Source organism: Cajanus cajan, chromosome 7 (genome assembly GCF_000230855.2).
Source record: "Cajanus cajan strain Asha chromosome 7, NIPB_CcT2T_4, whole genome shotgun sequence".
NCBI classification, from domain to species: Eukaryota; Viridiplantae; Streptophyta; class Magnoliopsida; order Fabales; family Fabaceae; genus Cajanus; species Cajanus cajan.
In genome coordinates, this window is record NC_138523.1 from 45,998,666 (window position 1) to 46,057,183 (window position 58,518).

General features: G+C 33.4%; 4 protein-coding genes and 1 non-coding gene across 7 annotated transcripts; 2 read left to right on the plus strand and 3 right to left on the minus strand.

The window, feature by feature from the left end:
• Positions 1–4,345: 4,345 nt before the first annotated feature.
• On the minus strand, positions 4,346–18,971 carry LOC109817958 (uncharacterized). Of its 3 annotated transcripts, none has more exons than XM_020383319.3 (22): positions 18,178–18,966; positions 17,397–17,459; positions 15,921–16,020; positions 15,679–15,820; positions 15,460–15,559; positions 15,307–15,384; positions 15,157–15,216; positions 14,933–15,037; positions 14,674–14,784; positions 14,066–14,107; positions 13,770–13,889; positions 13,498–13,688; positions 11,259–11,551; positions 11,053–11,168; positions 10,868–10,910; positions 10,695–10,786; positions 8,515–8,563; positions 7,147–7,217; positions 6,890–7,009; positions 6,528–6,628; positions 5,295–5,340; positions 4,346–4,769 (listed from the first exon to the last, which is right to left on the minus strand). In XM_020383319.3, exons 1-22 carry the CDS (start codon positions 18,346–18,348, stop codon positions 4,719–4,721), a joined length of 2,265 nt encoding a protein of 754 aa, XP_020238908.1. In that variant the 5' UTR covers positions 18,349–18,966; the 3' UTR covers positions 4,346–4,718. The 3 variants fall into 3 exon arrangements, 2 of the variants coding, with proteins under 2 accessions (XP_020238908.1, XP_020238907.1); XM_020383318.3 differs by having other exon boundaries at positions 11,053–11,174; positions 18,178–18,964; XR_003802792.2 differs by lacking the exons at positions 4,346–4,769; positions 5,295–5,340 and having other exon boundaries at positions 7,137–7,217; positions 11,053–11,174; positions 18,178–18,971.
• A 4,210-nt stretch (positions 18,972–23,181) lies between these two features.
• Positions 23,182–29,870, plus strand: LOC109817959 (T-complex protein 1 subunit gamma). Its single transcript, XM_020383320.3, has 14 exons — positions 23,182–23,340; positions 23,435–23,481; positions 23,859–23,920; positions 25,134–25,206; positions 25,537–25,604; positions 25,802–25,871; positions 26,159–26,227; positions 26,321–26,392; positions 26,945–27,018; positions 27,598–28,260; positions 28,330–28,455; positions 28,561–28,665; positions 28,745–28,819; positions 29,109–29,870. The coding sequence occupies exons 2-14, from the start codon at positions 23,457–23,459 to the stop codon at positions 29,298–29,300; spliced, it is 1,674 nt and encodes a 557-aa protein (XP_020238909.1). The 5' UTR covers positions 23,182–23,340; positions 23,435–23,456; the 3' UTR covers positions 29,301–29,870.
• An 891-nt stretch (positions 29,871–30,761) lies between these two features.
• Positions 30,762–35,202, minus strand: LOC109817960 (eukaryotic translation initiation factor 6-2). The gene is made up of 8 exons (XM_020383321.3): positions 35,046–35,202; positions 34,530–34,584; positions 34,254–34,350; positions 34,037–34,122; positions 33,673–33,717; positions 32,441–32,571; positions 31,386–31,496; positions 30,762–31,309 (listed from the first exon to the last, which is right to left on the minus strand). The coding sequence occupies exons 2-8, from the start codon at positions 34,537–34,539 to the stop codon at positions 31,052–31,054; spliced, it is 738 nt and encodes a 245-aa protein (XP_020238910.1). The 5' UTR covers positions 34,540–34,584; positions 35,046–35,202; the 3' UTR covers positions 30,762–31,051.
• Positions 35,203–54,224: 19,022 nt separating this feature from the next.
• LOC145949567 (uncharacterized) lies at positions 54,225–55,375 on the plus strand. The gene has a single exon (XM_083059839.1). The coding sequence runs from the start codon at positions 54,279–54,281 to the stop codon at positions 55,233–55,235; it is 957 nt and encodes a 318-aa protein (XP_082915965.1). The 5' UTR covers positions 54,225–54,278; the 3' UTR covers positions 55,236–55,375.
• Positions 55,376–56,663: 1,288 nt separating this feature from the next.
• Positions 56,664–56,737, minus strand: TRNAI-AAU (transfer RNA isoleucine (anticodon AAU)). The gene has a single exon. It is a non-coding gene; the product is annotated as a tRNA-Ile (tRNA).
• Positions 56,738–58,518: the final 1,781 nt, after the last annotated feature.

Genomic DNA, 58,518 nt, shown 5'->3' on the forward strand with positions numbered 1-58,518 from the left:
GTCTAGTTTTCTTTCAATAATTTCCCTGTGCTGGAAGTGGCCTCAAATCCTTGCTCAAGGATCAAGCATTGCTCAACAAAGAGTAGGAAAAGTTTGGACACTAAGACCTAAAAATTTGACCTAATTTAGTGACCAAAACTTCTCCTAAACTTCCTTCACTTGAGTAACCATTCCTTTCACCTTGTGAGGCAGCCACCATTAACCTTTTTTGTTGTGATTCTTTGCAGGTCCAGGAGCATCAAATTTGAAGGATTAGTGGCGGATTAAGACACTTAAACAAGTGTTAGAAAAGTTGAACACAAAAACCGTCACTAAATTGGTCACCAAAACCGCCATTTATTGCTTTCTAGGCTAGTTTAAATTTTGCAATCTCTCTTGTATTTTAAAATCAATTTGTAAAGCTTGGAGGGAGTATTAAGAAGCTGGTCAGGTATATCTAACTCCTTGTTAGCATCCTCACGTGTAGTGCTAGTGGAAGTGGCTTGGAAATTTCATATGTTTCAAGCTTCCACTTAGGATATCCGACTAGTTGCTTACATTGTTTCCTTTAAGTTCTTTGTCTTTTAATTGCTTTATTTTGTTGCCTTGAAACGTCTAGACTTGTGTAGATTTACTTGCTCACGTTTAGTTTAGTCTCAAAAAACAAACAAATTGTGAAAAAGCATTCAAAATTTTTGTGAAAAGTTTTGGGGAATTGGAGATACCACAAAGGAGTTTAGTGATTTCCACTTGAAAAGGCTTGGTTATTAAGTGGCTCTTTGTAGCTCACCTCCCTTGATAGTGCAACTTGTACACTTAGACTTCCAAGTGTTATTTTCATTCCTAGAAAATACCAAAAACATTTTATAACTTTTTGCATAGCATATACAAAAAAATTCTTTTGTTTAATCATGAGAAAATATTTCTCAAGTGGTAGTGAATTAAGCTCTCCAAAAGGTTTTTCACATTCTACTCAAAGGCTTAAATCACTAACACCTTGGACAAAGCAAGAAGCTTTAAAAAAAGAAAAAGAAAAACTTGAAAAAAAAGCACAAATTGCAATTTTAGAGGAAGAAATTCACATTATTAAACAAAAGAGAGAAAAACTTTTAGCAAAAGAAAAATTGAGAAAAACAAGAGAAAAAGAAAGAAAAAAGGCATTGCTCTTAGGGAAGAGTAAGGAGGAAAATAATTCCTCTAAAGGACTTGTGAGTGAAGAGAGTTGTTCTACCACTAAAAATCATTTACAAAATACTCTCTTCATAAATAAAGACCTTAACTCTTACCCTAATCTTACCACTAGTCATGAAGTAGAGATTCAAGAACAAATCATTCTAAAGAAAAATGAATCTCAACTTCAAGATGTAGTGAAGAAGGAGTGGACTACATTTAGTTCCACTTCTTGTGCTACTTCCTTGGAGGTGCCCAAGGAAGATAGCCTTCCTCTCTTTAGGAATCCTTCTACCATAGTTGTTCTAATAAAGCACCCAAATTTTGGAATATATTGTTTGATAGATACATCTTGTCATATTTCATATTCTATTTTTGATCTTATGGGAAGTTCATCTTTATTTGAACTTAATTTGCACCCTTCCCTACAAGACAAAAATAGTTTATATGAGTTTTCAAGATTTTCCAAGACATTTTATCTACCAAACAATATGATTCAAAATTGTTTAGGACGTTTTCTAGTATTCTTTTCTTTATATTTTAGGAAAAGCATAGGCTACCATTTAGGGTATTTTAGGCAAGATATTGTAGTGTTTAAAAATCAGTCTTTTCATTGTCTTAGTCATAGTGTTCTTACATTTTTAGGTTTTACTTCTAGGTTATGCTTAGAAGAGGAGCCTATTTCTAGAGAGTCTAATATTTTATCTTTCTTTGTTAGGTTAGATACTAGGACTCCTCTTAGGATCCATGATCTTTTATCTTATCATGTTACTTCTTATTCCTTGCATGTTTTATATGTAGGTGTTAATTTTTCTTCTTCCATTCATCCTCGAGATTTGAGGACAAATCCTTTTCAAGAGGGAGGGGATGATGGAATCATGCTTTGGAGTGCAAGAGGTGACATACTCAAAGAACCAAGAGGAGTTGGCTAGACATGAAGGTTTGGGCCAGTCAGGGCCCAATGGGCCTGATGGGCCTAGGAAGGCCCAAGTTGAACTTTTCATGGGCCATATTTTGTTATAGCTATTTTCATATGTTTTGTATACATCATGTTAGTATAGGTATCATATATTTTGGTCTTGTATTTTGGACCACATAGAGTAGCATTTTAGGTTTTAGGCTAGTTGGGCCTAGTTTTGGGCTTCATGGGCCTTTGGGCTTTTGGTACCCAATATTGGGCTCATTTTCATTCTTGTAATTTTTCCTTTCCATTGTAATTGTTTGACCAATGTAATTAGGTCATTAGAATAGGAAAATACAAGGAATACTAAAGTATGCTAATTAGGTTAAATTATGTTTAATTTGGAAGTCATTTAAGTTACATTTGAGTCACATGTTTAGCACCATGGGTGGCTGAACATGTGCCACTCAAATTAACCCTAAATGACTCTCAAATCACACTTAAATGCACCTTGGTACCTAAATTTTCGGACTTACACATGTGCACCAAAGTTTGAATTCAAAATTCAAATTTGAATTCAAACTTTAGGCGCCATTTTGTGAGGCTTTAGTTTAGGCACCTATGGGTCACAATTCCGTGCATACTTAAGCCATTCTTTCACCTTTTGTATTCACTTTGAACCTTATATGAAATTTGAGAGCCAAGAGCCGAATTTCCTTTTCAAAGTCTTCTTGAGAATTCACCTCAAAAACCTAGGGAGTTCATCTTCTTCCTTCTCTTTGAAGTGAGTCTTCCATTGATCTTTGAGCTTGGATGCTTCCATCCAAGGCTTGAGCCTTCATCCATCCATGTTGCTTCATCAATTAAGTTCCATTTCATTCGGTAATATCTCCTTGAAGAGGATCCGTGGCTAGGAAGAGCTAAGGAGAAGAACATTCATCACTTCTCACTAACCTCTTCCATCACTTTCCAGTGGTTTTCTTGGGTTTTCCATACCATAAGGTGTTAGAAACATGGATTGTGGAACAAAAATCAATCCACCATGTGACATGATTAACATTAACATCATGTACATAAATTGTTCGTTTTAGAACACCCCAACATGACACCTTGAGCAAAAGACACTAAACAGTGCAACCGATATTATATGATGTTTCCCTGGTGCATGTTAATAAAATCATTTCAAACTTGAGAAACCAAGTAATCTTTCTAATACGGTTTCATCCTCGAACTCCTTAAACCCTGTGACTATGGAATCTGGATATGTATCCTCCCATCCATCAGTCAACACCGATTTATAACTACAATTTCTATCCACTTCTAAACCGCCATACACCTCTATCCTTTACGTAGTATATATCATGTAAACCATGGTCATCTTAAGTTGGGGGAACACCTTAATCATCGTTAGGCAACAAGGTGACAATGGGACTGAATATCACATTCCCAAAGTTTACCTTCGAAAGGCTGCCCTGCAATGAAACAGTTCACGTACAGGTAGGGGTAGGTATGCGGACCGGTCCGGCCCGTTTAAGGCCCGGTCCGCGAAATCTGCATTTTTAACGGGCCGGATAAATCCGGTCCGCGAAATAAATGGACTTAAATTTTCAAGTCCGTATCCGGCCCGTGAAACCCGCGGATAAACGGATAAGTCCGCGGGCCCAATTAAATCTAATTTTTTTTAATGAATATTGACACATTTAATGAGATTTTGAATTTCTTTTTCTTTATTTAACCTATGAAAACATGAGGAAAAAAAATACATATAAAATGATATAAATATACTTCTAATAGTAACATCAAACATTATATAAATAATAAACCAAAGTCTTAAATAACAAAGTTTATACATTCTAAATTTCTAATAGAAATATTTAAGTCTCAATGCCTTTAAAATTTAAAGTCCAAGCATACCAACTATTAACCAAATATTAAAGCCTTACTACCTTAAAACTTTAAAAGTCTTAATACACAACCAAACAAATTTAAAGTTCCACATTTAAACGGGTAATCCGCGGGCTCGCGGATTAAATCCGCAAAATCCGCAGACTTAACGGGCCGGACCTAAAAAGTCCATATGATTATACGGATTAAAAAAATTGAGTCCGTTATCCGTGAAGTCCGCGGACTTACGGACCGGTCCGCGGACTCGAGTCCATATACCCACCCCTACGTACAGGGTGGAAATAATGCCTATAAGTCGTGTCTATGGACAAACTTGAAGCATTTAGAAGATTTCAAAAGGATTGTTTTATTAAAAAAAAAATCAACCTAAACACTGACATAGGAAACATGTTTCGCCAATTTCAAACGTCAACTATATCATTTTCCTCTGAACCATTTTAGTTGATGAAAGTCGAGGAACATAGCATGTGAATGCAGGCATATTGCACACGGGCCCACGCAAAGCCATGCACAAAATGATAAGAGCAGCATGCAGTACGATTGACTTACATGGCAGGGAAAAGAGCTAAAAAGAATTGCTAAATATTGAAAGAAAGAAAAAATGATTGCATAAATTCACAATTACAGCTCAAGCTAATTCTGCCCTATTATAGAATGTAAAGGAGCAAAAATGTAGGTAGCACACAACACACAACTCCCAATCCCCATCTCGGTCCGCACATTCCACGCACCACAGATTTTCTGCCAGACACCTGACATTCCCTCACTTGAAGAACAGTCCCTTCTTCTTTACTTTCTTTTTTCTATCCCCAGCCTGCAGAAGCAGAAAAGTCAAAAGAAACCTTAAATATATACTCTTCAATGCAGGCTCAAAATATTCTATTCTAAAAACAAATGAAAAAGAACATAAATAAATAAACAAAATACATAAATAACAAATGGACTGAAGTAATATTCTGGCTTTGCAATATATTTTTAAGAACTGAAGCAATAAGTCAAGGGAACTAAAGGAATCTAATTAAACAATCCCATACTAATACTACTCAAGCAGGGAACATATATTGTTCACAGTTAACAGTAATGACTGGTTAAATTAAACAATATTTATGATGTTGGAAAACTGATGCCCTACCATTATCTCTATCTTTCTTTTTTGGTTTATCATGCGTAGCTAAGGGTGCATGGGACATGCCACTATGGGGCTAGAAAACACAAATTTATTGTGTTTATATAACATGACACGCCAAGCAAACAGAAGGCAAAATGGAAAATTTCAAGCATATAAACTATGCATTTATATTAATCAGTAGTACATAAAGTAAGGAGAAATTTTATATACCCTTAGGATGAATAATCTCAAAGTGAGCACAATAGTGTCTCTACCTCTGCAAAAGGAGAAACATATATATTATTAAAAGCAGAAGCCAAAACAGAAAAAAAAAATTCAGAAATATGTAAGTCAGAAACGAGATTGCCAATTGCAATTTGCAACCATTTGAAAGCTTGAAATGGGATACTTCTCTTGATTAAAAAGAAATTTCTCTTTCTTGCTAAGAGGTTAAAGAATAATGATTCCACCAAATATATTGTAAGCAAATTAATATTAACACAGTACAAGTTTGTTCACATATCTAGTTCTCTTTCTCTATACTATAATCTTTACCACTTGAGGTTCCACAAAGGTCTGAACTGTATTTAAAAAAGAAATAGATTTTTTCTAAATATTATAAAGAATATCTTCGCCATCTGTTTGCAGGAATAAATAAATAAACTATGATATCATCAGTAAGAAAACGTATTTGCCTTTGTTATCCAAAATGAACAGAAGCAAGAGCTAAAATTATTACTTCTCAGAATTGCAAACTTTGGGTAATAAAGATAATAAAAATACACAAGTATATTATAACAAAAGAAAAATATTAAAATTCTGCTCAAGGTCTTGTATTGCATTTAGAGATAGACGCAGAAGTAACCACAAATAAGAAGGCACAAAAATAAACACATGTTGGCTACTGAAATATGAAGTCTCATTTATCAAACACCAAGGATGCCATAGGCCTATGGCTGCCCTTCTATTCCAACAGATTGATAAGATAGAGAACGGGATTGGAATTTCTAGTGCTTTCACAAGGGTCCAAAATTTTAGGTCAGCTTAAGCTTAAAAATTAGGCCACTCTCTCATGTCAAGTCAATCATCCAGATATATGTATTATTACTCAATCAGTGTAAGAACCTAACTGCACCCAAGAACTCCTCTGAAAAATTATTCCATATCCATCAACATACATAATAATAATAATTAAAAAAAAAGGTTTTCCATTTAATACAATCATTTTTCATTAGCAGATAATAAAACACACATATTCATATTCAATATAAAAATAGTTTTCCATTTAATACGATCCCTTTTCATTAGCAGATAATAAAACATAGCAAGCTAGATGGTGAAATCTATTGGGGGGATCAGTTCCAGTCAATGATGAAATATTTGCACATGAAACATTTCAAAGGTGCAACTTAATTCCTATTGTCAATTAGATTATGTATCAAGAGAACTGTTATAAATACTTACCCACTGACATCTGTGGAGTTGTTTTCTGCTTTTAAAAGGTGTTCAGCACCACTGGAACCCATTATAATAAATTCTGAAGTATGTCCATATGGAATCACAACCTACAGAAGTAAATGAAGAAGCAATATCTAAAAATTAGCTAACCACTCAAGATCAACTCTTCAAAATGCCAGATAGTTTCTCCAAAGGTTTATCCTATATAAAAGGAGTCTTGGCATGAGAAAAATTAATAGATAAATTTGTGATTAAAAGCAGAAAGGGACATTTCATTGAATATTTGAATGAATACCACTTCACTTCTTTGAATCAAAAATAAATTAGCCAAATATTCAAACAGATTATCAAACAATAAAACATCATACAGTGGTGGACGATGTCAATTTTTCTGTGATTACGACTCCATTTGGTCCACTGCATTTTATACTGTAACCTTCCCTCTTAATGGCCAATGTGGCTGGTTCCCATATATCAAGATATCCAGTCTGTAATATCAAGCCAAAAATATTTATAAAACTGTTAGGAGTTCTTCATAAAGAAGACTGATGGCTAAAATAATATTTTGAAACTAACATTCAAAGGAAATTCATAAAAATTAAGAAAACTACTTTCATTGAATTACCGAAAGAGAAACTTTATATGAAGCTTGTCCACTATAAAAAGTCCTCTCTATGTGGCTCTGCATATCGGGATCTGAGAACAAATAACAATAGAGAACTCAATAAACTATTTTAGGGACTCGCCACAATTTTGCAGCCCAAGAAAATAAGAAGATAAGGGACAAAAGAAAAGCTATATCACTACTGAAATCAATACATGTATGACACATCCAAAACAGAAAAATTGGCTCGGATTAAGTTGTTTTTTACTTTTCTCTTGGGATGATATTTTATCCTCCTTGTGTCTAATATCTATTGTTCTAATAAACTTTTCTAATATTAAATTATCTACTTTTGATAACTTCATCCCAATGAATGCATAAAAATTGAAACTACATCATCCTTTTTATATTTATTTGTCACAAATACAAATAAATTAATAAGACACAATTTAAATTTGTCCAACAACCCTGATGGTACAATACCCCTTTCCAAGAACATCTGATGTTGCATAAGGTGTGAATTGGAAAAGTTAACTTCATATAGAAGATGTCAAAACATTAAGAGCGTGTTTGTGATAGGGACTTGGGTATTCTGGGGTTCTTAAGTCCCACATCAAGTAGTATGAGATGCTCGGTGGAGTATTTAAGAGCTTGGTTCTCCCCCCTTAACAGCTAGCTTTTAACGGAGGGTTCCCCAAGTGCTTGGATACTTGTCAATTCATATCAGAGCTAGTTGTCAATGTCTCAGAGAGAACTACGTACAAAAGGGCTGACCAGAAAGGCTGAGTGAAGTGTTGTAGAGTGTCAGCTGTCAAGACATCAGCTCTTAAGGGTGGTGCTATGATAGGGACATGGTATTACAGGGTGCCAAAGTCCAGCATTGGGTAGTATGGGATGCTCAGTGGAGTATTCAAGTGTTTGGTTCTCCCCCCTTAACAGCTAGCTTTTAAGGGAGGGTTCCCCAATTGCTTGGGTACTTATCAGTCTAAATGAGGGATTTGGGAGGGAAAGGGAAGGAAACACTTGTGGTGAGCTGTCCCTGTTTAGGAGTCTTCTAAAAGGAGGGAAAGAGATTGGAGTCTTCTAAAACAATTGCCTGGGCAATGGGCATATATTGGGTTGAGTTTGTTAGTTTTTTTAAGAAAAATATTAAGATCATTTGATCATTTAAATTTAACTAATTCATTTCATTTATTCTTGAACCCTTCCCCTTCCCTACTAACTCTCAAATACCCTAACTGTTCTATAAATGCTTTTATGAGCTAAAAAAAAAAATTCTTTCTCACAAGTCACAACAGCCATATATAGTCATTTGTTGTAAATCTTTCTAAAGTTACACAAAAGGCAGCAACAACTGAACTTCAGATATATTATGAAACACATACTCACCACAAGTGATCTTTTTGTTATCGTTGGCAAAAACCTTCACAGGTTCTCCCTACAATCACAGAGAATGCATGAGATTCAGTACATTAAAAAAAACTACATATCAATTAGCAGAAAACCAAATGCAGTCTAACTCATTTTACAAAATACACATTCATGAATTGTACTTTAGATTCCCGCTTCAGAAGTTACTTGTTAATCAAAAATGCACTATTGTGCAAAGAGCACATTGTGCCATCGCCTGGCCTCCACAACATTAAAATAATAAAAACTATAAACATTTATTTTATTAAAAAGAATACATCATATAAAACATTAAAAATATTAATATAATTAAAAAATATATGTATATATATATATTAAAACTAAAAAAATATGAAAAGCTTAATTTACAACTAAAACATAGACTTAAATATATTTTTAGTCCCTATAAAATATATCACTTTTGGTTTTGGTCCTTATATATATATATATATATATATATATATATATATATATATATATATATATATATATATATATTTATTTATTTATTTATTTATTTATTTATTTATTTATTTATTTATTTTGAGTCCCTATTTATTCAAATAAATTTATTTATTTCCTGCTGTTAAAACTTAAAATACTTCGCTTAAATGATGAGATGGCATATGGAATGCCATTTCTTCAATGAAGGGACCAAAAATCCAATTAACATGCTTACATGTCAAAAAGGTATGCCTCATCATTACTTTCCATCTTCCTTCTTCCCCGAATCCCTCCTCCTTCCACAATCCCATTTTGAATAATAAATCAAGTTAAACCAAAATAATCTACAAAGTAACAAAGACCGGTAATTATGACCCCTAGAATTACAAAAATGTCATTTTAGTCCTTATTGTTATAATTTTAGGGACTAAAACACCTGTTATTTGATAACTTCGGGGATTTAAATGATCATGATTTGATAATTTCATGGACTAAGATGACATTTTTCATAATTTTAGGCACTAAATTGGCCGGTGTTCTTAATTTTTGGGGCTAAATTAATGTATTACTCTTCTTTTTTTCACTTTCCTCAAATTTCTTTTGTACATAAAGAAAATGCACAGATATTTCATACAGAAATGGGGAAAGTTGGCAGCCGTATTTCATATTAGCCAAAACATGATGAAACAACCATAATGGACAAAAAAATAAACTGGATTGTACTGTTTTTTGAGTCTTCAACCTAAATGTTTGCCAAGAAACATTGCCCATATGTCCCTCCAACGCAAAATATAGAACTCAACATATTGCATCCACAGTACTTGGGTATGAGTATGACGAATGCTCAATGAAGGAGGAATTTCTTAGAAGCCCATTGCCATGTGTAATGCACAACAACTAAGGTTTTCAGAAAAGTATATAGCTTATTCTCTGCTAACTACTTTTCATTCTCAATAAGATCTTCTATCAGAGATTTGACTGTGCTATGTTGAGAAATGATAGTATGATACACTAGAATTTTCAACCTACTCAAGTGCAGGATGTTAATATGCCAATGGTAAAAGATTTTCTGTATGTCAATTGATGTATAAAGTAATTTGCATTCCCTTGCACGTAAATATGATGAAAGTTGATGTTCTTGTAGCTTTCAGGGGACTTCTCATACTCAAATACATCGAAAACCTTAAATGACTAAACCGATGACAATCTAATCCAATTAGTTTTTGATGTCTCTACATGCCAGATTCTCATGAATCCCACTACCACAACCATGATTTGGGAGCATTGCCAAGTAAAATGCTCTTGGAAAGAAAGACAAAGATTTGATAACTCCTCTTTTGTAACCAGATGCACTCATAAAACAAGGAGAATTAAACAGACAAGGAATTCAATGTAGTTTGACCTACAGTGCATGTAGACAGACATTCACAGGCAAGAGAAATTCACTACAAATAATAAAGATTATAATAAGTCACTACTCAAAGCTCAAACCCTGGTCCCAGAATACCCTATCCATTCACAAGTATTAGTAATATTACTTGTTTATTTCCACCATGACTCTACTTGAAATTCTTAATTCCTTATTGGGTTGCCTAGGTGGCATTTTGGGATGAGTTGCATATCAGGCAAACCCCATACTATATACAAGCCACATTATGATAATTATTTGCATATACATGTGCAAGACAGACATTATAGTAAGAGGAAAACAGTACCTTTCGCTTCCTGTTATCCAGTGGTTGGACTTCAATGGCAAGTAATGTATCAACATCATCAGCAGTGACAAGATAGGTTGGTTGCTTTGCCCCTATATTTTGGACAAATCATGGTTGAGTTCATCACATACCAGAAGAAAGGGAGAACATAATCTTAAGAAGTATATCAATACCATCAATATAATTAAAGGATCCATCTTCCAAATGTCGAATCCACTGCATTCCAACAAGAAGGGACACAAGTTCATGTCAAATTCTTATGACAGTATCAAACATTAATATCATATAATGTCAAAACTCTTTAAGGATATAAAAGCAAGAAGAAACAGGTTTGAAATTATACACAAATAAAATGCACCTCAAAATTACAACTAGTAGTGCCATTGATGGAGTATCCGCATGCCTGAAGTTCCCTTCCAGGAAAGGCTTCTCCTGAAATTTGAAGGCCCTCGATAGCCGGCAACGGATCTTCATCTGCGGCTGCATCATGATTTATTCAACTTTGAATAGCCAACAGGAAGATTCTGAATGTATAGTAAAGCTTAAAAGGTGATTAATTATTACCCTCGGAAAATGAAGAAGAAGGTTCTTCAAGAACTGGTGGTAAATACGGTGAATATGAAGAAGAACTGGGATCATCAACGGAGGTTGTATAAGGAGGGTTTCCGGAACCCCAGTTAGCAGGTGCTTCTCTTTCACTGTGGATTCCATCTCCATCAGGATCATCAACTTCATTGTTGCTCACGGGTTCACGAAATGTGACCTGTTTGTTAGTCATTTCCTCTCCATAATGTGCAGAATGGTTATCACCCTGCGCAACCACCAGGTGGTTGGATGCATCATGGACTGATGAATTCCTGTGAAATGAAATGGCCAGTATATTTGAGCAAAGATGTCATTTTCCAACAGCCCAAAGAATGTCAAATTTTATCACACCGTTACCATTACTGGTTGAAATATCACAACTAAAAAATTCATGCTTCCAGCCTCCTGGTGGCCAACTTAAGGAAATGATGGAATAGCAAGTATAAATGGAGAGGGAAATCATATAATTAGCATTTTTTCATTTTTTAATTAAAAAAATCGCTAATAGATTACAGACCTTCTCAAATTGTAAGAGACAAAAAACAAGAGAGAATTTCTATTTTAATCAACAAATTTTAATAACATGCTGAGAGACATAGATTCCAGGGGGTATGAAATAAGACAAGGTAGATAAACAAGTTTATCTCAACTAAGCAGGAATTCATTTTATCTATATTGGAACACCCATGCAATCAGAACAGTATCCCTTCCTGAGGCCCCATTGCAATTGAAAATCAGTATCAGTTAAGCAACTTGTTCTGGAGTAGACTTTATCCAACAGGCAACAGAGATAATCAATAATAGGAACTAAGCTACCAAACCCTACAAACAAGACTTCAGAGAAAAAATTATCTAAGCCAACATGCTAGACTTCAGAATAATCCTTATCTAAGCCAACTTGAAACCTTGATACCAAAGCCAACTCCACAATTAATATACAATGATCTACCGTCGGAACAGCATTATGAAGCATTACATGCTGGCAATTGGCAACATTGTAGTAAGTAACACAAGAATTAAATTTCCTATTTTATAGTCTATTAGTCTATATCTGACAGGACAGCTAAATGCACATATCAATAACCGTCCCAAGGGCAAAAAGTTTCATTCAAGTACCCCCAATAATTGAATACCTGTCTTGAATTTGGTCTGTGCCTACTGCCTAACAAAACCCCAAAAGCCATCTCCTGAAGTGAGAATTGTTTAACCATTTATAAGTTCTACTTCGGCCATATCTATATTCTACAGGTGATGCTGAATCTCAACACACACCTCCCACCTAGGATTGGGCATCTGGATTATGGAGATTGTAGAACTGATTTTTGCACTAGGGTAGCCCAAGTTCAGATCTATGCTAAGCTCTAAAATACCATCTTGAATTCTAAACAGTTACTTCAAGGATAACAATAGAAAATCTAGTCAACCAATATTTATTGGTAAAGTCCAGGTATCCTCCAGCCGAAAGCTAAAGACTAATCCTTCAAAGTACTGAGATACATTTAATGGGTTAATATCTCCCAGCAGATATTTTCAGATACATGTGAACCTGAGAATCGAACCCCTAACCATTTGTCAACCATGTCACACTATGTTAGTTGTAATCAACCTACATATTCACTGATAATAACTAATAATGACAACAATATCATTGATTTAAATAATGGAGTCATACAAAATGCATGTCATCTCATGGATCAGCTTAAAATGACAAGTCTCCCATGTTTAAATAATAAGATCTCTACTCTGTTAAGAAGAGTGCCAAACAGATTGCCTAGAAAGAATAGTCTATCCACTTCAGTCAAATGGTAGGGAACGATATTGCATGCATCAGGACCACTTTAACAAAGATTCCATGAAAACAGAACCCACCAATACATTCATGTCACAGCATGGAAGTTCTAGTCAACCTACATATTCACTGATAATAATTAATAATGATGATAATATCATTGATTTAGATAACGATGGAGCCATACAAAATGCATTTCATATCATGGATCAGCTTAAAAAGACAAGTCTCCATGTTTAAATAATAAGATCTCTCCCCTGTTAAGAAGAGTGACAAACAGATTGCCTAGAAAAAATAGTCTATCCACTTCAGTCAAATGGTAGGGAACAACATTGCATGCATCAGGACCACTTTAACAAAGATTCCATGAAAACAGAACCCACCAATACATTCAGTTCACAGTAGCAGTCTCCATTTGACCAGGCTCACCTGCTTGCAAAAGGTGAATATCTCCCCAAATCATCGGCATCAACACTTGGTTCCATTGCTACACCACCATTCATGCCATTCTGGTGGCGACCCAATAGATCCCAATCAGTGCCTGCCTGAGCATCAACAGAGACCTGAGGCTTTACTTGGGAGTACATATGCTGAGGTACCAGTTCAAGGCCATTTTTATTCTGATAAAAAAAAAATGTAACTATTTAGAATTATATTTAAGCATATCAAGGAAAAGGTACAAAATGACAAAATGAACATACCGATGTTGCCAAAGCTGCACCACTCAAGTGAGATTGTGATTGTGTGGCAACAGCAACATTAGCATGGCTTGTATCTGAGCGCCAAGGTGTCAACTGATATTGTGACTCCTTTAGCTTTGACTGTAACAAAGAACACCAATAAAATCAATTACTCTAGCACAGTAAGCATTCCAAAATTTCAACATTATCTACAATCTAGTCCAACTAAACTTAAGCACTAAGTTCATTGAATTATCCACAAATCAAACCATAGTGCATACAAGAATACAAAGCACTCAAGTATCTTCCCAACATACCTCAGTGAGAAGAAGTTTTTCCTGTAAATGTTTAAACAAAACCTGCCAAAAAGCAGAATTTACTGTGAATTCAAGATGACCAAGGTCCTAGAATTTGAAAGTAAAAAAGACAAACAGACAATTTCTAGGCAATTTTAACTACTTAAGATATCATGAAACTACTTAAGAAAATGGATGTGCACAATTCAAACTTTCTTTGCACCACAAATAATGGAAGAGAAAATAAATGCAACCACAAACCTTATCTCGCTATGTGAGGTCAACTATATAAATCATACAACATCATTGGATTCAATTAAAAATAAAATTCTCAGGGATATCATTCACCATAAGATCCTTCTTAATAATTTCCACAACTTCTTTCTCAATCTCCCTCTACCCCTTCCCCTTTACACAGAGCAGTGAGATTCATGGATATCTTTGACTAGCCTTCACAAGTCTTATTTTCACCATAGTTTAGCTTTAAGGGTTTCTCTTCTTGGTAGCATCAAGGAGAGAGTCAAAATACATCCAAGTGTCATATTTGTAGGTTATACTCGTAATTGCTTATACAAGGGTAGGCGGTAGCAGCATCACTTATGTCAAAAAGGAAACAGAACAAAGCTGACCTTGACATTGCTAACAATTGATTGTGCATCGGGAACAGGAGGCTGCAGGGAGTATTCAGCAAGAAGGGGCAGCAAAGATGAAACAAATGTTGACCTTTCTTGCTGTGCATCCTGACACAAAAAAGAATATGCAAAAACTTAAAAATTGATTCTAAAACAAGCAACTGCCTGTGGAGACTCGTTCAAAATTACTTATAGCAACCATGCAAAATTTAATATATACCAAACCAATAACAAGGAAGCATGTAGGAAAAATAACCTGTAATGCATATGTAAGACGTATATTTTCTTCAATTATGTCTTGTCGGTATGATAAAGCTTTTGATGCAGCATCTACAAGGTCCTGTTGCTGCTGATCAAAGGCCTAGCAGCAATATTACAAATAATTTATCTGAGCATGAACTCAATTAAATATAAGGAGAAGTGCAAAACATAAAGATGCTTAAGGGATTCACAAAGAGTCCATCAAAATTTCACGCATACCAGACGCATATATGCAATTCGCTTTTCCAAGAGATATTTTTCATTGCGTATTTGTGCTTCCTAGCATGGAAAGATTATCAGTCACCTAAATGGGCATTGATGCAAAATATACCCTAAAGATCTATGGATCACTGCTTAAAATAATTTTACCTTTACAGAATAATCAGCAAGATGCTTCCTTAATAGGATGATCTCTTCTTCATGTTCCCGAATCTTAATAGCCAGATCCTAAATAGATACACATATGACTCCAGAAATATTGAGCTCTTATTGAATATGAAATCTTAGAACTGAAGGTAGTACCTGCTTCAATAAGTTATTACTATTATTTGTTTCAGCCACTGGCATCAAACCTTGCCGAGGCGAATTAAATCGGGGATCAAGGTCTCCTTCTAGTAGATGCCTATGACAAATACAAGATTCTAAAATTACACAACCCTTCTTCAACACTACTAATATATAAAACAAATATGACATCACGTTGTAGCTCTAGCACTATAATTGATATTTGATATCACATACCTGCTTGGAGAGACTGACCTTGTAGATGGTGAAGACAACTGAGAGTAGCCAGTATTCTCTATATGCAACTGATTGTTTGGCTGTACTCTCAATGTTCCATTTATTTGACTATTCTCAGAATGGTCACCGGTATTGCTCCTGGCTGCATTCATTTCAAGTTTGTTATTGGTGGACAACTAGTTTACTGGTTAGATCAGCTAGAAAAGGGACCCCTGTAACATTGAGCTTATATATTCAATTACCTATAGATGGAGCTGGCTGATGTGCTTCATAAGATCTGTGATCCTGCTCCTTCCATGGAGCAACCAATCGTGAATTTTGATCCACTGTTTCTCCTTGCCTCTGTCAAAATGTGTAAATTGTACAATGAGATTTTATTAGTTTTCTTTTTAAATACTGTTTATAAGAGTCTATAATACTCCTCTTAAATAATATTTCATCTTTAATTAAACAAAAATGTTACATTTTCCCATGTCATAAATCAGGAAGAGGATAAAATGTTCAACAAAAAGATTGAAGGATAAAGTTTTAAAAATCTAAGTTCATGAAGCAACGCTTTATGACGCAAACATCTTGATTTTGCAGATGAAGCACATAATTCAATTCTTTCATATGCTTCATGACACTACTGCATATGCATGGAAATTAGCACATCTTCAAACACAATAAATATTCCCACATGATAACAGGTTCTGCCCCCTTGTTCATTATTGCCTTGGTGTATAACAGTAATCATCCAAAGTCCACACAAGCTCCAAAAATCATCACTGCCCATCTTGGGTCCATCTTAGGAAGTGATTAGGGTTTTGGTGGTCATGTCACACATAAGATTCAAGCTGGGTGTATGAAATGTAAAAATGCTTCAGAGATTATAAGTAACTTGTGCTCAAACCACCTACCAAAGGAAAATTCTACCAAAGTGCTACAAAACTAGCATTAGTGATGCTCTAGTATAGTGAATTTTGAGCAGTGAAGCACCAACAAGGGCAAAAAAAGAAAATAATTGTAGTGTAATAAGAATGCCAATGTGGATCCATAAATGATTAGACATACAAGAAAAGGTAAGAGAAGAAACAATTGTATCCAAGAGAATATCCCAACTTTCTCTGGGTTAGGATAAGCCCATTATTAAGATAATGAGCTGATTAATTAATTATATAAATTTTCATTATCAAATTTACTTCTGTTATTTGAACTGCTTATCCATAAAATTAGAACACAATCTCAATATATGTTGAGGAATCGAGAAACTTATTCCATTTAAGTTCCTTCTTCTTTGTTGCTCTGTTTTTGTGACTTCTTTTTACATCAAGGAGGATCACTTATCCTCTAACTCCTTGTAATTATCTTCTGAGTCAATGAATTTCTTTTTTACCCAAAACACACACATGCACGAGCACGCCCGCATATACAATCTTGGTACTATCCTTATGGTCCCACTCCCATCCTCATTTCCAAATATAATTAGACCACGATTGTCCTAGAATCTTGAACAAGGACATTTAAAAACCAAATAGAGTCCTTAGTTCAGCTAAAAATGCTACAGTTAGAAACTCCTACCTAAGTAAAAACAAATTCAGATTCAAAAAGCAGAGAAACAGAAAGCAATTAGTATACAACCAAGCAATCAAACGAAAAGAAGAACGTTTGGATTATAACATAGAAAGAAACAATATGCAATAAATCAAGCAGATGCCATCACAGAATACAAAACTTACATATTTTTGCAGTTCCTGAATTTTACTCAGAAGTTCAGACCTGAGCCGGTTATTCTCTTCTACCTGTCGAAAGAAACATGTAGCATCATTAACATCCTAGCTAACATGATATGACATGAAAGAATCCGCCATTTCATTATACCAAAGTGAACCTACAACCGCAACTGCAAGAGACTGTAACATTCTCCTCTTAAGAGAAGAATAGAAGTTAAAACCGCATTGGTGACAGCAATCATACTTGAAGAGGGTAAGAAACGAGGAACGACCAACCAGGTTTATATATCATTTCATATTATTAATTACAAACACGGTTTCAAAAAACGGTCCAAGATGAAATTTTGGCTGCAACAGCATGGTGTTCAGGCTGTCAGCAACCACTAACCGACTGCAATTATAGCTGTGTCAACCACATGTATATGCAAATTCCAGCAATACCAAGGAACTCGATGAACAAAGACTGTGACCGCAATTTAAAACCTTCAATACCAGTCACACTCTATCCCTAATGAGAAGGGTCCCTGGTGTCTCGAGGACCCAAATTCAAGTATATTCTATTTCTCTTTTCAATACCAAAATGATTTTCAGTAATAAAAAAAAAAATTTAAAAAAACGCCAGGCAAGCACCACAACACATAAACACAGTTAAGTAAGCAATATTCAAAACATTGAAAACTCGGACCACCGGGCAATACACGTTAGTCATAAAACCTCATGAAAATAACGAACTAGCACCACCCAAAGAATCATACTTAGAACAGAGCAGGTGTTGAAACCAAAGTACCTGTTGCTTAATAGTGGCCTCGGCGGCTTCAACAGCCTTCATGACCTGATACAAGTTATCATTGTTGTTAGAAGAGAGGTTAGATTGGTCATGCACATGTTGTTGACCGTGCTGGTTAATTGTCATGGCCGAGAATTTCTCGGCCAATTTACCATCGTGACCGTTCTCCATCCCTTCTTCTCCAATCACCCCCAAAAAATGAGCAAAAAACCCTACGGAATCAGAATCACACTCCAAAATCAATCACCAAATACCATGAACCTACACAGCTATCTACTAGGGTTACTTCTAAATCATATCATAATCTTCACAAGCCACTCACTACTGAACCTCTAAACACTCCTCCAACTCCACCACCTCTTTCATCAAAACATTAAAAAAAAAAAAAAAAAAAAGGAAAATAGTTATTCTAAGCTATCCACAGCCGATTCCAACCCTCGGAAAGCCAATCAAATTGAAATTGGTGCATCGGGAATCAATCGCGTAACCCGAAATCTAGAGCGAGAATACTGGGAATCAGGTGAGGAAATCGAGTTGGGCATGAAAGGAGGATTTGAATTGGTATGGAAATTGGAAGGGGGGAGAAATGGGAGAGTTTGAAACCCTAAAACAAGTGAAACAGAGCAAAAATAAAAACAGAAGAAAACAAAAGAAGGGTGAGGAAATGAAGAGGAGAGTGATGAATGTGATGGTTATGACTTATGAATACGAAGGATAGAATACTTTGGTGTGGTCAAGGGCGCGTGGTGGGTCTTCGGTCATAGGATTAGGATTCATTCGTAGGATTGGTTTGGAATTAGTTTTGGTTTAACCAAAGGTTTGAGTTGGCCTCGTCCTCTGCTTACAATATAAAATTTAAATGTAATATTATCACCAAAAACAATATAAAATTAAATTAAATAAAAAATCTCTTACACCCCTTCTTACATGTTCTCTCTTCTCCTCTTTCTATTTGTCCGCTTAAAAGATCCATGCTATGTATTTTGGCTCAACTCAATTGGTTTTGGTTCCTTCCTTTTATTCTCTCTCTTGTTATTACATTCACACTTCAATCATTTTTCTCCACAGATTAATAAGATGGAAATTATCATCATACTTCCTTTGGAGTGGAGTACAATCCACGACTCCTAGTTTTATCTTTAATTCGTTTTTATTTAAATGGTTCCATTTTTCTCTGTGTTTTTGCCTTTTTTATAATTGTTTTTTCTCGTGTATAATATATATTGGTAGGGAAAACAAAATTGATGTGTTTGTTTTGCAATAATAGATTGTTCATGTTTGTGATGTCATTTGTAAGAAGTGGATTTGTTTATCAAAGTTAGCATCTAACATGAAAAGTGAATAATTTCTCTAACAATTATTAAATTATATATATATATATATATATATATGTAGGTGTGTGAATGTGTGAGATGCATGAAATATAAAAAAAATCGTGTTATAAATGAAAAACATAATTATGAATAGTATAATAGTGAATAAATAATTAAAATTAAAATTTTCAAGTTGTACAATTGGAAATCACATAAAAAATAAATTTAGATTTATTAAGTTGGATGATTACTTGACAAATTAGAATTATCAAATACATCAAGATTAAGTTTGTTGCATCAATATCTTAATGAGTTCATTTATGATATGGAAGATAATGAGGGTTATTGTGAAAAAACATTATTTGAAACTTGTGGTAGAAGATGAAGTGAAAGAACTACTAGAATCAGTCTAGTAGTGAAGGATTGAGGTAGAATGCACAAATCGTTAGGTTTTTTATCATTGTAATTTTGATAGATAAAAAAAAATATAACGATATACTGAGATAAATTGGTAAGTTGTGAGGGTTTATAGTCAGAGGTCTAATTGACCCTGAGAGAGAAAGGTATATAAGATTCTATATTGATTTTAGTTTCATAAGTTTGTAATTTTCAAACCTTAGAGAGAGAATATTTAGAGAGAGTAACTTTGACTCTTTTCTTTTTTTTCTTCTTTCCAAATGCATCTGATGTGTGAGGATTGTTGTTGGATAGTAGATTCAAAGCATTTGAAGGTTGAGAATCTGAGTTAAGAGGCGTGAAGCTTGTGGATGTTGGAAGCTCAAAAGCTTTTTTTTTCTTTTTCCTCTCTTTCTCGTTTGGAAAGTTCGCAATCGAGATAAAAGAAGCTAAGATGAGTGGTTAGTTGAATTATTGTGTTGCATGTGAGTGAGATTATCAATTGTTGCATGAATTAGAGGATTTTCGTATTTGAAGGTTGTGTTGGTGGCGATTTGGTTATTCTTTAGGTGGCTGAGATGATTTTGATGATCTTGACATATTTTGTAGTTGCATGTGATGGTTTTGGAGCAAAAATAGTTGTTGGGAAGGCATATGTATGAATGATTGAGTTGCATGCATGAAATGATGCATGTGTTGGATGGATTTTTGGATTATTGAATTTTTTGCTTGGTTCATGTTCTGGAGCTTTAAATATGCATATTTTATGGTTTTGGTCGCTTATAGTGCCCATGGGGATCACTCCAAACGAGCCTGGGTGGTTACTTAAAGATGCTTGCTAACTTAGGTTGCTTAGGGCGAGTTTTTGGGCGCTTTGAGCAATTTTGGTCACTTAAAGTGGGTTATTGGTCGCTCCAAGCGAGCTTAGGTGGTTTCTTATAGATGCTCTTTGACTTGGGTCACTTAGAGCGAGTTTTTAAGCGCTTTGAGCGAATTTTGGTCGCTTAGAGCAAGTTGTTAGCCACTCAAAGCGAGCCTGAGTGGTTTCTCAAAGATGTTCTCTAACTTGGGTCACTTCAAGCGAGTTTTGGGCACTTTGACCAAATTTTGGTCGCTTAGAGTGAACTGTTGGTCACTCCAAGTGAGTTGTTGGTCGCTTCGAGCAAGTTGACCTCGCTTAAGCAAAAGATTTACTTGTTTAAGCAAGTAGATGGCTAAATTTTCTTTTTATGGTCTCCATGAAAGTTGTAATCTTAAATGTTAGCTTGGCAATGACTTTTGAATCACCTAAAAAAGAGGTATAAAACTCTAAATATGACATTTTTAGTGAGTAAAGGTTGAGTTGTTAGCATTTAGGCAAATTATTACAATTTTTGTGATTTTCAGTATAATGGATGATGGAGTTAGAACTTAAAGTCTTCATAAGAGTTGTAGAAAAACTTTTTAGCTTTCATATGAGATAAAAGATGAGTTTTATTGGAGTATTAGAGCTCCCTATGTATTATTTTATGTGAAGATTGTCATTATATGCTAGCTGATTCGGATAAATTGTATGTTGATACATGTTATATGATGAACATGAATAAATGTTTTTAGTTCTATTACATGTTGTATGGTGTATGATGTTGGTTCTACATATGTTGGTTGAATACGATATATGTAGATGTTTGTATGGTGTTGGATAATGATAAGCATATGTATGTTGTACATATGTATGATGTATGATTTTGAAGAGCATTTATATGTCTTGCATATGATGTTCTTGTTGATCTCCGTATGTATTGACTAGATGTGATGCATATGGATGATGTATGGTGAGGTGTGAATGTTAAGAATGTGGTATGACATTAAAACATGTTGGCTAATTTAGGACTTGAGAAAAGAAAATTATTTTGAAAATTAAAAACCTCACATAGGGTATCTTGGGGTGGTACTTGGGTAGACCACTATTGGAAAACCTTCATTGAGTAGGTTTGTCTCTTAAGTAGGTTTTTGAGGTGTGTCAAGTCTTCTTTAGGTTCTTAATTAGCTGGTTGAATAAGGTAAGAGGTTAATGACTATAACCCTTAATTAAGTACCTGAAAAGGTTGTGTGGTTCCTTGAGGATGACTAGTGAACTAACTCCACATGTGACTTAGTAATGTATGTTAAAGTCGTGGTATGCCTATAATGGTTATACCACTCCTAATAGTGGATCTGGACTTTTCTAGTGTAAGTGATGAGACTCGAGAAACTAGAGGAGGGATTGCTATCCCATTTTACTATGATCAAGTTAACGCTTTGGGTGTGGAAACGATTGTATTGATTTGATTGGGAGAAAATCATTTAGACTGCTCATGTTTTTAAGAGAGTTCCGTAGGTGAATGTGTGATGAGACATTAATTAACGTGTTTACATATGATGGGTGTTGAGATGTGCGTTCATATGCATTGTTGATGTCTTGTGTGACATGATTTGGGTAAAATACATGTTTGCTTGAAGTGTTATAACTTTTATGTATGATTATGGTGTGATGTTGTATATTATATAATTATTTTTATATTTATATATTTTTGAACTTTATCTTATCTTTCTATTTCTATTGTAGTTTAAACTATGATAATCATACATTGTGTGAGAGCATACTACGAACAAACTTAAGGAATTGTTGTTGAGGTGTTATTTTTTTGTTGGTGACGATGCTACTGCATGTAACTTGTATAATTGTGTTCGAGAGACATTAAGACATTATTATTTTTGGATTATTATTTATATGTGTATATATTTTGTCCATGTTAATATATATATTTTACTCTTATATTCATATTATATATATATGTCACGTTCTCTCATTTAACATTGAATGTTCTAGTAAGCTAATTTTCCGTTAATAATAGATTTTTATTAAATATAACAATCATGACAAACGGATAAAAAAATTAAAATTAAAAATTTTAAAACTAAAAATTACTTTGGACTGACTTAAACCAAGTAGTAACAAGCAAACAAATTAAACTACTTAAAAAAGTTATACATCATGAGTGATTTTGTCTACAAGTCACTAAATCCTAGTAGAAAGCAACAAGCCCTTGGCCATAAACAATCAACAAACTAATCCACAGAGTGTATTTTTGTCGATCAAGACCAAAATATTTACATTACTCACGCATCTTGATCAACTAATTAGACCCTGCTGCATTAAAAAAAACTTTATCAATACCAATAAACACAAAAGAATCAAATCAAATTAAAATAAATAAATGTCTTTTACCCAAAAATAAAAAAAATAAAAAAAAATGAGAAAAAAAAGGCGAAAGTATTGGAGGTTTTTGGGTGTAAAGCATATTTTGGCGGAAGTCTCGACTCGACTCGACTCTTGTGTGTTCTCTCACTCTGTAACGTACGAACCTGTTAATTGTTAAACCCATCATCGCTTTCCTCCAAACCCTAGCGAGCGCTCCTTACCAGTTACCAGGTAAGCTACTTCACATGCATTCTCTCTCATCTCAACTCTTCGTGCCTCTTTTCAACTGTTCTTTAATCTTCTAACTGAAACCGCGTCACTGCAGCGTTTCTGCCAACCTCCAAATCATGCACTCGCCGGTTCTAGTTCTCAGTAACTTCTTTCTCTCTTTCTCTTTCCTGGATTCGCTTTCTTCATAAATGCATTTGCATCATCTCATTTTGCATAACAACACGTCACAACTACGCTGCCGTTTCTATCTACAGTTACCTGCATGCACTGTAATGATTTTAGGATAATTGAATTGATCCAAATAATGTACCTGTATGAAATTAGGAAATGAAAAATAATGTACTATTTCCCTTCGATTATATTTCATTTTTTTTGTCCTGTGGTAAGCTGAACCTCCATGCATTGCTTGTACCTGATTTTGTTCGTTGAATAAATTAAGATAGGATTTCTTTGGTGCGTTTTGAGCATGTCGTTTTGTATCGATTCGCTCATCAAAAATGTTTGCTGACATTGGGCAGAGGACTCCTTGAAACGTGAGTCTGGAAGCAAGGTGCAGCATACTAATATTCATGCAGCAAAGGTATGACACGTTACAAAATTCCAACTATTCTGATGCTGGTTTACATTTTTGCGAGACATTTTACTTTGTGAGATTCCTCCTTTTAGGAAAATTTAATTTCTAGGTTAAATGTTTGAGACACACATAAGAAAGTGTAATGACAGATAGTAATGGAGAAAAAATAAAATGCTACACCACAGAAAATGGCCAAGAAATATAGATGGAAAACTTGTATACAGTTACTGGAAGAGGGAATGATAACAGAAAATGAACAAGGATAGATGTGAGTTAGAGAGAGCTACTCTCCGGTGCAACAGAAAAAGTTAAATGAATGCACAGCCCGAATCCCAAATCTTCTGGTCTGCTTTCTTATTTGTCCATGTACTGGTCCTAGTGCTTGGGCCTTGTCTTTGTTTGTAGTCCACGGCCAGGAAATGGGAAGGGCCCATCACCTTGGCTAGTTCTCATTGGTGGTCCATTTTCACCCTCCAAGTTCTCTCATATTTTCCAATGACAGAATCCAAACCCTCTGTCATAACAGAAAGGCTTTCTACAGTGATTTGGTTTCTATTTATTGTCCTTGAGGGGAAGGAGTTGCTCAAGTGCATATATAAGTTCAATTTCATCTTTCTCAAAAAGATGTAGTTCATCATACTCTTAACTCTGAAGTACCTTTAGAGTTTGTGAAGTGTCATATATCTAAATGTAATGTAACCATCTTTATTGAAGAATGGAATTAAGAGACTAAGGATGACTAATCTTCTGAGAACGAATTTTATAATGCAAGCTTATCTATCTCACATTTAGGAGAAGTGACTGTAATCATCAGACACTGAAATTTGACAGGGTGACTTCCTAGTTGTTCTGAACAAATGTTGGAAAATGTGTTTTAATACCCTCATTTTCTTTTGTTTGTTTATTTTTCCAGGGTGATGTTTAAAAAATTGTACTTTCTTGACCGTGCCCTTATATTTGTCATGAACTCTTTGCATGTTTTGTATATATAATTCCAAGTTCCAAAATAGTTGTATCATGTTGTTTTCTCCTTTTTTTTTGGAGGCTGTGTCCATTGATGTGCCAGGATATTCAACAAAATAAATATTGTGATATACGTATTTTTGGCAAAATTTCAAACCAATCAGCATGCTGTGTGCTTTCAGTCGTGTAGTTCATCTTGTTGTCCACTCTCTAGTGTTCTTCATTTGACGTTTCTAATATGATTGATATCTATCAGGCTGTTGCTGATATAATTCGTACAACCTTGGGACCCAGGTCCATGTTAAAAATGATAATTGATGCTGGAGGAGGTTAGTGTATTCATCTTTTAAAACATTTTTTAACTTAGTTATTGATGATTATTGTGAATCATAGCTTCTTTAATATTTACTCGTGAATCATACACTTCTTTAATATTTACTTGTGAAGAACAAAATATTTCCTGATTTATGTCTACACTACAGTGCCCGAGAAAGTTATTTTTTTTTTTTATATCGTTCTGGATTTACAGGAGCATTGTTAAGTATAGGTTCTGACTTAGAATTTGACTTTAACTAGTGTTTACCAATTGCCATAATGTCTCATTTGTATAGAATGTATGTTTCTAAGTACTTGTTTCCCAATTTCTTTGTAATTAATAGGAATTGTGGTGACAAATGATGGAAATGCTATCTTGCGTGAAGTAGATGTTGCTCATCCTGCTGCAAAGGCATGGTTTATTACTCTCGCTCCACTTCATTGTGGTTTGCTTGCCATGCATAAATATTGTTATATATTTCTTTCCTGACCATTTCTTTTTGTGAAAGCATGATATTTTGTCTCTGCAATCTGCATTGATTTTTTTAAGGTTTAGTTGCCGTTTGGTGTGTAATATTCTAATCTGCTCTCTCATTTGGATGGATGTAGTCTATGATTGAGTTGAGTCGCATCCAAGATGAAGAAGTTGGAGATGGAACAACATCTGTCATCATTCTTGGTATGTTTTTAGCATATGTAGATGCTTTATTTTTTAATGTTGAATCTTCATTTAATGCTAGACCTTGTGTCATCCTACTCTGGAAATCTTTTTAACGATTGATAATGTGATTATGAAATTGAAACCAAACGACAAATGTTTCACAAATCAGCTTTGCTGCATTATGCATGGTTTAGTAATAATTCACGAATCATGACTGGTGGATTCTAGATTTTTTGTGTACTTAATGGAGGGCAGATCTTTATTTGATTTATTGGGCTGTATGTTGTCTTTTCCCCCCTTTGCAGCTGGTGAGATGCTTCATGTTGCTGAAGCACTCATAGATAAGAATTATCATCCTACAGTTATTTGCCGAGGTAATCTGTCTATAAGTATTTATCTATGGTTCTTTTCTAAAAGGATACCAGATTGTATATGGCGAGCTGATGACTTAATAATGTTATCTGCAGCTTATAACAAAGCTTTGGAGGATGCCATTGCTGTCCTTGACAAAATTGCAATGCCTATTGATGCCAAGGATCGTAAGTTTTGTTGCTACTTTTTTAAGGAGGGAAGGTGGGTAACATCTCTTATTCATAATGATTTGGAGTAATATGCAGTGAGCAGAGCCTTTTCAATAATATGCACTGCTGGTTTGTAGAAAAGTGTCCAAGTAGGTTGTTTAAATAGTTTGCAAGAGTTGGGACCTGATAACTTTTAGGATCTTCCCTATGTGTTGTAACATAATAATAAACCGATAAGGCTATGGATAAACAAAAAATTGCATTATTAACAAATGACATTGTTTTCTTGTTGATTTTGTGAATTAGTGCCTCTGTTATTTTAAGAATGGCTTAGTTGATGCTGCTTAAAGGCAGATAAAGATCAGCATGTCCTTTTACCTACCACGGGAATTTCTAGATTAAGCTTCTTGACTGCCTGTTTGATAGATTTTCTTTTAAACTTTTGGGGGTTATTTCATCTAATGGGATGGACTCATTAATGTCGTAGAGAAGATAAGTAAATATAAATACATAACTACCTATATTCCTGTTCTTCTTTGATATACAATCTTAATGTGAATAAAACTGCAGGAGGTACAATGCTGGGGCTTGTCAAAAGCTGCATAGGTACCAAATTCACTAGTCAATTTGGGGATTTAGTTGCCGTGAGTATCCTCCACTCCATGGGCTATATTTTTAAATTTGTCTTCTTTGTTCTTTGAACTTTATCTATTCTGACTTATGAAAATTCAGTGCACGAAGCTCCCACCTAGTTGGGATTGGGGAGGATGGGTGTGTGCAACCTTACCCTAAATTTTTAATATCCCAAATAAAAAGGCATTATCCTTTGAAAGGAAAATGTATCAATTTTGCAAGTTGTCAAGCTTACAGTTTCTTTAATCTGAAATGAAAATTTTCTGCACAAACTTGAGTTCCTTAGTTACTTTAATAATTACAATTTGTTTATGTTAAGGTTTTGGCATCTAGTAGGGGTCGGGTTATCTTCATATAATTATTAGGTGGGCCTATTGAATGACTGAGGTATCTCATCTATGCATTTATAGCTCTAGTCTGATTTCTTCCTGTATAAAATTTGTCCAGATACATGCAAACGTAACAAATAAATTAGCGTCAAAATGTTTGTGTTATTCCTGTTCTTCATTTGTCATTTTCTGCTAGTGAATAGGATTTTAATTTTATGCAACTGTGAGTGTATTACATATTCTACTTTGGTTAACTTTCAGGATTTAGCTATTGATGCTACTGCCACAGTAGATATTGATCTTGGCCAAGGTTTGAGAGATGTAGATATTAAAAATTATATTAAGGTTGAGAAGGTCCCTGGTGGGCAGCTGGAGGATTCAAGAGTTCTTAAAGGAGTTATGATAAACAAAGATGTGGTTGCCCCTGGCAAAATGAAAAGAAAGATTGTTAATCCACGAGTCATTCTTCTTGATTGTCCCCTTGAGTATAAAAAGGGTGAAAATCAAACAAATGCTGAAATGCTCAAAGAAGACGACTGGAGCCTCTTGTTGAGGATGGAAGAAGAATACATTGAGGAGCTCTGTATGCAGATATTGAAGTTTAAACCAGATTTGGTGATTACAGAGAAAGGCCTTAGTGATTTGGCGTGTCATTTTCTGAGTAAGCATGGAGTAAGTGCAATCAGAAGGCTGAGAAAAACCGACAACAATAGAATTGCTAAAGCATGTGGTGCTGTTATTGTGAACAGACCAGATGAATTACAGGAGTCTGATGTTGGTACTGGTGCTGGGTTATTTGAAGTTAAGAAGATCGGAGATGAATTTTTTGCATTTATAGTTGAATGCAAAGACCCTAAAGCTTGCACTGTACTATTGAGGGGTGCTAGCAAGGATCTCTTAAATGAAGTTGAAAGAAACCTCCAGGTAAGCTGTTGATTTCTACATAAAGCCTGTGTATTTGATCAATGCTTTATGAAATTTTTCCCATGACAGGATGCCATGTCTGTAGCAAGGAACATAATAAAAAATCCAAAACTTGTTCCTGGGGGTGGTGCTTCAGAGTTGACTGTATCAGCGACATTGAAGCAGAACAGTTCATCCGTTCAAGGTATAGAGAAGGTGAGTGTAATAGTCATTGTTTGTACTTTGTCTACCAGTTCTATTTTTTGTCTCATAGCAGTAGCTTACTCTGATTCTTATTTTCATGTTCTTGTTGACTAACAGTGGCCTTATGAAGCTGCTGCCATTGCTTTTGAGGCGATTCCTCGAACTTTGGCACAAAACTGTGGTGTAAATGTCATCCGCACTATGACTTCACTACAAGGAAAAGTAAGAATGGAGAAAATGTTAACAGTTTTAGATGATTCTTTATCTGATTATGTTTGACACTGTGTTTTTGGAATTATAGCATGCAAATGGTGAAAATGCATGGATCGGCATAAATGGAAATACTGGTGACATCGCTGACATGAAAGAGTGCAAGGTGCTTTTATTTTCTTTTATTTGTATATATCATTCAAATGACTGCCAAATCCAACAATTACCATTTTGCCCACCAAAGTGAGTCATTATTATAAAATTGAATCCAACATATTTCAGTTATTCCCAGAAGACATAACAGAGTGAAAACAAATCCTTTTTTTCTTAATCTTCCATTGCTTCCCTCCCCCACTTATACAAGATTTACATTCTCCATATCTTGTTTCTATGATTACTTTGATAATCATTGGTGATTGAATGAATTCTAAAGATGTTTTGTTCTAATATTTTAGATCTGGGATGCATACAATGTAAAAGCACAAACATTTAAGACTGCCATTGAAGCTGCTTGCATGCTTCTGCGGATTGATGATGTAGTGAGTGGGATAAAGAAGAGGCAGGCCCCTGGAGCAGGCCAGGCTCCTTCAAAGCCTAAGGTTGAGACCGAGGCAGATGCTGACAGTGAGCAAATTCTACCTGATTGAGAACATAGCTGAACTGACTGATTTTTGACACGAAGAGTAAGATGTGCTAGGGTCTTGTTGGGCATTTATAAACTGTTTGTGGACGGTAAATATAGCATTTGCTTTATTGACTGTTCATCTCTCAAGTTGAGATTTTGTACAAATGCCACGGTAAAATTGTTCGGTTTCACGAATTGGAAGGTTGCGGGGTTTCTGACTTAGTTGTGAAATCAGTTTCTATCCGTGAACTTGAAGCACCTAAAGTCTCGGTATTTTATTGGTTCAATGTGTTCATGAGCTATGCAGGCTAGCAATACCGTGACTCCTTTCACTGAATTGGCACAAACCCAGGGTCCGCACAATTATTTAACAATCATATGTAAGCAGTAAACACTCCGACAAAATTATTTTAAATGTTTTTTTGGTTAGGTACGTAGTCAGTACTAGTTGGAAAATTTTATTAAATATATTATCATGTTGAAAGGCAATTACGAAATAGTTGTTCTCAGCGCATGGCGTTGATTCCTGTAAAGGACTTGGTGATACGGAGTAAGATTTTCCTTAATGAAACATGCTGATATTCCAATCGTATTTTTATACCCATAAACGGAGGATAGAAATTTGTATAGGAATGCCTTTTCACGCATGATTTCCCCGAGCATGTAACATAGTAAGCAATAACTTCCCAAGAAATATAGTAAGCATAATCTCTTTCTTGTATAGAAATTCACAAGAAATATAGCAAGCAATAATTTCCCCAAGCATGTAACAATTGAATGGAAATGTTAAATGTATCAATTTTCAAGGCATTTTTTTAAATTAATTAATTAATTTTTATTTTATAAAAAATAGTAACCATACTAGCTTGTTGACTTAATCAAATTCTCTAGTTGACAATGCCTTTAATAATTTTCTTTTAAAAGGAAAACTCTAACAAATAGAATAACAATTCAAAATATAAGCAAAAAAAGTACAGAGAACTCCTTGGACGCAAACCCCTTTTTTAACTACGTGGTTACTCACAATATCAAGCATTTATTAATTACTCGTCGATTTGTCTTTAAACTCAATTACTTAATTTATTGGAGTAAAGAAGTTTGTTAATTTAATTGATAAAATTAAAATTTTAAAATTATATATATATATATATATATATATTATTTTTTATTTTATTTTTCCTGATATTACTCGTAATAATAATGAGGCTTACTCTTCTAACTAATTGAATTAAAAGAAACTACCCTAAGAACATTTTTTAAAAAAAATATAATTAATGTTGATGCCAAAGTCATTTTAAATTGATTCCTATAAAAAAAAAAATCTAAAGGATTACAAATTATTTCCGAATCCAAGAGAGTACATTAAACCACCCATATCAGCCTTTTTGATCTATGGACGGTAACCAAAAATTGAAATAAAAGATCACATACAATTAAAAGAAATTACTCTGATAACATTTTTTGTAAAAATAAATAATTAATGTTGATGCCAAAGTCATTTTAAATTGATTCTTATAAAAAGAAACTTAATGGATTACAAATCATTTCCGAATCCAAGAGAGTACATTAAACCACCCATATCAGCCTTTTTCATCTATGGACGGTAACCAAAAATTAAAATAAAATATCACATACAATTAATGGAAACCACCATTCTTGATTGAAATGTGTTCTATTTTAGAAGACAAACTATCACAAACTGTTTACCAGGCAAAACTGACAACAAAAAGATCTTAGCAACAAGCAGTACATCGTATAAAAAGTGACCAAATTTTAGACATAAGTATCAATGAGTGATTTTCTCATCTCATCCACAATGGCACTAGGTTGGGCTTCTCTCAGTTTGAAAACACTCTCAATCACAGAGAGCTCTGTTGCTGTGGTGTCTGATCCACAAAATGCTGTCCAATCATTTACTGTCATGCCAGCAGCTATTACTTCACTGCCACGATTGACGGTCCCGGCAACTAAAGGAACCTGAAGAAGTGTAGAAAGTTCATCCAAGTCTTCAATGGAAGTGTGAGGGTGGACCTGCAAAAAGTATGGTCACAATATAGTACAAATATTTTAAAATCAGGATATACAAGAAGACATGTCTTGTACTTACCAAACCACCTCTGTTGGAGAATGCACAGTAACTGCCAACAAGAATATTACCCGCAATTGTCTGCCTAAAAACTTCTACTCCAAGAACATCTGCAATCATCTCCTCAGTTTCCTGAATAATAATTAAGCAAGAAAAGAATGATGATCCAATAAATAAAAAAATTGGGGGTGGAGGTGGCTGGGGGATAAATGGAAGTGTGTAAAAAATAGAAACTCTCATGAGACATAAACTCCATCACAATATCACAATAAGGGAACAGTTTTGATGGGAGACAGTAGCCTTGATGTAAGGGCATTTACTAGATGTCACCTTCCAATATAATTGAAGTTCAAAGTAAGGATTTGTTTAATTCAGAAAACCAGCAAGAGTTACTCTACAGCTTCCTACATTATCTTCAGGTTTTCCTCACCATTTTTAATTCAATGCCAACAAAAAGGCCTAAGGTTTTATAGCTATTCAAATAAGTTTCTTTTCCTTTCTGATAAAGACTGAAGTACTTGGATTATATAGAAAATACACAACCCTGAACGGCTGAACCCAAATCCTTATTCATATGAAAAATGACTTTTCCAGGTCACACAAATTAGTGGTCAAATTACCTAGTCTTACCCAACATGACAAAACTTTTCAATGAAAATTTGTCTACGCCTTTTGAAAAGTATTTAAAGTTTTCATGAGTAGTGGTCATAACCTAATAATTTAATTTAGGATTAAGCTCGTACAAAGTGATAAAGTTTGTGAAGTTAGAACGCAGGGGTGCATCCACCCTTGAGTTGAAGTGGCTTAAATTTATGTGATACTATAATTCAAATCAAGGTCACATACATCTTTATGTTTTCACATTAGACACTTTCTTACCTTAGGGGAGTCAAATTAAAAAATTTAAATGATCAGATTCATAATGACAAACACCAGGTATGTGATAGGTTGGCCATGCTCAGCACCCATGTTTGACATGCAAATATGAGTGTCTCTCCAAATCAAATTCTAACCTTAAATTATTATAAGAGATTAGCATATGAAAAAAAATGCTATAATCCATAATAAGTCAATACCCTGTCAAGATCAGTGTGTGTGAGAGCCACATGGTCATTACATGCTATACAATTTCCCAGAGCAGATAATCTTTCTTCTATACGTTGAACAACAACTTGATCGGGTAGACTGTTTCTCAAATGTTGAAGCTCTTCAGCAATAGCAACAGTAAAAAAGATCAAGCAACACAAGTCCATAAGTCAGTAAAATATCACAACTGGTGCTGAGTTTTATATCATCAATAAAGATGACACAATAGATATACCATAAAAGAGGAAAATAATACTACTTAATAATCCTAGACAGTATATACCATAAAGATCATTTTCATACTAAAAGAGACAAATAAACTGATCAAACCACAGCTAAAGAATGAAAACAAATAAAATTGGAAGGGCTAAACCCAGGTTGTCAGAGATCCAGATTCCCAAATGCTTGCAGGCAGCCAAACAAAAGTTCAGAATCAAAGTAGGGGACTAGGGGGTACCCTGTTTATAATTTGGTGACTAAACTGATATATTTATGCACAAGCCACAGAAATGATCATACCATCATACATAGAAATTTTCGTAATCCTATCAGTGCTAACAGCACTCAACATCATTGTTCAAATTCCAAGAAACATTCAAAGAGTTCCTTAGAGTGAATCACCAATGAATACCTTCAAATTATCCGGCAATTAAAATTTGTTTTCATACTGTTGTGGAGAAGGAGACAAATTAGAAATAGGACCACGTGTATAGCACATTAAAATACAGTACTACCAAAAAGTCTCTGTCAAAAAATTTAAAAAGTTTAATCATTTTATAAAATGAACTTTCAAAACCAAGTATCTATGAGGCCTTGGCATTGGAAAATCAAAGACTACAGCACCAACTTCTCATCACTCTTATTCCCATCACAAAACGTGAAGGTGTTTAGTATGGTAGACTGTAGATGAACTCGTTGACAAACAGAACCTTATACTAACTGGTTTTTCCTTTGTCAACTGAAAAGGCATGTACACTCGTACACATATGTTTAACCATTTACGATGCCAAAAAATTGAGGTTAGATTAGTTTGACGGTGCCATTTAAAAAGAAAGGTTGGAGTACTTGATGACCAATAATAATAAGTTGTTTTTTCCTCTAGAAGGTAGTGGTTAGGGGGGGGGGGAGGTTGCAAATATGCTTTCACAGGAAGTAATGCATGACATTAAAATAGCACCAAACAGTACCATGAATAAAAAAACAAAAGAATAATAGGAATCACCTTGGTCTGTGGTGGTATGGGGCAAGAGAAGCCCATTCTTGTTTCCTGCAAACCAATAGAAAGGTAAGGTAATTAGGCGATGTCTAAATCTAATGAGTGAAAAAATGAATAAATAAAATAAATTAATGTAATTGTCTCTTTATTCTTTTACTAAAGGAAGAAAATGTCACTTCAAGAGAAAGCTTGAAGTCATCACTTAAAAAGCAATGCTAGAGATCCAATTTGGATAAATTTCTCAAGAAGTACTTGTAATAGAAGAAAATAAGAAGTTAAATGAATCAAAATTTTCTCCCCATGTTAAACAATTTTAGATGCAAGAAATGATACTAATTAAGATTTAAGAAACTAAGGGAAAAAACTTTACCAACACAAAGACGACCAACAATACGAGTGCCACCGATGGAGGTCTTAACCACTGGGATAACATCTGCTAACTCAGCCTCAAATGCACTGTATCAAACAACACATTAATTTACTCATATGAAGAAATGTTATGGCAATTTCCATACATTTGCAACCAAGCACAAAAAGTTTAAATCTACAAGGGGATGAATTTTCACTAGCCCAAAAAGAACGAAAACCTGTAGAAGTTTTCAGAACCTCCAATGGCAACCAAACAGTAGGCATTTGTAAGCTTTGAGAAGACTCCAACTTCACAATTGTTCTCAAACTGAAGTCCTGCAGGAAACACGCAATTATAGAGTATATTATTTAAATGAGAAAAAAACAGTATTTTCCACAAAAGATCTTATACCAAGAGATAAGATATATTGGCTATTTAAAATAACCGATATGAACAAATTCCTTAGAAATCGCAGGCTAAACAACAGGATAAATGTAAATGTATCATCACTCACTAGTTGCCATGACAGAGATGCTAGAAATATTTGACCCGAGTAACTAGCTTAATATCTGCAGTATTAGATATCTAGTTAGAAAAACAAAAGAAAGGAACCATGATTCATATGAGAACAAATTGTAGCAATGACAAGTGATAACAATAAACAATTAAGCACTCAAATGTTAAAGTTGATGATGAGAATCCTGATAATGAAGGGATTCAGTTTCAAGCAATTATCAACACTCTCTCCTACTAAGCTGCAAAATACCCCTTTGATTTTGCAAGCAGCATAGAACAAGTGACCAACCCAACAAGCTACAACTCAAGTAACAAACTTGCACTGTATGATAGGTGGAGGACCCACGTAGAAGTAGAACCAAGGCTATCTAATCCTAATCTATGACTAAGCATCAAGCTTCATGCACATACATAAGGTTGAAACTCCTCAACATCATTCCCCAACACTATGTCAACAAAAAGATAATAAATTTACACTCAAAAATCCCAAACACAAAATGGGTATATGGGTTACCTGGACAGAGAGAGGATCAAAGCGGAAGAGAAAGCAACACAACACAACAACAAAGTGTAGGGTACCGCCGAACCTAGTCAATTTCATAATATAAATAAAAATACTATTAAAATTTAAAAGGTTCAAAAAAAAAAAAACACGTAAATAAGGCCCAAAATAATGCTTCCCTAACAAGATATTTTATGGCCTTCGAATATCATATCTGTGTAGCATAACATAACTGCATAAAGAGATAAATAAAGAAAGCTCGGATAAGATGTAGAAAATGAATTATTTAACGATTAATTATAAGCTTGTAGGTTCTTTTCTAAAGTTGATTGTGATAAAATTACTTTTTTAATTTAAATATATTAACTAAAAGTAAATTATCTAAATTACTTTTAAGTAATTTCTTTCCCAAAATTGATATGAATGTGATGCATTATCGATTATATTGATGATTAGTTGATTAAAAAATTTGTCTAATTAATGAATTTCAAATTCCAACAACATTTAAATAATAATTTTGATCGCATAAAAAAATCATATCAAGATCATTTAATATTTGCAAATACTAAGATTACTCTTTAACTGGGAAATAAATATAAATCCTATTTTTAAAATACTTCTTATATTTAAAATATAATTTTTTAACCCTTATTTTTCCAAGTAATGTATATTTATGTATTTGATATTATTTATTGATGAAACGAGCTAAAAAAAATATTTTCTTAAAATAAGGTCTAATATGATTGGAGTTTTATCGATGAAAATGTAGGTATTGAGAGAATCTAATTATCTGAATTCTAATATAATTTCTGAATATTATGCCTAAGATATAAAGGTGTTTCTTAATTAGATTTAGTATATTAAAAATAGTTTTATAATACTATTTGTTGGAGGTTAAAATATCATTTTGAAGAAAATCTTGAAATTATAACCTCTGCAGAAAAAAGGAAAAGTTGTCTGTACTTTGTAGAGAAAAAAAAAAAAAAAAGATCAACAACTTCTAATTTCATAACTAAAAATATAATGGAAATGTGTTTGTTTTCTAGTTAAACTTCTAAATTAATTTTTGAAAACTTTATAACATTTAGCTTATCAAGTTGTCAACTCTTCAAAAGACCAAATATGTGTTTAATATATTTCATTCTAGAGAAATAATCATTTATTTTTACCAGATTTTAAGAGAATTTTTCGAAAACAGGTATTTATTTCCTCAAAAATATTTATTTCCAAACAGATACCAATTATATATATAAGAAAAGAGAAAACTAAAAGACCTTGCCAACAAGTAGGACAATATTGGGATGACAAACATATCTGTACTCGCGGGTAATACCCAAACTCGTCCCGATTTTGACGGAGAATATCCGGTTTGACCGGATACGGGTATGTACTTACCTATCCCGTACCCGTACCCGTTCCTGTTCTCATTTTTAATTTAATACTCACTTTCAATTTAATTATATTAAAAAAATTTAATATTTTTTTATGTGTGATTATTTATTATAATATAAGATAAAAAAAAATAACCTAATTATAATATAATAAAAAAATAATTTAAAAATATCATATTTTTTATAATAAAAAAAAATTTGACAGGTACGGGTACGGGTATACCCCGATTCTCGACGGGGACGGAAATTAGGATGAAAATCTATACCCGACGGGTATGGGGACGGGTACGGGGATGGGTTTAACTTGTGGGGACGGGACGAGTATCATGAAACCCGTACCCGACCCGCGCCCGTTGCCATCCCTAGACAACATTGTTGCTTATTGAAAAATATAAGGGGTTAAAAATAAGACACAATTATATTTAATTATATTCATAAGCATATGAATTTTAATTAAAAGAAATATTGAAATATGAGTGTATTTAAAAAAAATTATGAAAATTATATTATTTTGATAATCAACTATTGTTATAATTGATTATAATTAAATTAAAAAATTTATTTAAATAAATTTATTGATAAGTGGTCTTAAGATTTAATTTTGTTTGAATTTGAATACAAATAAATAAATAAATATATATATATATATAGTAAATCAAATTAAAAAAATGTTGAAAAATAATGATAAGTCTCAATTTTTTGAATTCATAAAAACAATTTATTTTTACGTGCAGAATTTTTGGTCTTAGAGGATAGTTTATCGCTTTGTTGGAAAGGTGAGTTCGGAAGGTGAGTTGTTAATGCGATTATCTGGGAACAGTAAAAATAATCCATGAACAGTTAATGAATAGGGATTGATTTCATAAGCATTATGATATTGTTCGTTGTATTAAACGGATGTTAGATTGGAATTGGGATGTTTACATGAGTCATATCCCTTGAGAGATAAATTTAGTGACACACACTCTAGCTAATTGGAGTGTTAAGAACTTGGTTTTCAATTCAATGTATTTTAGAAGAGTTCTATAAACTTCGTCCTTTTAACGTTAGAGAGACTCAGTGTCCTGCCTGCTTGTAATATTGTCTTGTTTTAGTTTTTCATATTTAAGCAAAAATAAATAAAACATTATAATTTTTTTCTATAAAATTTTGGTGGCCATGCTTACTATTGAACACACATTTGTAATGGGTTGACACAATCTTTGGCTTAAGTGTGATTCCATATTAATTTTAGATGTTTATTCTAATGTTAATATAGCTCCTTGTCATTTTGTAGTAGATGAAAACATTGCATAAAATTATACTTTTCAATTTCTTTCAAGAGATTGCATATTTTTCGAAAAAATAATCAATGTGTGGATGTGTTAGTTAGATGTAGTTTAGCAAATAGAGGTGATTTTGTTTAGTGGAATGTTTTGCCTACTTTTATTATGAAAGTTTTTTTGGAACCGTTGTGGTTTATCTTCTTTTAAATTTTGTTATTTTTTCATGAGCTTTGGTTTAACTCCACATGTTTTTGTTTCAAAATTTATATTTGTTTATTTTTTTAGGTGTGAGGTGTGAGGTTAGTAAGTCTTGAGGTGTCAACCTAGAAGTTGAGATTTATTTGTCCTATTATGATGTCATGATCACTTAAGCTTTATTTTAAAATATAATATATATATATATATATATATATATATATATATATATATATATATATATATATGTCCCGGTGGTGGATCTAGGGAAAACGAGAAAGGAGGAATATGCAGATGAGCATGCAACAATTAAAACCATATTTACGCGGCGGTAGTCCGCACAATACTGGGTATCAAGGGCACACCTGACGAGTCAGGCTTACGAATCCCAGGTTTTCACAAAGTTTTATGATGCAAGAAATAAAAGTAGAAGAAAGAGTAATACAAAATTGTTGTATTGATTGAACAAGAAAATACAAAGGCAAGAGAGAAGGAGGAGGTTCTCACTCTAGACTCTCTTTTCGCTAACCGGTGCCACTCTTCTAGGCAGGATACAAATTTATAGAAAACTTAAAGTTACTATTACAACAGTGATTACTATTACAACAGTAAAATGAGTTTTCCGCTACAGTGAACAGTACACTTCCGCTTCCGCTACAGTGAACAGTACACTTCCGCAAAATGAGCAGTAATTGTTGACCCTGGGTTGTTGACTTCTTTCGTCAGGATGACGTCAGGATGTCGTCAATATTCAGAGCCGGAATAGTGCTTTAACAGCGATTGGAGGAACTCAGTCTTCTTCAGATGCTTCATCAAGGTTGATTCCGAAGCAATCATCTTCATTCTGGAAATATGACCCGGATGAAGAGGATGGAGAAGAGACTTCCTTCTTGGCTTTTCCTTTCGACGAACTGGACTCCGAGTCTGTCTGCAGGAGTTCAAGAATTTGATGAAGATTTGTCGCTAAAGCTTCATCATTTGTGGATGCTGCAAGGGCTGCTGCGATCTTAGCCTTTCGATTAAGAAACTGGCAAGTTTCTGGATCAGCGGCCTTGAGGCTCTTTGGATTCTTTTGGAACCAAAGCGCTACTCCTTGTGTATTGGCTCGGGATGCATCAAACTGATCCCACCATTTGACAGAGGCTTGCTTGCCTAAGATTGGAAGAAGCTTGGAGGTCTTCTTGAACTGGTGTTGCCAGGCAAAGATCCAAGCTAAAGAGAACTTTGAGAAGAAATGAAGAGATGTATGGAACTGGCTGGTCCCCTCTTCAAACCTTGATTTGAACTGATTATATCCTTCTCTGATGTCTGGGGGAAGGATACTCAAGATAGGTCCAAAATACTCCCACCACTCGGCGAACCATTGTGGAAAGAAATACCGAATATTTTGTTTAAAATAAATAAGCCAGGAGTGCCTGTGGTGTTTGTTTTGAAACCAAAAAACATTTGTCCAGGCATTAAGATAATCCCAGTAATTGTACCCAATTGGGTCAAATGGCTGAGAAAATTTTCTGACTTGATTGGGTTTATTGTCAAAATCTTTGAAAGTCAAAATTTTGAGGATTTGAATTGTTGAGTGCGTGATAAGCTGGTTATCATTTTTGTCAAAATTGTGTTTAATTGAAACAGATTTGGAATCCACCAGTATGAATTCGTAAAATCTCCTTGTCTTGATAAGACTAAGGGGTTTGAAAAGAAAACCTGGTGGAAGGATTTTTTCGCAAATCTTGTTTGGATTTGGATCCCAAAACTCGGGTTCCATTTGGATTGTAGGATAAAACCTTCCTTCTTTTGGTAGATAGGAAGATGGTTGTTTTTGGGCAACTGGCTGAGGCTGCTCAACCAAGTCTTCTGATTTGGAAATTTTTGAAATAATTGATTTCAGATATGGGTCAGGTTCTTCTGCAAGAATCTGTTTCCAGGCCTTGGGAGGTTGTTTTTGGGTGATTGGTTGAGGCTGCTCGACCAATTCTTTTGGATGTAAAGTTACCTTTGATTTGGAAATTTCTGAAATAATTGATTTCAGGTTTTGATCCCAGAAGAGGTCATTAGGTTCTTCTGAAAAAATTTGTTTCCAGGATTTGGAAGGGAGGTTGGTTAACCCACAATCCTGAAGGGCTAGAAGGGTTGGAAGTGCCATGGCATAGTCCGATGGCTTGGTTTGATGGGTAGATGACCCTGCTTTGGTTTGCTGAGTAGATGACCCAGCGATTGGTTTGTTTTGCTGAGATGACCCAGCTCGGGTTAATGACCCTTTGTCTGAGGTTTCTGAGGAAACCTTGATTGATTTGTCATCCTCAATTGAGGATGCTGATTTTGCTGGGCGATTTGGTTTGCCCAGAACGATTCCCTTTCCCCTTCCCCTAGAAGAGGATGATCGCGGCCTTAATTTAGGCGTCATTGCATTCTGTCTTTCCCTGTAGAAATTCACGGGTAAGATAGTCAGGTAAAGTGTTTGAGGTGCCTTTGATATATTCAATGTCAAAATCAAAAACACTTAAAATTGCTTGCCAGCGGGCAAAGATTTGTTTTGATGCTAAATTTTTAACATCTTTTTGCAAAATATCTTTGGCTGATTTACAATCAACACGGACTAAAAATTTTTGATTCAACAAATCAGATTGAAATTTTGAAATACATAGTACAATGGCCAAAACTTCTTTTTTAACAGTAGAATAATTTTGTTGGGCCTTGTTCCAATGTTTTGATGTGAAAGCAATGCAATTTTCAGAATCATGCATGGCTTGTTTGAGAACACCTCCATAACCAATATCAGAGGCATCAGTTTCGACAATCTTTGGGAGATTGGGGTTGGGTAGGTATAGACAGGATAAAACTTTAACCTGCTGTTTGATCTGTCTGACCACATTGGTATGGACAGTAGTCCATGGAGGGGGAGATTTCTTGAGCCTTTCATGAAGAGGTTTAATTATGTTACTGAGTTGAGGAAAAAAATCAGAAACATAGTTTAAACAACCAAGAAATCTTTGAAGTTGTGTCTTCTCAAGAATCTGATTGGGAAACTTATCAGCAAACTCTATGACTCTACATATTGGTCGGATAGTTCCCTGAAAGATTTCATGACCAAGAAACTTGATCTTTGTCTGAAAAAGACAGATTTTGGTTTTAGAAACAGCAAGGCCATTTCGTTTAATTACCTTGAAAAATATTTCAAGATGTTTGAAGTGCTGATCAATGGATGAGGAGAAGATAAGAACATCATCAATATAGACAATGCAGAAATTTGAGTATGGATTGAAAATATCATTCATGATATTTTGGAACTCCGAAGGGGCATTCTTAAGACCAAAGGGCATCACGTTCCATTCGTATTGCCCAAACGGGACAGTGAAGGCTGTCTTGTAGCGATCACTGGGATTGATTTGGATTTGCCAAAATCCAGATTTCATGTCGAATTTAGAAAAGATCTTTGTCGAATATAATCGGGAAAGAAGATCTTTCTTGTTAGGAATTGGATATCTAATCCATTGAAGGGCTTGATTAAGTGGTTTATAGTTGATGACCAACCTAGGAGCACCACGCTCGATTTCAGAAGCCTTGTTGACATAAAAGGCTGCACAAGACCAGGGACTCTTGCTCTTCCGGATTAAACCTTTGGAAATAAGATCGTTGATCTCCTTTTGACAGTGGATGACAAGTTCATGACTCATCTGGATTGGCCTGGCTTTGGTTGGGATTTGCCTATCAGTAAAATCCTTTTCATAAGGAAGGCTGACCATATGTTTCTTTCTATCCCAAAAAGCATTAGGAAGATCGGAACAAACATGACATGGAAAACGATCATGAAGACTCATAATCTTTTGTTTGATATGGGATTGAGAAAGCTGACTTTCGATATGTTTGAAAGAGATTTCCTCCTTAAGGAAATTGATTTGATTAAGCTTTCTATCAACCTGATTGATGTTACGAAAGAGGGGTTTATTCAGAAATTTGAACATGATTGTTTTTCCTAGATATTGGGTAGATATACCTTCATCAGATATCTTAATAGGGAAAATGGATTTAATGAATGGTGTTCCAAGGATTACATCATTCTTAAGATTTTTTACCAGGAGAAATGGAGTTTCAACCTGGAGATTATCATTTTGAATGATTGCAGAAGGGAGCTTATACTGGATTTCTAGTCGAGAACCACTAGCAGTCCTAAGTTTCTCGGAGGTTTTGTGGAAGTATTTGGTTGGAATGAGTCCTTCCAGAATACAATTAGAATCAGCTCCAGTGTCAAACAGAGCGATTATTTTTAAGACAAAATCTTCGACTGAAATAGTAACATCAATATAGAATTTTTGAATGCTACAATGATTGATCAGAGCGTTGAAGAGGGTATCATCATCAGTGGAGACATGGTCAGATTCATGGCCATCACTGGGATTGTCATGGTCATGCCGAACCACGTTATCGGAAAAAGCTTCAGTTATTTGAGATATGAAAGTTTCATGTAACTGTTGCTTCTTTTTGAGGTCACGAACCTCAGATTTAAGAGAACTGATTTCAATCTGTAGGTCTTGAATTGTAACTGGCTTAGCTGCAGATTTTTCAAGGCGTTTGAGGGTTTGAGTAAGATCAAACTTATTGTTAACAAACCTATTATCAAGCTGTGACTTGTTAGGTTTATGGAGGATTGTCTTGAGCTTTTCAAGATATTCATCTCTTTCATGGGGATCTTGAATGGACTTTAAGACATCAAGAAGAAGATTTTGCTCATCATTGTGGATAACATTGATGAGAGGAGAGTCAGAGCTTTCGTCACTAGAGGAGGAAAGGTCATCATCAGCTTGAATATCTTCGGAGGAAGACATAGGTGTATCAACATCTTCATTGCTACTATCAGAGGAGTTGATTAGAAGGTTGTTAAGCTGATCCTGGATGGTAGAATCAAGATTAAGTTCTCTAACTTTAGAGGAGATTCTGCAGAATTTTGCTAAGTGACCTTTACGGCCACATTTGAAACAAGTCCTAGTTTCCCTAGGGTTTGTGGTAGGATTGAAGCCCCGAGGGGTGGGTTTAACCACAGGAGGCCTACTGGTTGTGTTAGTGATTTGTCTAGACTTAAATCTAGGGGTTCTTTTACCAGGCTTGTGAGAATTACTCAATTGGAGCCTAGAGGATTTTCTGCGTTTGGTGGGTTTACCAGAATCCTTAGAACAAGGAAGACCAAACTGCTGGCAAAAATTTCCCAAATCTTTGCGGTTTTGGGCCTTCTCTTTGGCCAATTGTTTTTGGATTTTGTCATCTTGACAGATTTTGAGGGCTACCTTTTGGACGTAAGCTATGAGGTTGCCATAACTTAACTGGCCGTAAGGGATGTCACCATTAAACTGGGATCTGATCTTCTCCCTAACTTTATCTCCTAAAGATTTTGGGAGACCAGCTAAGAATTTTTCTTTCCAGAATGGTTGATTACTATCATCCCGGGTGTAGACTCTTGTGAGGAAGGTATCCTTATACCACCTAAAGTCTCCTAAGGTTCTACACTTAAGATTGGACAGGAGTTCACCAGATCGGTCCTTCCAAATACTGGGATCTCCGATAAAATGTTTGATAATGGCCATGATAAGGGTATTTACAGCATCGGGGATAGAATCACCCTTAACTGCGGTAATGATGTTACCCTCGGCATCAGTTTTGACGGCAGTGAGAATTTCATGCTTTTCTTCTTCAGAAACATAGTTATCCCACCATCCTTTGAGTTGTCCAGAAAAACCAGACGTCGGGATTTCAACAATAGCATCATCAGTACTATCAAGAGCAGTTTGATATGCTGTAGAAACCATTGTCATATGTTGGAGAGTACTGAGGATATTATACTCGGTTAAACCATCTATATTCCATTCATAGATGTTTGTGGCATTGAATGATCGAAAACTTTGATCATTCCTTTCCTCAAGAAGGAGATCAGGGGCAGTGGCCCGATTATAGTAAAGTTTGGATGGCTGCTTCCAGTTCACAGCCTTAGTGATTACAGGATTAACCTGGAGAACAGGCTTATTACTGGGTTCAGTAACTTCAGAATCAGATCCTATAGAAGAGGTTCCTAGCTTGTTAATCCTAAGGGATTGGTCTTTTTGGGAGGTACTCCTAGTGACGGGTCCTGTCTTGACAGATCCGACCTGAGACGAACTAGGGGTATCAGGGATAATAATAGAGCTATTTTTGGCTTCTTTAGTTTCTTCTAAAGACTTAGTCCAGTTAAGATGGATGGCTCTAAATTTGTTTTTAGTCTGACTGTTAAGACTAAAAGGTTTGAACAAAGGTTTGATAACCGAATCATCATCCTTAGTCCCAGAGGATGAAGGTTTTCTAACAAGATTTTCTCCTAGAACTTGGAGGTACTTGTTGGTGTAGTTGTTTTGTTCCATAAGGGCTTTAATATCCTGAGCTCCTATGGTTTCATCAGATTTATACTTAAAGGGCGAAGCTAGGTATTTGTCCTCTAAGTTTGGGATAAAATAACTACTGTTAGGCGGAAGGTCAGATTTGACCAATTTCCCGTCCTTACGGTGCCAAACAGTAAGTGTATTGACAGAAAGGTCTTCTGTGATGGTAATAACCCAAGGTGGGTGGATATTATTCCTTCGAAGGTAAACATTTAACCAATCGAAGAAACAAACATGGGTTTGGACATTATTGAGGAAGGTATAGAATAAATCTATGATATCTGACCTACGGTCACCCTTAAAATTACTAAGGAACCACTTCCTCTGAGTTGTCCAAACATCAGAGTAAAATTCCTTATGAAGGGATGGTTTATCTATGGTGTAACTATTCATAGATGACCATATTGCATTTCAGATTGAGTAGGGGAATGGATTTCAGTTGTGGTTTCTTCTTCAGCCCTACTATAGATTGATCTAGGGATAGACGAAGAATTGTCTAAACCCTGAAGGTTGGTTTCAGGAATGATGATCCTAGGATTACTAAAAGATTGGGATGCTACAGAAAAAGATCTTCTAGCACTATTGTACTCAGATCTAGTAGCTTCAGATCTAGTGGAAAAAGAATTTCTCCGATCAAAAATGATCTCTACCTTACCAGCCTCAGATTGCCTAATCTCTTGGAATTCAGGGGCTTGTCTGGGCAAGGTTGGGGTTGCTTTATCGATTTGCCAGGATGTGGGTAATTCAACTTCATCCCATTTTATAAGTTTGGGAACAGCCACGTTGGCCTTTGCCATGTCAGTGACAAACAAAGTGGTTTCCCGATCGGTTGTTTTAAGGAGAACCCTTGAGTTGCAAGTGTTCATAACCTTGTATTGGATCCTAAACAGGAGTGCTGTAGGGATAGAACCTTCTTTCATGTTTAACCCATGCAATCTGATATTTAAAAATAATGAATCTAAGACGTTTCTGTCTAAGAGACTCACAGTTTTGTTTGGAAAACAATTGAAGTAAACAGGACCATGTCCTAAACTTGTTTCTACGGTTCCTATAAGGGAATCATGGAAATCATTGTGCCTAATATCTCTAAGACACATGAGGATTGAAGCGTTAAGCCCTTCTCGGACGAGGGGTTTAACAGCTACCTGGACACAACCTATATGGAGGTACTTGTACTTCCTAGAGTGTTCGGTAAGAGATTGCTTTGAGAGAAGGTGAAATTCTTCACCAGCTTGAGGATCCAAAGGGATATTGTTTTCAGCAGTCTTGATAATATAATCAGAACTGCGAACACGTTTGTTTTCATCAGGGATGTAAAGCTCATCTTGAGGGATTTTGGGGATTTCCCAGTTGTCGATTGCTTGATTAATATCTTCAAAACAAACTTCTTCTTCAAAGATATTGTTTTTAGGAGGAATTTCCTCCATAGATTGGTTTTGCTCAGTGAGTAGATTTTTGGAAGATGAAGAAGAGGAGGAGGATGCTTTGACAGTAAGACGGCGAGAGAGAGAACGAAGGAAGCTACTCATGATAAAAATAAATCCAGTATCATCACCCTCATACGGTTCCATAAAAAGTTATAGGTAGACCTAAGTTGATTTTAATACAAAATCATCATATAAAGTTACTGATGAGTAAAGGATCATGAACTTGTTTTACCCAGAAAAACTTTTTTTTTTTTTTTTTTTTAGTTCGTGGCGTTGTTGGTGACCCAGTAACGAGTCTCTCTGGGGGTGTTCAAGAGACACTCTTCTGAACCAGAAGATCCAGAGTTTTCCAGCCAATAAACCATTTCAAAGAAATCTTTACAAAGGTTTTCAGATCTGATAATCATTCATGGTGATCTACGGTCAGCGCATAAACTCCTTGACTTACTGCCTTTCCATAGGCCTTACTGCATCGCGCCCCATTCCAGAAACACCATGGACCATCTTCAGATCCAAATAAAAGTTCACAAAATTTATAAAACAGAAATTAAATAAAGCAATAAAAGGTAAACCAAAATTCATAGATCCAGAACACAATAGCCTTATAACATGATTTTAATATTAAAAGTAAACTTAGATCTAGCCATAATATATATATAAAGTGCCTAAAAATCTACTACATATAGAGCACATTAAAAAATGAAAAAAATCTTAATAAATAGGATATATAAAAGTCACAAGTAACCAAAATTTAGACATAATTATTTATGAGTGATTTCCTCATCTCATCCACAATGAACCAAATTAATGAATTTAAAATAATAAACAAATTAATAATATTGCTCGTCTTTTGCTTTTGATATTTATATTTGGGATCCATTAAAATTAGTCTAATAGTTGAGTGAGAAAGTATTAAAATATTTAGAAACATGAAGACTTAGGTTTAATCTCTATTACGATATATTTGTAATCTTTATTTTCTTTATAAAAAAAATATTTATATTTGGATGAATGCTAAAGTGTTTATTTTTTTATCGGAAGAATTTCACTTAAATGATTAGGTTTGGATATACATATTTTAAAAAATGACTTTAAAGGGAGGAATCCACCTTCAAAATTGAACAAAGATAGGTATTGTGCTGTTTAGGTTGGTTTCATGCATAACTTTCCTAAAACAAAGAATTGAATTTATATAATGCTGGGAAGGTCATTTTCCATCAACTTTGAACTACATGATCAGGTCATATTTAGGCTGTTATACTTATATAGTTGGGCCGTTCTTGATTGGGACTGGACGTAATTGAGATCCAATAACAATTTACAGATCCAACTCATTTGCAATCTATTTACAGATCCATTCACATCCCTTCTTTAATTATTTTTGCTCATCACACTTCCCGCTTCTTAATTTATTTTATTTCAGTATCTCTCACCTTCACATCTTACTTCTTCCTTCTTCTTTTTCTTTTCAGGTTTCACAAAAGCTAATTTTCGTAATATAATCATGTTATATATTACATTACAAAAACTAGTTTCCATTAAAAAGTATTTTTGTAATTAAAAAAAAAAGAGGGTGGTGTAAAGAGCTAAAGAAAAAGGAGTATAAATAACATCTCCACGTATTCTATGTGAAAACTATCAACTCTAAGACTGATGATATAAAGACATAACAAATTAACTAGCCTAAATAAAATGATTACAATAAAAAAAAATCGGTGTAAAAACTTAATTATTATCACTTTGGAGTTTATTGACATCAAATGACTCATATAAAGTAGTATTTGCATTGTTGAGAGATAATAATTCTGAATCGTGTTTCTTTCTTTGGTTAATACAAGTTTCAAAGTAATTTTAGGTGATCATTACTATATATATGCTAATCCAATAATGTGTTATTAAGTTTAAAGTAAAATTTAAAGTAAGGTTTTTTAAAATTAATAATAATATCTTCTAGAAAAAAATAAAAATATTTTAAAGATAAATCTTAAAAAGATAATTATATTTATATATTTTTAGAGATAATTTTAAAGTGAATTTTTAATAATAATAAAATGAATTTTAAATTATAAAAATTTGAAAAAAATATAAAAAATATTAATATAAAATATTTATTTAAAGACTTTGTTGATCTCACCTTAGACTATCCTAATTATCATTTTTAGTCTTTTATTTTGTACTACGTCCTCTTTCACCATTTTCAACTCAGATTTTTGTACCCTCATTTGATTCTTGCTTATGTACGAAGCATTCTTTAGATTTGCGATGGAACACTTCCCAACTTTATGTTATGTTAAATAAATATATATTGATAAACCAAAATTATATATACACAATATAGTTGAAATAATTAATTATAAAAATGATATTTAACAAGGTCTTTCGTGAGAACTCGAGAAGTTACATCAAAAGTGAAATAATCAACACTTGGAAGTTTGTAAAGCGATCTAGAATATTTCAGAACTTTTGGTTAACGTATGCTCATGAATTATTGTTTTTGCTGTTGTAAAGCTGCAGCTGCATGATAGCGTTTTAATACTACAGAGGCTGATTAACCTAATCAGTACGTATAAAAGCTTACTTCATCTTTATAGTTATTTTGAATTTTAGTAACCATCATAATTGATGTGGTGCATTATTAATGGCATGTCATGCATTAATGAGCTAAATTAAAAAATTTCACATACATGCATCATCCCTTTAGTATCAGTGCATATATATAAAACTTAACTGTACGTATTATTGTACGATAGGTCCATTGAATCAATTAGAATATTGGCACATATTTAATTACAATATTTTATATTCTAATAATGACTTACACTTAAAAAGAATTCCAATAATCTATATTACAAGTTGTTATCCCTTCTCAATTATTATGGTTCATTTATGATTTATGTAATATAATTGGGAACATAATATATTGTGGCTGAGTCTCAACGTTAGAAAATTTCCATAAAATTGGATTCCATCAAGATACACTAAAAAATTTGTCTCTTAAATTAAAATTTATGACTTCGAAATTAGAAGCATGTGTAAAGTGTTTAATAGAGAGTTCATTCAACAGCTGGTAAAAGATCCAATCACTTGGTTTGAAATCTTGAGGTTTGGTTCTCGTTGGCCTAGTTAAAACTTGTGATATGATATATATAATTATATTATTATAATGTTCATAAAGCATATATGAGAAAGGTTATCCTCGATTAATTTTTTTTAATAAAAAAACTCGATTAAGCAATAAAAGGAAATTAGAGAATTAGTAAGGAATCTTGCACCTGTGGCAGGTGCATGCCTTGTTCTTAAGGCACAAAGCTGAAAGAAAAGGTTACAGGATTCGTATATATTCAAAAGATTTGGCAATATATAGTTGTATATCGTGCAGATGGATTTTGCAGATCTTATAATTCAGATCCCAAATGTTGAGAAACTATTTTTAAAATTCATATGCATGCATTAGTCCCTTTGTACAAATTGTTGTACTTGGAAGACCTTATAGCTTCAATTATGATACTGATATATGGAACGTGTTTATTCGATTTTTATTACTCCCACAATTGTCACTACACATTATATGCAAAACAAAAGATTTCCTATTCCTTTCACATATCTTTTGCTAATTGTTTCAATTTTTTTGTTTTTATTTTGTAAAATAAAAACACCGACTTTTATTGTATATTTGTTGATTTTTATAATCTTATACTTCATGTTAATTGTGAACAGTGTGCTTTGCATGAAGGAAGAAATTTTGAAAATTAAAAATCAATTCTATATATTTTATAAAAAATAATTTAAAAAATATTATATAAATATCAACAATAAAATTATTTCAGGTGTGCTAATTTTGAAAAAAAATAAAATTGTGAGCTTTTAAATATATATATATATATATATATATATATATATATATATATATATATATATATATATATAAAATAGGGGAATGTGGATTTTTGGGGGGAGAAATGAAAAAAAAATTAGAGAAGAGAAAAAAAGTAATAACTTTTGGAGAAAGAAAAAAACTTTTAGAGGAACTGAGGAAGAAATAAAAAAAATGTAAACTAGTTTTTAGTGAAAAAATAAAAATTATTTACATAGGTAATAAGATTCAAACTCAGATATTCTAACAATTTTTCGCATATGTTAAACAATAAGTTATAGTTAACATTTTATCAAAATAAATTTAAAACATCTTTAACTTATAAAGTATTTTATATGTTTATCCAAATATTTTCATAAGTACTTGTAGAATACAATAAATATAAATAAGTTGTTTATGAGCTATATTTTAAATGGAACCTAAATACTTTACTTAGTTAATTTAATTATGTGTGTAAATCTTTTTAATTAATTTAATTTAAATTATTGTTTGTTATCTCAATTATTTTAATTAATATTATATGTTTTGTTACCAATTTAATTTAGGGCTAAAGTAACTAGCTTTATTGATGAGGACTAAAAATAATATTATAAATGTTTGTTGAAATTAGTCTTCATCATCCATAATATATTATAATTATTTTGAATGACAATAGTGATTTAAGTAATTATTTTTTAATAAATCATTTTTAAAATTTTTTCTTTCATAATAATGTTACCAATAAATTATTTTGAGTTATAATAGTTTTTCTTTGATATTTTTTTAATCTATTTATATCTTTGATCTTTTTAATTTTTAAATTAAATTTAATATTTTAAAACATTATCAATAATTATATATGTATATATATATATATTATATATATATATAATTTTTTTTCAGAATATAGTATATACACCTTGCATATTATATATGCATAAGAATTAAACCAGTTTATTATTCCTAAAATTTGATGATATGTATACTTGCGTACTATGTATGAGAAATAAATCGGTTTATTCCTAAAATTTGGTTTTTTTTTTAATACTAATGTCAGCATAAGTTACTTCAATATTTTGTGGTGTTGAACAATCTCAGTTACTCCTTAAATCCCATGATTGTTTTAAACAGGGATTCCGACAAGATACTAATTAATCAATCAATATAAAAAGCAATGGCAATTGATTTGAGTATAACAAAAACAAAAATACAATCAGTAGCATTAATTTTTCCCATGTGTAAGGAAATAGGTTGTGTGTGTCTATATATAGTTAAGGGATCAGACATTGAACTTTAAATAACTTGAAATAGAGAGAGCCTTTACACATAAAAGAAAATGTGTAATTTTTTTATGGGCATTTCGAATAACCTATTTTATTTTATATTTTGATTAACGCTGAATATTCCCTCAAGATTATACATTTAATATAGGGTCAATCTCAAAGGTGGCCAACAGAGCGACAATGTAAGCAAATGTTAGATTCTTGGTGCATGCCATGTCCAGGAATCCAGCGCTCACAACGTTTGAGTCAGTAGCCCTTCATGTTAACAATAAATTAATATATATAAACTTTCTGAAATATGTCCCAATTATGGAACTAATTACAAGTGTTCCAGTAGGAACAAAAATATTTAATAAATTTTGCTGATTTTAAATAATGATGTTTGCCATACATGTGACGCTATTTTTTTTTAAATTAATAAAAGATAAAATAAAGAAAAACGAGATCGCAGACTTGACAAAAAATTAATTCTTAAAGTTATAAGCACGAAATTAGGTAGATTCCTCCATTTTACCATATCAACTAAGTTTCGAGTACCCAACATGTGACGTTATTTAATTATAGCATGTTATTTTATTTTGTTTTTTAAATATAAATATTTGTATAAAAAATGATATAAAAATAGTTTCTACCATAAAATGTTTCGTTACAGGCCAAACTTTTTCTAGTATCCACATATGAATCACTTTCTTAAACTGAGTCCATTATGTTTTAACCAAATCCTGCAAATTGGATCCTTCATCTATTTAATATTCATATGCAAGAGTTTGTTATGCGCCTACCAATATGAAAGATATTCTATTAGGCTCAACGTATTCCTCTACAATTCAGTGAGTTAACACAGGCAAGTAATCATTGTAGATCCAAGTTTCTATATTTATTTGGATAATGCACACAATAATAAAATTTAGTATTACCAATAATTATTTAATAACAATAAATTAATTGTTTTTATTTTATTATTTAATAAAATATTAATGATTATTATATAATGATCACTAAAAATGTATTTACATCACATTAAAATTTACTATTAACGACAATTATTTGTTAGAAAAAACTTAAGTCTCACATTGACTAGAAATAAAATAATTAAAGAGTATATAAGTGAATGATAACTCTCACCTTACAAGTATATTTTATAAGGTTGAGTTAAGCCTATAACTTACTATTCTAAGTTGGTATTTAGGAGATAAGATGATTTGAAAAATTAAAGAATATATACTTAGAAGATAACCTTCATCTTCTAAGTCTCACATCAATTAGAAATAAGGTAACTAAAAAGTATTTGTACTCATCTTACAAATCCTACATCGACTAGAAATAAGATAATTAAAGAGTATTATAAATCTTTTCTTAAATTTTTAGCGAGAATTTTAAATGTCAGTAACAAATGACACAAAAAGTTATGTACTTTTCCCGACTATTATGAAAGTTTTTACCAGCATATAGAATAATTATCGATAAATATTTTAGCGACACTGCATACAATAACTAATATATGAAATACCGGTAAAAGATTTTGTAACAATTTTTATTATTATTAAAAGTCATATTAAATGCCATTAAAAATCTATTTTATTATAGTAACATTACTGGTCGCTGTGCTTAAAGATATTTTTAATTGAAAATCTTTAGTGAGGCTTAAAGATATTTTTAATTGAAAATCTTTAGTGAGACATACTTTTGATGTTGTTATTTAAGATTACGTGTCAAGGACACTTGTTATGGAATAAATTTAACTCATTATCTAAAGAAAGATATTAAATATTTTAAAAATATTAATACATATATTTTATTTAATAATTTTAATTTTTAATATATATCCTATATATAAATACAAACATGTTAATAAAACTTATATATATATAAGATTTATTTTATAAATACGCATTTTCTCTCGTTAAAACTTGTGTGTGTATGATTTATGATGAGTAAGAATTATAAAAGCAAGCAAGAAATAAAAACTACAATCTTAAGTATAATATCTCATTAAATAAGTATCAATAAAGAAGTTAATTGAGGTGAATAATGATTCTAATATTGAAAAGAAATATCATAACTGACACCATATTTTACAAATCAAATAAAACATAATTACTTTCATGAAGTGTGTATAAAATGGATTCAATTACCGTATCAATTTCCTATTACAATGACCAAAGAAAGTAAAAATAAAAGTAATTTTTACTATTATAAAATAGCTCTAAGATCATGGTAGAATTTACGTCACATAAAATAATACGTTAATTAACTTGTGTTCCAATCTTTGTCAAGAATATGAAAGAGAACAAACAAATAAACCTTGATATTTATTAAATTTTTACATAAACTAGAAAAATCAATAATAAAAACATAATGATTCTAATTAAAATAAAGAACAATAATAATTATTAATTAAAAAGTTAAAGAGAACGACTTTATCTTAATAATCTATTATATATAATTATAATTTCGATGATTAATTTTTTAACTACTAATTACCTATATACTTTTTCCCCTAAAACATACCTCTTACATTAAACTTATATCAAATATATATTTATATGTTGTGTAGTAATGGCGCAATTGGAACCTTGCCCTTCCTCATAATACTCTTTTATTATTCTTCTTATATTATTATTAATTACTATTACCATGATGACCCCCAATACCTTTTTTTTTATGTGATAAAAAATAAAAGTTAAAAGACAATAGAATATTTGTATTGCAATAGAAATTATTAGACGATTGATATCATCACACAATATATTTAGTTTGACACTCAATAATATGTGACATACAACCGAATTTTTTAATTTAAAAAGTTTAACAAAAAACTCATTTAAGTGTTATACAATGAAGATTAACCGAGATCACGTCGTCACTCCATACATATGATAATTTATTGCACCGTAGGTTTGTATATATAGAAGGTTTCTCTTATATTATTATGCAAAGAGTGTGTCCCAATAATTGGAAACAAACTCACATTGTTGAAGCCAGTTGGGTCCATCACACTGAATATTTGACTACGTGGTAGTGTCCTCATACACTACGCACTCTTATCACAGCTCACTTTCACCAAAAACACCCACCTTTGTCACCCAATTATTTGCCCTCACCGCAAAATAAAACAAAAAGTGGGGCCCACGTGACCTTTCAACGGCGTCCAAGCTTTAAACTTCAATTCATCACTTTGGTCCCATCCTCGATCACCCTTTTTCTACATACCAATTGCAGCTAGAAACCACCTTATGATTGTGACACATTTTATCACTTTCACTTTGCGTTCTTTATATTCAATATAATCTTGACACGTGTCCTTTTAGATATGCCTTTCTTCTCTATATATATTTCACCACATTAATATCAACTGGTCAAGTTATACATACATGCATGTACCTTGAAACTTTGCGTAGCAAAGAATTATACAAAGTTGTGCACACAAATTATGAGGGCTCCAACAACCATCCTAAGGAGCCTCCCCCTGCGGCGGCTTCAGCCGGCAGTGTCCCCTTTGCCGGAGAAAACCCGGTTCGACCGGGAACTCACGGCGGAGCTTGACGCCCTACGGTCACAAGGTGATCAAATAGGGTTGGCTCAGATGCTTGATGCTGCCATCGCCACACAGAAAATCGCCTCGGATTCTCTTGTGAAAATTTCTCACAAAAATGATGTTGATCGTGTGGCTGTTGATAAGTACCTAGAAGACAACGTTGAGATTCTCGATGCATGCAACTATTTTATGGACAAAATGGAGCACATCAATAAGTACGTGGAGACGTTGAGAGGGGTTTTGCATTTGGTTGATAGGGGTGGTAGTGGTGCTGCAACTGCAACTCGTGTGTTGGAGCTTTTGGATTCATGTCAAGGCTTTGAAAAGAGGTGCAAAAACATGGAGAACAACCGTGGCAAGTGTTTGAAGAAAATGTTGCGGCAAAAGCTGTGTCATAAAACAGATAAACTGAGTGAGGCTATGTGCGGGTCCAAGGCCATGGCCTTGATGTGTTGCAGGTTTCTTGAGCTTGGTCTATCGTTTGACACAAAACGTGGATTGCCCCTGATGAAGTTGTCTCAGCCTGTGAGTTCTTCTTGGTTGAGATTGTTGGAGGAGTTGGCAAAGGAAGAAGAGAAGAAGAAGCAGGTGCAGAGAAGGAGGTGTTGGTCAGAGTTGCAGCAGACAGTGGCTGCAGCTAGAGAGTTGAAGGAGCAGATGAAGGAGAAGGCTAAAAGGGAGAAGGAGATGAAGTATGCCGTTGAGAGAGTGAAGATGAGTTGCAAGGAACTGGAGCATGGGGTTGAGATTGTTGAGGAAAGAGTGAAGATTTTGTATAAAAGTTTGATTGATGTTAGGATGAGCTTGTTGGGAATTCTTTCCCAGACTTCTACAGCGTTTAGATCTGATTAGAATAGTTTAAGAATTAAGCTCACTTCTTGAGTCATGATGTCACTTAACTTGCTGATAGTTATTGATGTATAGATATTTATCTCATATATATTTAGAGTGTAAATTAATTAATCCTTATAATTTATTATTTTTAGTTTTCACTATAGTTATGTTTTGTTTAATTTACTTTTTGAGATGATGAAACTCTTTAATGTTTAGTTATTTATTATTGTATTAGATAGTGACGACGTTGACTACTGTTATATAAAATTCTATATTTTTGTTAAATTTAGGAACTTTAAAGTCAATTAATTTTTATATTTTTGATTACCGATATTAAACTATCATATAATTAAATGGATGACAATATATATATATATATATATATATGTTATAATTAACATTTGAAATTTAAGTGTGAGAGAGATGTTATTAAAAAAATTCATTAAAAAATGGTAGATGTACGCAGATTATATGATAAAGTAAAGGAATCCATAAAATTAATACTTTTTGATTTGAAATTTAAATGTAATGTTAAGCTAATTGGTGAATGGTGATTCCTTGTTTAGTTCATTGAATGTAATATACATGTACTTAATTGAAGAGTACAAAAGCGAAATGAAAATGTGAAAAATGTAAGAGAACAACTCAGAAAGCCCAAGATAAAAGTGGCTGCATTTTGTATGGAAGTGTCAAACCTTTTCTTTTTCTTTCCTCTTTCCACTTATTTATAGGTCTCACGTGATTGATTAACTTTCTTGGTAGAAGAGGGACAAAAAGCCATACTAAGCAACTATTCTACTTAAAAAACAGACGCCAATATATGTTCCTAGACTTGATAGGATATATAGTGGAACTTCATAAGATTCTTGTTAAGTTATGCTAGAGCTAGCTAGCACTACTCAAATGTGTATGTATATCCATCTAAATATAAATAAAAATATATACTAGAATTGAGGGCGCTTAATTTGTGGCTTTGTCTGTTGCTTGGAGAGAGAAATAAAGTTTATTCCTTATTTTAGCATAAAAGAATCAATGAATGAGACCAGAAAGAAACATTCATGGTTCTTTTGAGAAAAGTTTTCACTTGTGATTGTAAGCATATATGCCTGAGGTTGACATTCGTCATATTCCGAATTAATATGCATGGTTGCTAAAGAGTGGAGCATCTATTGTGACCACACCCCAACTCCAGCGATCAAGCCACTTTTAAGCATACCTCGAATCTGGTTCACACATTGCTAACAACTAAGAGCTTTCATATATGTCTTTAATTGTACATATTCCTTAAATTTTTTACCGAAAAAATTATATAATTGTGTTTATTATGACCATTTGAGGTAGCTAAATAAAGATGAGTAATTTCCAACTCTTGAGGGAAAAAAGTTGACAATAGGAGTTAATAAATGAAGTATTCCTTTAAAAAGTGAAAAAAAAAATGCTCTGATATGGCCCATGCAGGTCTCGAACCTGCGACCTTCGCGTTATTAGCACGACGCTCTAACCAACTGAGCTAATAGGCCGGTTGATGTCTAACCTACAAATATATTATAACTTTGGTTATATATATATAAAAGAACAATAGAATTTGAAGCTCTTATACATAGTGCAGCTGGTAAAAGAATTTTTTACTGGAATAATATTTTTTTAAAAAAAAATTACAAAAATGATCACTGTGCAGGATTATTTACCGAGATAGAACCATTTACTGTTCAAGCTCAGAATTCGGTTCCCGGGGAACCGAATTCTGAGCATCAAAATGTAATTTTTTTTGTTTTTTCAACTCAGAATTCGGTTCCCGGGGAACCGAATTCTGAGTTGGTTTTAAATTTTTTTTTTTTTTCGTGTATGGGGCAAATGTGGGCTGATCTGGGAAGCGGAACGGCCCGTTCCAAAAGCAGAACGGGCCGTTCTGCTTAAAAAAACAGAGTGCAAATTCTGAATGTGAAACGGCCCGTTCCAAAAGCAGAACGGCCCGTTCTGCTTAAAGAATTTACACTCTGTTTCTTTAAGCAGAACGGCCCGTTCTGCTTTTGGAACGGGCCGTTCCGCTTCCCAGATCAGCCCACATTTGCCCCATACACGAAAAAAAAAAATTAAAAACCAACTCAGAATTCGGTTCCCCGGGAACTGAATTCTGAGTTGAAAAAACAAAAAAAATTACATTTTGATGCTCAGAATTCGGTTCCCGGGGAACCGAATTCTGAGCTTGAACAGTAAATGATTCTATCTTGGTAAATAATCATGCACAGTGATCATTCTTGTAATTTTTAAAAAAAAAAATATTATTTCAGAAAAAAATTCGCTGGTAAAAAGAACTTTTCTGATATTTGAAGAAATCTGGGTGCAAAAGATCCTAAAAGAATGCATAGAATATAGAGACATTCACTTTAATATTGGTGCGTCACCACTATTGCTTTGTAGCAAAGGAGGTATGCACTTAACCTCCTTGACATTGCTTCATTAGGTTATGTTGTTGGGTTTATATTTTATAACGTGTCCATTTCACAGTTCTGTTGAGTGTATTTTATGTGTTTAAATCCTCGAGAAAATATAAATTTTAGAGTGCATTTTACTATAGAATGAAAGATGTTAGAATACATTTAATTATAAATTAATATGTTTATTATGGTTAAAAATTTATATAAAAAAAACTGAAACCTCATATGTTAGATGTATTTGCAACTAATTAAATTTTATTAGCAACTACATTTTAATTTTAAGCATTTTGAAAGGTAAAATATTATGATTTTTTAGAAAAAAAATAAATCTGGCAAATGAATTTGAAACATTAAATGGTTGGAAAACCTATACTCCTTTAATTCTAGGTTAAATTGAGATGTTATAAGTTTTATTCATCGATCACTTATAATTATGGTTTACCATAGGTTAGAAAATAGGTGGGACAATTTAACCCAACTCATCTTTAGGCGTGTTTAAAAAAAAAAAATTAACCTGCCCCAACTCATTATGGATTGGTTAATTAAATGGGTTGACTCACTTAAATTAAAAAATATTATAATCTTATATTTGAGAATTACAAGTTACAACTATGTTATGTTAACAAATAGGACAAATAAAATGTCAAAAAAGAATTAGATATCATCCACAACCAACTTAATCAATTTATAAAATTAAAATTATTACATAAAATATTGACAAATAATATTAAATTGACATTAATTATTATAATTCACAACTAGTATGTACAAAATTTAATCAATGGTATAAATGTATAATCATATAAATTATTTGAAAACATAAAAAGTAAAATAAAAAATAATAAAAAACATATTAGGTAAGC

Bases quoted from the DNA above. Each gene is read 5' to 3' on its own strand.
- LOC109817958 (XM_020383318.3), bottom strand. From the start codon at position 18,348: ATGGAGAACGGTCACGATGGTAAATTGGCCGAGAAATTCTCGGCCATG. The intron at 15,038-15,156 runs GTATGCGTGAAA...TATTGCTGCTAG, and splicing joins GAATTGCATATATGCGTCTG to GCCTTTGATCAGCAGCAACA. The intron at 13,890-14,065 runs GTATGTTGGGAA...TCTTTGTTACAG, and splicing joins AAAAACTTCTTCTCACTGAG to TCAAAGCTAAAGGAGTCACA.
- LOC109817959 (XM_020383320.3), top strand. From the start codon at position 23,457: ATGCACTCGCCGGTTCTAGTTCTCA. The intron at 25,207-25,536 runs GTTAGTGTATTC...TGTAATTAATAG, and splicing joins GATAATTGATGCTGGAGGAG to GAATTGTGGTGACAAATGAT. The intron at 28,456-28,560 runs GTGAGTGTAATA...GTTGACTAACAG, and splicing joins CCGTTCAAGGTATAGAGAAG to TGGCCTTATGAAGCTGCTGC.
- LOC109817960 (XM_020383321.3), bottom strand. The intron at 34,123-34,253 runs GTTTTCGTTCTT...TGTTTGATACAG, and splicing joins GGTTCTGAAAACTTCTACAG to TGCATTTGAGGCTGAGTTAG. The intron at 31,497-32,440 runs GTATTGACTTAT...ATTATTATTCAG, and splicing joins CACACACTGATCTTGACAGG to GAAACTGAGGAGATGATTGC.
- LOC145949567 (XM_083059839.1), top strand. From the start codon at position 54,279: ATGAGGGCTCCAACAACCATCCTAAGGAGCCTCCCCCTGCGGCGGCTT.